Raw genomic sequence first — 72,089 nt, 5'->3', positions numbered from 1 at the left:
TCTTCGGTGATATCTACATAGCAAGTGTCAGCGTAGTCCAAGATGGGCAGAAGGAGAGACTGGGCAAGCGCAATTTTAGTAGTCAAAGGCAGAAAGTTACGGACTCGGCGTAAAGAACCAACAGTAGCAAAAATCCTTCTGCTCACCTCGCTGATCTGCGGAATCCAGGATAGAGTACGATCAATAATTACGCCTAAATTTTTAACATGATTTGAAAGACATTAATGTATTTATCACCTTTTCTGTAACCTATATTTAACAAAATATAGAATTGATTGATTGATTGCTGAGTTGGGCCCCAACAAATCTCTGCTGATGAATAGTTTTAGGATAAATAGACCCTACACACAAATGAATAATTCAACATGCTTGGCATGGTACACAATATACGCCTTTGAACGCTTGCAACTCACGAACCCTTATCTCGACACCCTTATTTTAATTAAGTATTAATTATTGGTAGTGAGATTAACAAATGTCTCGCTAAGCTTCGGTAACAAACAGCTGAGGTATTATGTAAGGACTGCGCTTATCACGCGAGATGATAACCTAATGCAGCCAAGGTGCATAATTATTAAACTTTAGTTCGCGGAGCTCAAGCACATTAGCGCTTTGTGCAGGTGCGGGCGGGGGCGGGTGCGGGTAACTCGCTTACTGCTGGGTTAGCAGGTGAGTGTAATTACATTAACTTGGGAACCAGTGTGTTTATCTTATCCTTCTGATTTCCATACGATTGAACACAAACTTTGGATGCAATTTTAGTGGCTGTGCATAAATGGACTAAGTAGGTACATATAGAGTGGACGAAATAAAGTGAGCCGATTTTGTTCTTATACATATTATTTATGTCGTAAACTTTAGGTACTCGTCTTGCAGAGCTTCCTTAACGTAAACTTATTTTTGTTTGTTGTTTGTAGGTACTAATGTTGATGTAGGTAATCTAAGCCAACGACTGTGATGAATGATAAGGAAATTGGCTCCATTCTTCTTGAAATGTTCATATACAAGTACGAGTAATTTCAAATAGGACGCTTACATTAAATGATCCGTTTATGAAAATGACGATGATGCAGACCAAATTTTCAATCATCTGTTTATGTACCTAGATATCTTCTTCTTCGTCGGATCTTGTATGCTTAGCTTACGGCTAACCCCTAAGAACAAACGAAATTTTGGAATACCATACGCAGGAAAGTCGAAACAGCTTATTGTATGTACTTTTATTTACAAACAACCGGCCCTAAGTGCTCGTTGCACCCGTCGAGTGCAGGCGTCATGTTTTATTCCGGCCTACGAGAGACGGACGCAGGATGCGCACATCGACTCCATCCAACAGCACCATCGGGTGTTTACACATTCATTCCGAGCACTTTTCGCTTGCGCCAATAAGTTTGTAGGTGATGCGCGTGAAGTCAACATGAGATCAACTTGCACAATTGGAATGCCGCCCACGGTTGTTGTAGGGGAAATCGAGCTGAGATCAAAGGATGTGGTGGGAGCAGGAACACGGCCAATAACGCGAACAGTGGTTGTAGCTGCTGTACGAAGCGCTAGGTATATCACCGTTTACTCTGGCCACAGGGAAGCGGAGTGACAAATACAACATTTCATTGTTAGTGCATTCACAGCCCAAAAATTTAAACCCAAAGCAGAAATTTAAAAGGCAAAATATAGCTGTTTTTTATGCTTTTTGATACTGTACATCGTTCCGGATTGATATTTATGTATCCAAAAGCATGAAGCTAAAGAAGGAAAATTTAGAGTTGTTGATATTTATTGACGTGTGATAAAAAACTTGATAAAATATTTATGTGTATGTTCAATACTTTATCATATATTGATTTAGACTAACACGATTTGCACTCATAATTTTAGAACAAAACGGGACTTAATCGCGTAAACACTTACATTTATATTTGGCCCGACGTTTCGAACATCACATTATGTTCGTGGTCACGGGTAGACTGGCGAGGAATTGCATCAACATCTTCTAGCCGCGCGAGTTTCTCGAACTACCCGCACTTGTTCTTGATTACTCACTTTTGCGCTAGGGTTGTCACTTTGCCTACACACAACACTCACGACATCAGCCGGTGTGTCCCTCGGTGTTTTTTCACGCTTACATTTGCTAATCACTTTATCATACTTGTATGGTTTCTGTGGTCCGTAATAATGTTAGTACTCGTATGAGCACTGATTTACATCACAATATAACTGCGCGGAAGAGCCAAGTGAGGTCAACATGTGCAAAAGGATTGTGCGGGATTTTATTGTTATTCTCTTTACGAATTTTTATATGAGCTATTAACAATGGCTGCCCAAAACATGCTCGAATAAATGAGGCACACGCAGACTGGTGAAAAATAATATCCAAAGTAATAAAGAGTTCTCGAAAACCGTATAAGAATCAAATTTAATTTTATTTTCCATTATTTTTCGTCTGTTTTGGATAATACTTTTTAACTAGTTTGAAGAACTTATTATTCTTCGTGGAATATAATAATGTAATACATTTTGGAGCTTTAAAAGTGTTACATTTTCCGTTAAGTTAAAAAATAAACGTACATTTTGTAAAATAATAATGAACTCATAATCAGTTATTTAAATATATAAGTACTTACATAATAAGTACGAGTAGGTACGCCTGTTAGCTTAGTAGGTTAACTACTAATTACTTATTAGATACGTATACCTAATTAAATAACTGACTAATAAACGTCGCAAAGCAAGCAATTCTTTTTTCTCTTAAATCATAAAAAGTCGTCATTGAACTCCGTCGGTGCACGTAAACCTATCGCATATCTGCCACAGTGATAGCCGGTTAAAAAATAGAAGCTAAATGTATGCGACTAGCGAGTGACCTATTTCGCAGGCTTTCAAAAATATGAATATCGCTAACAATTTGGAGGCTCTGCCGCTGCCGCCGCCGCCGCCGCCGCCGCTGCGAGCAGCACAAAGGCTGTTGTGATTGATGCACGGACGAAACCTGACACAACTACCTCTCTCCTCGTTAACTATAGTGTTAGGTGCGTTGTATGGCTATTTGAAACCTTACTATTGATGTATATGGCAACTACCAGACTTAAGACGTAATATCGTAACCTTGTCCTAATAAGAAGAGTTACGATTCTATGTAAGTATTTTTTTAAATCACTACAAGTAGGTATGTGACTGATCTAATCGCGTAAGAAAGAAAGAAAGAGTTATGTAGTATGTCATGTCAGGATCGTAGCAAATGAAAATCCGTGGTCTGTGCTCACCGAAACGGGAATAAACGGACTATATGCATACTATGTACATAAGTATGTGTTATATCTGAATGTGAACCAGTATGAATCCACGTAAACCATAATTATACCTACTGGAGCTCCAGGATTATCATTCAATGTTTTACAACTGGCAAATAGACTAATGAGTAGGGTTAGGATTCTGGTGGCATTTTTAGCACAAGTAATGCAGTAGAGTAGCCATTGTATATTTTTTATTTGAATAAATGAATAACTAAATGTGAATCCATATTATGTAGATTTTATAATACTATGTCATTTTAAAATAGCAGACAGCGTTCAGTTCTAGATTCAGTTCCTTGCTTAGTTCGAACTAGGTTTAAAATACTATATTTCTACCTTCAAAGCAGATTATGAACATGGAAAAGGTTGCTATTTCGCAAGTTGGTTTTTGTCACATTATGTCCCAAGATACTTGGAAATGTCTTGCTAAAATTTTAACAATATATCACGTTTTTATTAAATTTTTATGATTCATTTAACTTGTATGAAACCAACAAATTTTATTATATATTATTGGTTTATGAATCATTTATTCATTCATTTATTCAATCTAAAAATATGTAAAAACGACTCCATTGCTCTTTGTTCACCTCAATGCCACCATATATCCCAACTCTTCTAATGAGTAAGCCAGGCGCTCACTAAAATAACTTTTCATATTTGCTTCACCGAACTGGAATTCAAAACACTTTAGATCTATTTACTCGTACCTGTGGCAAATTAATAACTATACGTTTCAGCTTCTCATATAATATTTGTCTACGTTGACAGAAGGCATGTTCCGAAATAGTCTTATAAACTGAGTCGCTTAAATTCTGACCCACGCATAGCCATCATGTGTCATCGGAAATGTTTCTGATTTTGTACTTTATTGTAAGGAAGAACGATTGGTAATAGGGTTAGTTTCTGAATGTGACATACGCCTGTGCTTGGTGGGTGAGGCAGGGAGTTCACATTTGTATGCGGCGGTATGCGGCGCTCGTGTGTTGAGGGATGGCATTTATATTGCGGCACCTGCCCGATATTCCTACTGTCTAAATGTTTAAGGAAGCATCGGATGTGTGCACCACCAGTGTAGCAAGGACCTCGATATTGAATTGAATATTAATCTAGGTATTAGACCCCATAAGTAGCAGAACAAGAAATTCTAGGAAAATAGAATGGTATGGGATATAATTTGTTTCCATTATTTCAGGAAAAAGTTATAAGATACCTACCTAGCCTTAATTGGTTATTACTGGAATGAACTGGGGAACAAAGAAGCGGCTTACTTGCTGGAATATGGTAATCAATATGATCCCTAGTGAAGTACTTTTTTATACATAAGTTAAGTATTTAAATACATACATGCATGAGCTAATTATTGATGTAGTGTAAAGTGCACGGAAAAGACTAAACATAAGCCTAGTGTGCCCGGGCCGGGCCACCGGGCCAAAGTAACAAAGATATCCTACAAGTGTTAATCTTGCCCCTGTGTTTCTCGTACCTTACATCAAACCTTACTACAAGGTGACCGAAGAGCTGGCGACTTCCTCGCACAACGTATCAGCATTGCGATACAGTGAGGAAATGTCGCCACTATCCTTGGTACAATGCCTCAAGGGCCTATTTTAGACATTAGCTAGCTTTTAAGTTTAGTCTTAGTTTCTTATATAATTATGTAAATATGTTCATGTAAATAAAGAGATAATAATAATCTTCCTACTACAATTATATTTATTTGAACGTCACTGTTCTATTTTTTCTATAATTACCGCTTAGGTAATTGATATTTATAACACGTTAAAAGGGATTATGGTATAAAAAAGCGTATTATTAAGAACACTCTGTGGTATACAATTTAGCTTAATAGTGTATAAATTTGGCGTACAACCTACGGTCAGAACTAAATTATATTTTGGTGCAGCTATCGTGTTTCGTGATTGTTATCGAGTCCCGTAACGCCCGCATTTGGCGAATCAGCGTGCTCATGTGAAAAAAGGTTATTATGTTATAATGCGCCGCGAAAATTGCATTTTCCGCGAGTTGGCGTGCGGCGCGGCGGGCAGCCGGGGTAATCCGTCGCCCGGGCTGTGGGCTGTTTCACCACGTTATATTGACACCTGACACTCACAATTCTGTTGATAATTAGCGTTGTTATTGTTACTCAGCGTCACTATTCCCTTGTTGGACAGGCAAAGAACGGCGAAGTGCAACTGTTGTGAAATAGGCCATTGTAGTGTGAGACTTGGACTTAGAAACCACCTCTCTCAGCTCAGGAGTCTTGTAATAGGTAAATAAATATCAGTCATGTAATAGGTAAATAAATATCAGTAAAAACAAATTCTAAATACGTGTTTGAAATTGTTTCGATACTAGAGTAGAAATACAACGCACAGTTTTAACTTAATCGTTAAGGGGAAGAAAGAAACATTTTTAGGGTTCCGTACCTCAAAAGGAAAAAACGGAACCCTTATAGGATCACTTTGTTGTCCGTCTGTCCGTCCGTCCGTCCGTCTGTCAAGACCCTTTTTCTCAGGAACGCGTGGAGGTATGAAGCTGAAATTTATATCAATTACTCAGGTCTACTGTCCCTTGAAGCTGTAAAAAATCAAACTTCTAAGCCAACGCAATCAAAAGATACAGCCGTTTATGCCGCAAATTTTCGACACTTGCAAGGGAATCAAAACCTACAGGGTGCTTCCCGTGAACTCAGAATCTTGAAATTTGGTACGAAGCAACGTCTTATAGCATAGATAAAGGAAAAATTACGAAAACCATAAATTTTTAATTTTGTACGGAACCCTCGGTGCGCGAGTCCGACTCGCACTTGGCCGGTTTTTTTTTTAAATTATAAACTGGCCAGTGACCTTAGTCGAACCTGATGGAAAGTGTCGACAACGACGAAGTAACATTATTATTAAAAGTTGAAAAAACAGGATTAAGAGCTTCCTTTCAACTTGTAGTATATAAGGTCTGGTAGTATATAGTCATTTTAAAAAGGATAATTATTCTTTCTTTTTCTCTATACAATATGTTATTATATTGTTTATTTACGTTTAGATACATTTAGGTTTACTAGTTATTAGGTCGTTTAATATAGGTAACTAAAGATAGTTTATTTTTCAAATAAAGTATTCTAATATGTTAATTGACATCTTCAAGAACAAATGTTTAGTATAATCTTATACTTTTAAACGAGCAATTCTTGTATATTTATTTATTTATTTATTTATTTATATATACCGACGATCTCGGAAACCGCTCTAACGAATTCGCTGAAATTTGTTATGTGAGGGTTTTCGGGGGTAAAAAATCGATCTAGCGTAGCCTTAGATCCCGGAAAACGCGAATTTTCGAGTTTTCAGGAGTTTTTCTTTCGAGTTAGTAAACGTAAAATATGGTCGTTAATTTCGCCGCGCGCGCATCGATTCCGCTTAGCTCAGTCGTACGAGGTCGGTCTAATGTACGCAGATAGATCGTAGGTGTCAGGGTTTCGAATCCCGGCCAGAAATTAAGTTTTTGTTTCTTGTCTTTTTTTTTGTTTTTGTATTTATAAGAGTTTTTTTTTATCTAAAGACGTGATATATTAAAATAGGTCGCCCAGATATTATATAATATTCGGGTTGGCGAGTGTACCGTGTGACAGGGCGCAGCCCGGGGCCCGCCGAGTGCTAGTATATTTCTGCATTCTTATGCTTGTTCCTGCGAGTTTTCTGCAACTCGCACAGAGTACACTTTACTTCTGTTTATAATACCTACCTATTTCCTTCAAGACTTGCAACTGTATGCCGATTCTGTAATCCGTCTTGTTTTGGTTTCGATTAGTTTTGATACGATATTTAGACGTAATAAGGAAATTCACACTACTTTTAACCTCCGACACAAAAACGACGGGGAGTTTGACGTGTCTGTCTGTTTGTCTCTCTGACTGTTTGTGTGTGTATGTGTCTGTCTGTGGCATCGTAGCTCCCGAACGGACGATACTTTATAATTTAGATTAAGTTTTTTTTTGTTTTAAAGCTGAATTAGTCGGGAGTGTTCTTAGCTATGTTTCATGAAAATCGGTCCACTATGTCGGGGATTTTTCAAAATTAAATTTTTGTGATTAGGTTATGTTAGTAGTAATGTCGTGTTCCAATACTGCTGATGCAGTCTGAATCTAAAAATTGCATTAATGCCGATTGACCACTGTCAAGGTTGAACTCGTGTCCAAATAAAACCGAAAACCGTATTTAATTGTCAAAGTAAAACCGGCCGCCTGTTCACTTGCTTTAAAGTTTACAGTCTTGGACTAGCATCAAGGAACGCTTTGCTTAATAACTTCTGTTTTCTAGCTTGTTTTGTATTATACGGCGAATACCCTTCATGCTGAAATTTCTATAACATTAAATGTGGACTCAATTGAAACGGCTCAAGTTTGGTATCAAAAAATAACTATATTTTTCATGTAAAAAATTAAAAAAGTTTTTATAAAAGTCTTCATTAATTTTATTCTTGCCGATTGAAATTATGGAGGCTAACAAATTCAATTTCGTTAAATAACGTTTTACCGATCCGATAATGATCGGCAATATAAATAGAATGCTAAAGGACTGTTCGGACGTTGAAAATCCTAACTTGATTTGCGGCTCGATCAAAACAACCAGTAGTTTACTTCAGGACAACAACAACAACAGGACAGGAAAGTTTCAATTCGATGTTTCCTAAATACTTAAATCAAGTTGAGATTCGTAATTTCAGACGGTGCGCGTTGCTTGCAGTATTAACATCCGCTGTTCCAGTAATTTTCTGCGCTACGAGTTCGTAGCACGCTACGGCGGCGTAGCACGGGCGCCGTAGCGAGGTACGAAATATTGTGAGAATTATCTAGAAGGGGTCGCGCCTCGGCGCGCCTTATTACCAGGCCCCGTAGCCGAATGGCATTTCTGCCTCGCCAAACGCCGCAGAAATGTAGTCTGGCTCTCTCGCGCCAATATGCAAGAGCGATAGAGATAGATAGCTACGAAAGAGATATTGTCGTGAGAGTTTGTGCATTCGGCTACGCACACTGATTCGCCACGCCAACCGCCGCCTTATGACAGCGGCATAACGACCGTCTTTTACCCGTCTTATCGCGCAATATATGCCCCAAAACAAAGTACGCAATTCTCATTATGGAAATTAAAAGAGAATGAGGTTGTCAGAGTAAATGATAATGTAGGCTCCGGGGATGTTTCAGAACGATGCCACCTTCCTCTCATGAAGGGCGGGATGTATGTCGATATAAGCCAAATTTATGTAAATTTCTTTGCCTTTGAGGAAAAGATTCTATTAACACTCACAGCAAAATTGTTTTTCTATTAGGAGACACATACTTAATACTTATCTATATGTCATTAGAATTTTGCATTTGGTTATAAATAACTGCCACATGAATGCAAAAAATTTAAAAAAAAATTATAAACTGATCTGTTGGTCGGTGTAGTAGCAGCTAACAATTGTGTTGCAGTTAGTCAAACATGTATTTGGTGAGGCGAGTGAATTCGCGTGGAATATAAATTGTTTGTAAACACGCGGATAACAATGTGTATAAAATATTTATTTGTAGCCAACGAGAAGAACGGTTTTGCGAACTAAGTAAAAACAACTTGATCTTGATTTGACATATGGGCCAAATTACTATTTTGTCGTCGTTTTCTTTAAAGATATGGATACAATTTGACGAATGGATATTATTGTTCCAAAATATGGCATTTTCGCAATTCTACTTTGAAATTTTTAAAATCTCACCCAGAGTGAGGACTTTTTTTCGAACTATTTAAAATATTAACCAATTTACTGTGATTACAATTGGATTACTACTATAGAACAGACTATATCGCGTATATAAATTTACATATTTTGTCGATATTTTGAGCCCTCTACATTCTTTACAGCATTTGTGGTCAATAAGTAATATATACTATTTAATGAAATAAAACGAAAACTAAATTCTGACCGTGTAGGTATCTCACTAGTAGGTATACATAAACGAGTGACGTCAGAGGAATATCAAATCAAGTTCACAACAAAACATTTCGAATGCCGCTTCTTGTTATACTTCTGTTGACACTTTTCTGTAACTTCCATTTTATCCTAGAATATAATACTTTTATATAGAATACAAGAGGCTGATGTTCTCCAGGTTATTTGTCTAGGTCTGTTTTTGTAAAAATGAAACAGCAACATATGTAAATTCACTCGAGAATTTCTAAAAGATGTAGGCAGAGCACATGAAACTGCTCACGTTTCAGTGCCATTCTCAGCAATTATTAGAAGGAAACCGAAATTGTGATATTGCAGCTCAGATACAGGATGCTAGTCCATCACTCACACCACAATCTAATCCAAATCTACGTCGACTTCCACGACACTTACGGGAGGAAACGGGGGTGGTGCAATAAACCCGTCTACACAAACTACACGTCATAAAAACAGAAAGAGATGTACATAGTAGCCCAAAAATACATGAATAAGTATATTCGAATATAACGCCAGTAAATTGTGCAGTATCACAGCCTTCATCTAATGAAGGCTAATTTAAACCAAAGTGTAGAACATCGGCGTATAACTCCGACGGTTAAATATTAACAAAGTTATATGCTTTGGCGAAAGTTTTAAGTGCAGTTTGTCCCTCGTAATTTGACACGAATTTGAATAGGTTATATTTAGGTATGTGGAATAAAGTATATTTTAGGTATATAAAAAATACTGAATTGTAATTTGTAAAGTGGTACCTCTCTAATGATACTTCATTAGCGCCTACCTTATTTGGTAGTTTTTTTTTCAAACGATATTAATCGACTGAAAGCGTTTTTAAAAAGGCTTTTTGAAAGAAAAATTGTAAAATAATAAGTACATTTTGATTTCCATACCTCCAACTTATGTAAGTATATCTCGAAGTAAGAAACTATTACATTGCTGGATCTAAGAATATAAAATCAAGTCATTTCCTTTCCCATCATTTCTAGATCTAAGAAGATAAAATCTCCTTCGAAGAGCTTAGCAAAATTTATATAAGAAACTCGTAAGAAAATAAGCATAATCATAGCGTATGATTGCGCTCACACATGTCTGCGATTTTTTGCCGCACGCACAATGCTCTCCCTCGCGTCAATATCGCGACGGCAAGATGCCGCGATCGGCGCAATATCGGGGCTTATCCCTTCAAGCAAAAACATAATCTATCTGTCAGAGACCAGCTTGTAGTAAAGATGGCGATATAAAATCGCACCAGAGCGTCCTTTTTGGACCTTCTGCAAATGCGAAAAACGCATTAACGCGATAGGCTATATCAAACTAGCGTGCTAAGCCCGCAGATGGTGTTACGAGTTGCTTTATTTACTACTAGCTTTCGCCCGCGGCTTCGCTCACGTTAGAAAGAGACAAAAGTAGCCTATGTCACTCTCCATCCCTTCAACTATCTCCACTTAAAAAATCACGTCAACTCGTCGCTCCGTTTAGCTGTGAAAGACGGACAAACAAACAGACACACACACTTTCCCATTTATAATATTAGTATGGATTGACGACGGCAATAACTGCTGATTTGAAGGGAAATGATGCCGACGGTGTCGGGTTTTACGATGTTCCGAGGTAGAGTGATGATAAGGAAATAAGTCGACTGGCATTATCATTGAAATAGTGTTGAAATAGGTTGCCTATCCATATTAGTAACAAAAATAATCCAATGATTAAACACTAGTGACGTTGTTTATGAATGGTTTTGCCTAAAACAAAAAATACCTTTTACAAATATCAGCCGTATCGCCACTGTTTTGTTAGAAGATAAGAAAGAAAGGAACTGACTGTCAAGGCTGTATTATTACCAGTCTCTGATATCAGCGGAGAATGAAGCAAAGCACCGAGATTTAGTCTTTGTGACGAACAAAGGTTCTTTTCAATCATCGGTCATTTCCAAACGTCCTTGCCGTTTGCTATCATTTTGGACTAGTGATCTTTTTACTTCTGGAAAAGATATGCTCTCTTAAGATTTTACAGACGTTGTTACTTAATGAATGTAGTTTTAAATACACAAATTTCTTTCTCTATAGATTATTACATTTACCTATTTATTACCTAGTAATCTTTTTCATGTGCGTCTGAAAATGTGACCTAAATCAAATAAGCTTCAGGTTTCATTTTTTGCTCTGAACGAGTCGATTGGTTAATGAACTTACACGATTAGGCTTCATATCGGGATCGGAAAACTCAGCTTCCAAAATAAGTGCATTATCTCGACACCAACAGCAGGTACGGAGAGAGCCGGGTCGCGGCAGCGGCACTAGCCGGCAAATGCCATCCTTAATTACGTCAACTACCCCACGAGTGCGCGTAACGTCCCACCGTATTCGGCCTCTCTCTTCAACACCAAAATCTTAACAAAACGCTCTTCAGTCCCTGGTCGTGATAGTTTCTAATATTTTCGCAGTCTTACTGTAATAAGACTTTAAGTGGACGCGAGAAAGTTGTTTTTCCCGTTCATATTTTCACGGATATGAGCTCGGCAAGTTATAAGCCAAGTGTAACGTACGTTCAGATCACGCGATTTGCAACCTTCAAACTCACAACAAAAGGGCGACAGGTTCCGTACAATCCTTTTTCGTCTAATTGTCGACAGTAGCGCGAACTAAACAGAAACTCACAACTGTGCTTTGATAGACTTTATGGCACGGTAATAGGGTTTAGGAATGGTCTGGCTTTATTGGTATAGTTTTTGTCGTTGAAATGAAACTGCGAACGGATTGTTTGTGCCGAGATTAAGTTGGGGAGTGTGGCGGGCGCTTAATGAACTGTAAAACAGGACTAACTACACCCGCCGCCGCCGCCGGCTTGTTACATGTGTTTCATGTTAGTTTGTAAAATAATAACCACCAACGAATTTTGTACATTTTAACAATTTTCACACTATATTTGTGACTAGAATATGATTAAATAGAGGAAAAATGGACTCTGGTAGGAAACAGAGTTTCAATAAACTTTTACGATAGTCATTATGATACTAATGTTAATGTTAATTAGTATGAGCTCCGACACATGTCCTACGTTATGTGCCCGTCATCTAATCATATTTTATTTCTAAGCTGTATCATTGTACGGAATCCACACACACATACATATACACTGCACGAGGCAAAACTAACTAGATCAGCGTGTACTTAATTCTGTCTAGTTTATACTAACTATTCAGTAGACACGTCTACTAATGTCTGACTGATTGACAGAAAACGAATAAGGACCATGAATCATCATGCAAGTGATTTATCAAATTACATAGGTAATGGATGGCAGAACACCAGACAACTCTCATTAAACATGAATGGCAGAACTTGAACACATGTTTAAAATTCCTCGTCTAAGCATGGAACAGAAGTTTGCGATGGGCGATATAAAAGAGAATCGGCAATAAAAGCCGTCATCGGCGAAGTTGTGTGTGTGTGTGCTCGTAAAGTGCATCGTTAAGGGACAGAATCTATGTGGGTAATAGTATATAACTATCTAAGGTAAGGTTTGGTGGAGTAAGATGCGTCTTATGCACTGGGATAAGTCTACTTGTTCGAACTGGGATATAAAGTCTAATTGAAATTGAAGCGTATCTCGCTAATTGCATCTATATCTCGTATTCGCATAGCGAATCCCGGTATAGCAATAGCGATATCTCGTATTCTTACTAATAGTTCGTTAGAGATACTAGTAGATACTGATGATTTCTACATGGCGTCTGATTATATGTCAATCAACCAAAACGGGAATCTAAACAAACTATGATTTAAAAAACAAGTATTTCCTGTTCCATGTAGATAATAGCGATACTGAATGTCCCAAACTTACTACTTACCCCCTTCCTCCGAGTTGCAACGAAGATGAAACAGCTCGTCCTCGTCAGACACTGCTTCTTCGGTTGTGAAAATAACCAGTTCTTCTTTACTAGGTTGCTATTTCTTGGAGTAAGTTTTTGCGTCTTTGATATACATAATATATGTTTCAATATCAGCGGTATCGAAACTTTACAAACAACTTTGATATCTAAAGTCATGTGTTGGTTTTATGTGCCCTGAGACACTAGCTTATGAATAAATAAATAATAAGTAAAACAATTTTATTTCGGATAAAAAATCCATAGCTCAGCAATTCCCGTCAACTTTGTACAATGACACGTCAGCAAATTTTAATTGATCCTATTTTGTTACCAACATTTAGTAATATAATTCGACTTTCGTAAGATATATACAGGATAATTGTTATAATTAAGAAAATATAGATACTAGAGAACCTTAATGACGAAATAAAACTTAATAAAATCTCAATTCATCAACAAAATCTTGGTAACAAAATAGGAATTAATAAAAACAAATTTAACTTTTCCCTTAATTTTTGTACAAACTTTTCGAGAACTGCTGAGCTGTTAGTAACATATACATTTAACTTATAAAAGAGTGTTAGTGGAATTACAGACTAGGTAATTATTAAACCTAGAAAATAGCTTAATTTGTGTGACTCTTTCTACATGCTAAAAGGTATTTATTTAAATATTTATTGGAAAATAGTAGGTACTGGAAATTATCCATAAGGTACGGCGGGGCAAATCTCGACTGGGGGGAAATTGTAACTGATCCATTTTTTCCATTTCTACATTCATCCACTGAACACGCCTAACATATTTAACCGGTGGACACTTTATTTAATAATGCAAACATTGTAAAACATGGAAAAAATGGACCATCAGTTACATTACCCCCCAGTCGAGATCCATCCCGCTGTACCTTACTAATATTATGAATGGGAAAGTGTGTGTGTCTGTTTGTTTGTCCGTCTTTCACGGCAAAATGGAGCTACGAATTGACGTGATTTTTTAAGTGGAGATACTTTTGGTTGAGGGGATGCAGGATGGAGAGTGACATGGGCTACTTTTTGTCTTTTTCTAACACGACCGAAGCCGCGGGCAACAGCTAGTATTAATATATATGTGACAAAGACGAAATAACTGGGAACCTGTAATTGGCTAATCAATCGCTACCTACGCCTACACACCTACGTAGGTAATTGAAGACATCAATTCAATCTACTCGTATATTTGCAAAATATATTGCTTTCAGTGGGCGTTTCAAATCCTAAACCCGAACTAGCTTTTGTGCGGCCGCTAGACGTTTAGAATAATAAATGAAAATGCGAATTTAATAATTTATTTAGAACAAAGTAGCCTAAATTGTGAATAAATAAGCCACTGTCTGCGAACAAAGGCTATTGAATATCGGGGCTGTAACTCGAGATGAGCCAGCATATTATTTGCAAACCCTATCTTTACAAACGTAATCTCCATCTAAAGAGAAGATTAACAGCGGCATTCGAAGGCTGACACTTGATGAATTGGATTTGATGTTGACTTCACTCAGCGCACCTTGCGAATTTTACTGTGGCTCATGCAGTCACAGCACATACAATTAAACTATACCGATATCTACGAGTATGTTATGTACTACGAAGTATCAAAAGTGAAGCTTTTTTATTGCAGAAAATGTAACTTTGTTAGGAACTGTATCGCTAGGACATCTTCCTTACATGCATTGTTCGTCTGGGCCGATACATAATTATTATTACGCTAAAGCAAACGTACGAGTACATTGAATTCTCATTGTTTGTGTTTGTGCGGCGAGCAACATTAAAACAATCTCAGCACGAACATATTCCATCGCATTATAGTTTATGCCACTGTATAGTTCGTGTCATCCTTAATGACGCACGAATTTGACAAATTTAAACTTTAATGGAATGAAAATACGTGTATTCATGAATAAAACGATATATTGGCTGCACCTCAGAACATATAATATTAGAGAGTGGACAAGCCGCCGCGCCAGCTGACGTTTTGCAGTATTCGCAGTTGAGCATACAGTCGTCGTAGTGTGAGCGCGTGACGACACGAGTCGTTGGTCGCATCGCATGTGCACAGGCATGGAAATTATGCACGTGTATAGAGCGTAATAGAAACAAGAGTCCATCTACAAGTGTGTGGGTTCAAAAGCTTGCGACAGGCGTATTCAATGCAAATCGCCCGGCATATCCGAACTCCTTCTTATATCTGTGGGCTAGACTACTAATGTGTGCGTGTAGTGGGGGGTGGTGGGGGGAGGGCAGCACGTGCTCGCGACTATATTAAAAAAGTTGCCGTTCGCGGCCGCCTCCGTTCCGCCGCCACTGATAGTTTATTGAGAGTTGGAGCCATTTGCCAAAATATTATGAAAGCTTGCGTTGTCGATCTTTTTGCAAAACCTGATTTTTGTGGAAATAAATATAAATTAACAACCACTGCAACCTGGCTGCGGCTGGCAACCTGTCACTGCAATGTCACAGTTTCGTTTTCTTTCAACCCCTTATTTGTCAAGAGTGGCACTGAAGCTTTAGTAGTTTCATGTGCTCTGCCTACCCCTTTATGGGATACAGGCGTGATTGTATGTATGTATGTATGTAAATATAAATTAAATTTTAAACTTTAACTGCGCGGTTTTGTGGTATTACTTAGCTGTAATGCGTAATGTTGAATTGATTAACCTTCGAAATGTCTAAAAGAAGAAAATGACGGACTGACTGACTGACATATCAACGCATAGCCGAAACCGCTGCTGGTCCTAGAGATTCCAAATGTGGCACTTAGGTTCCTTGTAAGGTGTAGAGGAGCACTAAGAAAGGATTTTTAAAAAACAGTGAGCATAAAAACCACGAAAATTCCCATTGTTTCGCTATTCTGTTAAACCAGACATGTTCGAAAGTATTTTTTTATGTATGTATATAAAAATATATTATTGGGCCTCCGAAGTCTAAAACGGGATAAAAAACAGATGAACGGGTGTCACAAATTAAGTGAAATTTTCCAAACCTCGTTGATATGCTAAACATAATGAAATCCGTCCACCGGCCGCGGCGATAAACCAATAACGCGAATATGAATGCGAAATGACACAAACCCCTAGAGGCCGCGCTCTTACTACCACCCAATAAGGTCTATATTCCATCAAAAAGTACCGCTGAAACGAGTAACCATAAGCTGTTTGCATGCAGAGAGTATTAACCAGCACATTTCTGCAATGTTTCAGGTTTTTGATTTGTATTTATGTGTCGAGCGGGATTTGAGCGGGAATCAAATCGAGGGCTTTTCGTTTATTGCCCTGTGTGTCGTGTCGTGATCAACTTTTACACATTTATGGCAAAGATTTTCTGTTCATAGGCGTGTATTCCTTCACAACATAAATAAATAAAGTGATGAGGTATAATAGTACTACTACTATTGTATTGAATGTGTTTAGTTATAGTGGTTTACAACATATAAACATATTACTTATTTAGAATTATGATTCACTAGCCTTTGCCTGCGGCTTCGCTCGCGTTAAATTAAATTCGAAAATCGCGGCATACTCCATACAAACTTCCACATCCCATTTTAGGGAAGTAGGTGGTTAGAAAGAGACAAATAGTAGCCTATGTCACTCTACATCCCTTCAACTATTTCCACTTAAAAAATCACGTCACTTCGTCGCTCCGTTTTCCTGTGAAAGACCGACAAACAAACAGACACACACACTTTCCCATTTATAATATAAGTATGGAAGTATAGATTTCGTGTGAATAGTTGTGCTTCTTTTCTATTTTGATAACTAAGAAAATGTCGTTTAGCTTCCAAGTTAGTCGCTCACAATGGGCAGTTCGTTTACCTCCCTGTCAAAGCATTGTTCGAGGCACGCGGCTAAAGGCCTCCGCTGCCGGCCGCCACAGGTGGTTGTCATCCTGCACCAGGCTGCCCAGAACACGACCTTATCGCCGTGCAATAAAAGCCTCCAATACTCATCAACTTATCCCCGGTGTAGCACCATAGCTATTTACTCAATAGACTACCTTTCCACCTGGTGTTAAAGTTCAAGAATGGTCAAAGTTGGGACATTTGCATTTAAACCTGCATTGCCCCCGTTCCATGTTTTAGTTCCGCATGGTTTATTTACGCTGTCTTGTTCTATTTTATGCATTTCTTTCACTTTAGATTGTGAAAGAAATAGGAATTTAACGGGTTAGAACGAACTGTGTTTAAAATTTGGTTTATTTATTGGGAATGAAAAGCGGACGCACTTTTGTGAAATTAGTTTTCGTGCTTGCGTTGATTAGTTTGCGTGCTCTATGATATAAATTAGTTATGAATTTTTAATTTACTTCGATTTTGGGAGCTTTCTTTATATCAAATCTCTTCAACCGCTTAGGTGATTTTTCAGCCTAATATTCTAAATGCAGATCGCTCTCTATAATGTCTGTATTGTCTGTGTCTCTGTGATCTACCACATACAAACGGACAATTTATACAATCTTTGACCCTATTTTTGTATTTTTTGAAAACCGGAATCTTCAATACTAGTGCACTAGTATTGATGGCACTCATGAGTGTCAGGGCGGTTTGGACTCACGGCCTTTCATGTTTTCGGCCAAATTAAGGCTTACTAACTTGATAGTAGGTAAGAGTCAAGGCGCATGAATTGGTGAATGACAGGATGTAGGAAAGTGTGGCGTGAGTGCAGAACAAGTTGCTTCAGTTGCTTGTGGCTAGTTACAAGTACATAATACATCCTCCGTGCGCGAGGCGAGTGCGCTCGCTGCAAATTGGTTTTCTCCGACGAGATCAATTTGTCGTCCTAAACCGGAGGTGCGGTGACACACTTTAAAAGTGAAAAAAATGCATAGGAAGATAAATCGGTATCTTTTTTAGATATCGTGTTTTGGGTGTGTTTTTAACCCTTACACATTTTCGCGAGGTGAATGTGTGTATACCAAAAAGTTTTATTTTACATTCGTGTTAAAAAAGTCGTATGAAACGCGTGCATTGGCTTTCATAGTGCGCTATCACTTTCAGCTGTGGTTATTATGGAGCTCCATTGCAATATTCTGCCTCGTGAGTACATACATACATTCACGCCCGTATCTCAGAGGGGTAGGCAGAGATCACGGATTTCCATTTGCTACGATCCTGCGAAACAAACCACTGTCGCTTCACACACTTTCATAACGTTTCTCATATAAGTTTGTTAATACACAGCCAACGTCATATTATTTACTTGTACCAAGATTTTTTTGTGAGAGAGAGTTTTTTGATCCGTGTTAACAATTGAATAAAAATGCTAGAGATAGTACCTACAGTTTTGTAAAAAAAAATAAAAATAAACGTTTTTTTCGATGTTCACTACCTACTTATGTATTTATTTCCCTGTAGCTACCAACTAGAAAATTCTACTACGCTGTAGTGAGACTATTTATTATGAAATCGATGTAAAAAGCAATTGGATTGTATTTAAAAATAGGAATGCGCCTGACGGTGCACCTTCATTGGACTTTTTTCCGTCCTTCTAGATTGCTTTTAACCACGTGTCCAGCCGGACTCCAGTCAATGAGGGTTTATATTTATGGAAACTACAGAAAAATTCTAGTAAAAGAACTCTAAGAATGCAAGAGGTTGTACATTGGGTTATACCTAAGCTAGTTTCATTACCAACAAGCCGCCAAGGCACTAAGTTTGTAAATATAGAGCTTGTAGATTTAGAAGCTTGGCTAACTTTTTGATAGATGTGTACGGACAAGGTCACGTCTTGGATACATTTTACATAAAAAAAATGTTTTGAATTGATATTATTTTTCTTACGAGAATGTGTCTAAATCTGTCTCTCATGAGATATAAATTAAGGCAAGAATGGAAAAATTGACACTTCTGGAAAGGAGTCGAACCTGAAACCTTTTGAGTGTTTAATATTAGTCACCATTACAGTTGATTCCGATCAACTGAAATGCAGGTTCGTGTCCTGCCGGAGGTATAATTAAAATTTTTGAAAGCCTTGCTTGACTGGAGTAGGCGTCGCCAGCAGATATTGCGCCGTCAACGTTTACGGACTGTTGCAGCGGGAATTGTTTTTATAGGGCTCCGCGACGGGAGCTTTCAAACCACATGTTACAACCTGTTACAAGACTTACTAGTTAACACACTGTCGTTTCATATTTATTACATTTCGTTTAGTCCGTTTAGTCCTTGTGTGGATGTGACCAAGAAAGTTTTAACTTATTATGTTTCACAGGCCAATTAGACAGACACGACCTGGGACAGCTTATTAGAGTTCACAGATATCAACTATTTCCTCGGATGAAATACAGAATCTGTATACGAATATCAAATATAGAATCTGTATAATCAGTATATGTATACGAGTATTATATCATTCTCTGAGTACGATATAGGAGCAGTCAGATGCAGAAAGAGTGAGCCTCAGATGCAGAATAAAAATCATAATACCCACATATTAAAGAAAATATTTTTATCATAACCGTAACAGACATTTGTAAGCAGACAACCTTCTTTCCTCATCGAGACTTCCGAGAGCCGTTTATCGCACGACGCTGCCAACTAGTTCCCGGTCCGCCACATTCGCATTCGCAACATAGGCTAGGGACGGCGAACCTCAGCGTAACGACAAACATAAACGCAAACTTCTTCTATTATCGTTGTTATTGCTTCCTCTACATTAGTAAAAAGTCGCCGCCGGGATAAATCTGCGGCGGATGGCGAAACTTTCGCGTTCCCTTCGCGCGTTCGCATTATCAGCCGCTCGAGACACCTGCCTCACGTCTCTTCATATGAATTGTATCGTATGTATTGTGTTTAATATTGTTGTTTTACCGTCTTCCTATGTAAAAATGACAACGTTGAAAGTTGGAACTAGCAGAGTATTTCTGAAGTAAAATTGTATAAGTAAATTTAAAACAAGTCTCCGCATTAGCAGAAATGCAACACTTGATCAGTAAATCAGTATACTCAAAGGTCAATCGTTTTAACATCCAGTTAGGTATGGTTTGGAGTTCGTGCATGCCACATGGTGTCAATTCAGAAAATGTATCAAGCGGGTGATGAAGGAAATCTTGAATAGTTTTGATAAAATCTAGTTTTTGGTGCATTTGATTAGAGTTTGAAACTGTATGTGAGCTTGCTGGACTGTAATGGAGTCGTCAATGGAACTAATCCTAACGAATGCCTCCATGATGGAGCGACAGTCATTTATTTATTCACCTGCTTCCCAATTACTGGCGATTATCCCATTTGTTTTGAGCTGCGGCTAATTAGTGCGCGCATACAAATTAGGCTCATTACGAGTAATACTACAGAATTAACCTTTAAAAAGGTAAACGGTTTAATCCTCGTTAAAGATTAAAACTTAGGAAAAATTAAATAGGTACGAGAGATGTGAATTCACACTAAACTTCACTTTCGTTTTGTATGTGTAAGGTAATTTGAATTTCTTATTACAAAGTATTATATTAACGTACTTATAACTGTTTTCTTTTTATATAGATTCAATTTAATTTTGATATTTGGCTTAAAATATACGCAAGTGTTATTTTATATCTGTGGTCAGACCCATCAAGCGTCAATCGGTTTTCATTTTAACGCATACATACCTACTTACTTCGTTTGTTCAGTGGATCTTGGCTTCCGAAACTAGATTTTGCCATTCGCTCCAGTCCTATGCGATCCATTGCCATTCAGCCACAGTACACCGCCGCCACTGTACAGTTCTTTCTGGGCCTAGTCGATCTATCGGTGCCTAGGTCTACCGGCCTGTCGTCACTCAGTTGACCGCCCCAGGTAAGTTCTGTTAGCCTCGCGATCCTCTCCCATTTCCACATGGCTCAGCCAAAGTCAAGCAGCCTGGCTCTTGCTTGTTTTATTTATTTACCACATACAATTAAATTTCCAAGTGTATTCTCGTCTCGCATCGGCCATCCCGCGCACACCTTTGTGGATATCGCGGCACAATTGTCCGCTGAGTTACGATGCTCCTTTGTGTGCGCACAATGGACACACGACGCGTAATGCGGGGTCACTTTGTCGCGGTGGAGTGCTTAATGCCGTAATTATTGTTTTGTGCTACCTGGCACTTGAATATTTATGAGATGAGGTGCCTTGCCGAAAATTTTGTGTGGAGTTTCGACAAAAAATGTATTTCGGTCAAAGATAGAGTAAGGTTTGTAATGGTATTGGGGGACCTAAAATACCATGCTGAAGGCTTTAGAGAATTACATAAATTAGATTGATTAAGGTGTAGATGAATCTAAGGAGTCTGAGCTACTATATGGGGTAGTTGTAAGGAAAGGCACATGGCGATTTATAAAATTGAAATATATTATCGCAAATTTATTAAGGTATAGGGCGTTCCTATCAAAGAAATCTATAAGGCATTCGTTATATAAAATGAAATCAAAAATCTATGAATGCGAACTTGAATACACTACAGAAATACGTACTTGAGGAAAACAGTTTAGGCCTTTATCACTTGAAATATTTATATAAATTATAAGACAAAAGTGTATACAATACAAGTCAAGCCCATACCTTTGCGGGGACAATATATTAAATCAATGGCTCATGAAGTAAGGGAAAACCCGCTAAAACCCTTACTTCGCCTTATTAATGTAACGTCTACATACAATGTCTACATAACGTCTATAATTATGCTCTATTTAATACAACAATACAATAATTCATTAGGAATTGTAATAACAGAATTTCCAAGACAGTTTACTCTAAACACAGTTTGAGTTATAATAAATGCACATGTTGTTTAATCTGTAGGATATAACAATATAATATCGGTCGTCTCGTTTCAATCCTTTACGAAATGTATTTAGGTAAATTAGATATCTCAGGAACTCGAATCCTGGTTTCAACAAATATATATGGAATATATTTAACATAGTGGCGAGGCTCGAACTCGCACTAATATTCATCAATAAAATGTCATACAAGATATGTAACACAAAGCTGAAGAAACATTATACAGTTACTTTAAAATACTAATTAACCATTACGAGGTTATAGAATTTGTCCCAACAATAAATCCAGATTATAACGCAAGAATTGAACTTGCCTTGCACTTGAACAAAGATAATTAAAATATGTTGTGTTACTTAAAATACAACTTGAGACGCTGTTTTGATAAAAGAGGTACTTAGCTCGTTTATCGCCGGATCCGGAACCACTGGCTTTATCTATTTTCTACTATAAAGGAGTACTAAATTAATCTTTAACAATTATTACAATTATACATGATCAGGGCACAAATTGAAACAAAGCTGGAAAGACTTGGGTCTCCCTTCGAGTTTAAAATCAGAGTGTCCTCAACTCTCGGCCTTCGTCCTAACTGGAGTCCCTGCAAACCCAACTTATTTCTAGTTACGCTAATATCAACTTTATTAACAATGATATAGGGATTTCGTCGCTACAATTATCCAATTGCGCCCACGCTTTCTCTATGGGACTTTATCCCTTCCAAGGCTCTGATTAGTGTGCTGTCTCGCTCTCTCTTACTGCAGCGGTGCACGTTGTCTCGCTCGGCGTGGTCAGGGGCTTGAGAAGGACCCCCCGCTGTCACTTTTGCAACGAGTGGTACGGTCATGGTCAAATGCCTTGACACATGGGCTCCAGATGTCCTAGAAACAGTTTAACAAGGAGAGTAGACTTTGTATGGAATAATATACCATATTAGAGTATGATTACGTTATAGGTTTGGTGTACGGTGCATTGTGCGATAGCGGTTTTTCTGTTGTTCCAGTAAACTCATAAATAAATCTTATAATGGGTTTTGTTTTTAAAATTCTAAAGAATATCTTTTAACTAAAATATTGGGTAATCCGAGAATGGGAAACAGCCTGCTTTCTATTTTTATTGCCGCCCTTTTTTTTTTCGGCTAGCCATTTTAGATTTATTACTTTTAACCGATGGCAATTTTAATCACCTATTTATAACTACTTAGTAAAGCACGTATTCACGTATGTGGAATACGGGTTGCCATCTCACGCCCCTCTCTGGTTAGTCGAACAAAATTACCCTGTCTTCCACGTAACCTATATAACATGAATACGAGAACTTGGAAAAAATGTAAACTCCTTTTATTTATATCTTAATAATTATCGATGGAATCTGGCGTTACTTTGTGCACGTCCACGATGCTCAAATCTAGAAAACTACTTTATTAATCCGCGAAAAGGTAGCGCGCTTGTCAATCAATGCTATCCTGCTACTCGCGTCTTTGTCCCAATGGTTACAAAACGGAAGGTAGCTTTAAACAAGTTAATTATGCTTCTTTCTTCTCTAACAAAACCACACTATGAGACTTGTAATGGGCAATAAACCAATAACAATAATATCTTAGCGCCGGCGCCTATACTTCTGAAGGAACTACCTGACGTTTGGGCACGGATAATAAAATAATAATGAATTTAATATTTTAAAATATAACAATTTTTATAGTATCTTATTGTTTGCATTTAGACCGTTACAATTACTGCCTCTAACGATTAACCATATGTCTCTTTGCACAAACGACATCCTATCTTAGAGCGTTATTTGGAAGTGCTAATGAAATTTAATTAATTTTGTATCTTGTATTTCAAGCTTTATGCGTTTTCATATAATTATCTATAGTTCACGTTAACCAAGTACACTACAGTTTGTGTTAACAAAATCTCTTGACTCATACATCACCATACTATCTTCGAAATTCACACATCGTCACCTTCCCAAGATACTAAGTTGCAATCACACATCTCCTTTCACAACCACGCATTACCCTGGCCAGGGATTTTCCACACAAAGTTCACACATAAGACCTCTAGTTTATTGATTACAATTTACAATCAACTTTCAATAATACTTGATAGCTTGTAGTAGATTATTACATATGTAAATAACACCTATGTTGTCGTCAAGAGATCTAGCATCTCAAATTACACTGATCAAAATAATTTTGTGTCATATAATTTATATTGTGGCATAATAAATGTCTATTTTCTATTTAGGGACATTTATTTACATCATTAAATTTGTTGAGTAGGTATAGCTGTCATAAAATAAAACCCTTTGTCATCTCTGTTCTTTAGGGTATTTAGATAGTATTATGATAGTGATGCCAGCTAAATGAAAATTCACTTTAACTTTTGTTAATAAGTGATGCAATTGAACTTTTGTTATGAAATAATGATTTGAACAGACAATGGCCTGACCATACGTCATGTAATGGTATTATGGCCCTATTTAGTAAAGTTTGGACAGACAAATACCTCAGCCACACACCTCAGAGTCACTTCCTCACGGACAGGGCCTGATCTACTATAAAACGCGTTCGTCTGAGACGAGAGAATTAATTCTCGGGTCACACTGCGTCCAGCGTGAGCGGAGGCGTAGAAACAGTCCTTCCTAAGCGTAAGTGAGATGTACTACTCAGGGCAGCCCTGGGTGCCAAAGCTTCTAAAACTGACCCCGTCTGTAATACTTACGAGGACTGAAGTACTCAAAACGTGAGGCTACGTATCAAAGTATCGTAGGGGGGTTAGCGAATGCGCAAGCGCATGGTAGGGCATTCATTTGTAATGATTTGGTGTCAGATGTTAAACGGTATACCTTTGACACTACTTGTGAGTGATCACTGCGGCTAACCCCGGCGCCTCAGTTCAAGTGAAGTCAGGTTATTCCACGCAAGCCGTATAACCTCGATGTGTTTTGGCAATTAATCGATTCCCTATGCCCGTTTGACGAATGAACGTCGTTAACCCAAAGGTAATCTAATTACAGTTATTTATAATTGATAATGGCGTTCCTGTTCTAAGCATATCGCTATGAACAACCCAGTGATAGCGTACTTACAAGTTCACCCCAGTCAGGTGGATCCCTTACAAGTTCGCGTCAAAACTGCCAATACACATCGAAGCTTTGGTGCCGTGGCATCAGTTCTAGTCGCCTATTAAAGCCAGGTACGTAGGGTATGCCAGGTATTAACTTTTAATTAAATACCCTGTTGTCTGTCCAATTTAGGTATACTGCTTGCTTTTCATCATGTCAATAAGGCAATTAATATTTAGGAGTCTAAGATGCAAAACATTAATATTATTAGTGTTGTTATTAAACACACATTGATTTATTAAAATAGACATAATCATGTAGGTAGTTATAGGAATTGTCCTCCTTATTATCAAAACGCATTCGGCCAGAAATACAACAAAACTTGACATAAATTACCTATTGTGTAATAACGTTTTAGACTTCTACTTCAACCGCTTATCCATGTATGTATTAATCGCAAATTTAATTTATACTTTCGTTACTTGAGCTGTGTAATAAACCGTTAAACTGGGTTTATATGTATGACTTTAAGTATAGGTAATTCACTGAAACGTAATCTTTATTATTCTAAATAAGTTTTAGTTATAATAACACCAATAGTTTAGGCTAATGATAGTAAATGTATTATAATAACAACATAAAATTACAAAATACTAGGGTAAGTAATAGAGAATTATAAGGTTTAAAGCTTCTATTATTAGATCGGTCACGTAAGTTCCTTTATGATAACAATAATAACCGAAAATCGAGTACTTAGTAGCTTTAACTTTCAAACTAAGGTAAGCAATATGGAATTCAGACACATGTTCTTTTTTCATTCTTGTTTTATCTATTGTGATAAATGTATGGTTATATAATATTCTACCTGCTTCGTAAGATGCTTCACTTCAACGTTAACTAGTATCGACAAACTATATCAGTGACTGGTGATTTAAGCAGATTAATAACGTGTATTCGACTCACAAAATATTTAGACATACATACATACTACATCCTTTATGTCTGAAATAACTTCATATTTATATATCCATGCGAAACACATTTATACCTACTACATTTTACATCGCTGGGATCCATACTAATATTATAAATGGGAAAGTGTGTCTGTTTGTTTGTCCGTCCTTCACAGCAAAACGGAGTGACTAATTGTCGTATTTTTTTTAAGTGGAGATAGTTGAAGTGAAGGGATGGAAAATGACATAGGCTACTTTTTGTCTCTTTTTAACGCGAGCGAAGCCGCGGGCAAAACCTAGTAATTTATAGACTGCAACTGAAATTATAAATCATCAAACCTAGATTCGTAACCGAATATATTTAGTTTCTCCCAACTTTAATAAAAGCAACAACATTTGAATGTTACTATGACGTCTATATATTATCATAATCATCATCATCATTGGCGTTAACGTCTATTGCAGACGATTTATGGTATAATATTCGAGGAGCACCCCTTCTGATATATATTAAATGTACTAGAAATCTACTTTGGTAATTATCTGTGTATCATCACAAAATCATTTGACATTCTCTTTACCGCAAGCCTTCACAATATCATCAAATTTTCCTTTAACTGAACTACAAGTACAATACAATACAATACAATACAATACAATACAATACAATACTCTTTATTGCACACCTTCATAAAATACAACAATACAAAACAACGTACGATACGTTTATCTGCTAATCTCTAATGCATCTATCTGCTTATGTAGCTTATTCGATTGAACTAACTGCAAGCTATTTTTATTTTAATATTAATCGTCAATGTTAAATCGTAATCCGTATTACTAAGAGTGAAAATAATATACCACGCCAGTATAGTCAAAAATACGATAATATTATTGTATTCTGCCATGTGGTCAATATTTCTAATTTTCTACAACAAAACGCTTTGTTCTACGGTAAGCTGCTATTAAATTTCGAATTGCCCAGGTCACACTCTATTCCGATTATTGACCATCATTTATATTTTGTACAACACGGTTCTAAAACTGATACTACAACACTGATTTTAAGTTACATAAATCGCGGGAACAATACGTTTATGTTACAACTGACTATTGCTATTTAAACATCAGCACAAAACACGCCATTGCACACAAAACACACGCAATAAAATTCAATAGAATAAAAGTAGGTACACTGTCTTGGAATTTCTGATAATAGTTAAAATATTACAGCAAACTGCATACACAAATATTGTTAACAATGCAAATTATTATAGCACTTTATAGAGCAACCTAACACCCCTCTCAGACTCTTCATAGGTATGTATAAGTAATCGAAGTGATCGTCATATTAAGTTTATAAAATTTAAGGTTTCCTACGTTGTGTTTAATTTTTAAAATTTAGAAGTTCTTTTTCTAGTTGTGTCTTTTTGTAAATTATTTTAGACACAAGCACTAGATCCTGCGTCACGAGCGCCACGTGTAATGGTATTGGGGGACCTAAAATACCATGCTGAAGGCTTTAGAGAATTAAATAAATTAGATTGATTAAGGTGTAGATGAATCTAAGGAGTCTGAGCTACTATATGGGGTAGTTGTAAGGAAAGGCACATGGCGATTTATAAAATTGAAATATATTATCGCAAATTTATTAAGGTATAGGGCGTTCCTATCAAAGAAATCTATAAGGCATTCGTTATATAAAATGAAATCAAAAATCTATGAATGCGAACTTGAATACACTACAGAAATACGTACTTGAGGAAAACAGTTTAGGCCTTTATCACTTGAAATATTTATATAAATTATAAGACAAAAGTGTATACAATACAAGTCAAGCCCATACCTTTGCGGGGACAATATATTAAATCAATGGCTCATGAAGTAAGGGAAAACCCGCTAAAACCCTTACTTCGCCTTATTAATGTAACGTCTACATACAATGTCTACATAACGTCTATAATTATGCTCTATTTAATACAACAATACAATAATTCATTAGGAATTGTAATAACAGAATTTCCAAGACAGTTTACTCTAAACACAGTTTGAGTTATAATAAATGCACATGTTGTTTAATCTGTAGGATATAACAATATAATATCGGTCGTCTCGTTTCAATCCTTTACGAAATGTATTTAGGTAAATTAGATATCTCAGGAACTCGAATCCTGGTTTCAACAAATATATATGGAATATATTTAACATAGTGGCGAGGCTCGAACTCGCACTAATATTCATCAATAAAATGTCATACAAGATATGTAACACAAAGCTGAAGAAACATTATACAGTTACTTTAAAATACTAATTAACCATTACGAGGTTATAGAATTTGTCCCAACAATAAATCCAGATTATAACGCAAGAATTGAACTTGCCTTGCACTTGAACAAAGATAATTAAAATATGTTGTGTTACTTAAAATACAACTTGAGACGCTGTTTTGATAAAAGAGGTACTTAGCTCGTTTATCGCCGGATCCGGAACCACTGGCTTTATTTTCTACTATAACTAGTAATTAAAATTTAACAATTATTACAATTATATATGATCAGGGAACAAATTTTAACAAAGCTGGAAAGACTTGGGTCTCCCTTCGAGTCTAAAATCAGAGTGTCCTCAACTCTCGGCCTTCGTCCTAACTGGAGTCCCTGCAAACCCAACTTATTTCTAGTTACGCTAATATCAACTTTATTAACAATGATATAGGGATTTCGTCGCTACAATTATCCAATTGCGCCCACGCTTTCTCTATGGGACTTTATCCCTTCCAAGGCTCTGATTAGTGTGCTGTCTCGCTCTCTCTTACTGCAGCGGTGCACGTTGTCTCGCTCGGCGTGGTCAGGGGCTTGAGAAGGACCCCCCGCTGTCACTTTTGCAACGAGTGGTACGGTCATGGTCAAATGCCTTGACACATGGGCTCCAGATGTCCTAGAAACAGTTTAACAAGGAGAGTAGACTTTGTATGGAATAATATACCATATTAGAGTATGATTACGTTATAGGTTTGGTGTACGGTGCATTGTGCGATAGCGGTTTTTCTGTTGTTCCAGTAAACTCATAAATAAATCTTATAATGGGTTTTGTTTTTAAAATTCTAAAGAATATCTTTTAACTAAAATATTGGGTAATCCGAGAATGGGAAACAGCCTGCTTTCTATTTTTATTGCCGCCCTTTTTTTTTTCGGCTAGCCATTTTAAATTTATTACTTTTAACCGATGGCAATTTTAATCACCTATTTATAACTACTTAGTAAAGCACGTATTCACGTATGTGGAATACGGGTTGCCATCTCATGATTTATTAGATAATGCTAGGTGAAATAGAACCTAGAATCACATTATAATCCAGGTACTTTAATTTAGTGTCATAAATTATGATTTGAAATAGCGTTAAGCGGCGCGAATATTTCAGGCTGGTAATGGAGTTAGCGGCATGTTATAATGCATAATGGCGACGTCACGTTTTAAATATTGAACGAACCTAAGTGCGAGTTAATCTCCCCTTTGTCACAGGCGGCCAATTTATTGGCTATTCCACTCGGGAAATTGCAGCTTTAAAATGTGAATGAATCGTTATTACATTAGCTGTGGCGGGATCGGGGCCACTCCATCATTATGACAGTTTCGGTCGGCCAAGACGCGGAGAGGACGCGCGGAGGTGACCAGATCTAGACCTTATCCGTATAGAGATGCGGTTCAGCGCCATCGCTCCACCATCGTTCTGACCATTCAGAGGAAAACCTCGGTGGTACTTGGCTTCTAAGTAGCTAGGGGCTATTTAGATTTCGTTTACAGATTTTGGTTGAATAGTTTTAAGTGACTTTTGAAAGATGTGGTTTTTATTTCAAATAATTATGTATGAACGTTTCAAGGATGGTGTTGTTTTCCCGAGACATCCAAGAAAATTTCCTAATTTTCGCTCACTATTACTATTACACATAGGATCTTATCCGCGACTCAGAGTAATGAGTGAAAATTAGAAAAAGTAAAATAGGAATTATTATTAATATGTCACAATGTTGCTTATGTCGGTGGGTGGCGATGACTGCTTCCCATCAGGCAGCTCGTCTACTCGTTTGCTGCAAATTTCATAAAAAAATAAATAAATGTTAGAGCATGAAAAGTGATATTGAACAGCCAGCATTCTTGATTAAACTCATTAGATAGCAACGCGACAGCGCCGCCTCGCTTCCGCACTTGTAGCCGTTTTAATTGAGGCCCACCCGAGTTTTATTACTTTTATTAGGGAAGCAAATTAAAAAGCTTTCGTTTGGCCTCAAATTGAATCTGACACTTCCTGACGCTCGTTAATTACCTTATTAATTACCGCAGCGTGATGAGACTTTCCATCGCTCTGTTTTTTATGTGATCGTAAGGTCCGATTAAATTATTAATGATATTGATAAATAATAAGCTTGTAATATTTTGCCAATATTTGGGAACAATTATTGGTATTGAAATTAAAATTGCGAACATTTCCGCGTTCAGGCTCATAATCCGTGTTCAGATCTATTTCTTTCGCGTAAACGTGTTGTCGTTATTACCTTTTTCAAACAAGTATGTCTATGTCATTGTGGTCTTGAGAAAAACACAAAAAGACTATTCCTAGCTTAATTTGCGCTCTCTTGTTGTATTAATATAAGTATTGTAAAGAAATCGTAATATTGTGCGTAGGTGCGACTAAGGTCAATCACTGGCCAGTTTATAATAAAAAAAATACCTTATGCTATATGCACCTTATATTCGTAAAAATAGAAACACCAAAGCCTCCAGCTATTCTATTTATCTCCCACGTTGTGCAAAAATACAAATGCCATGAAAACCACTTACGGCCCAGAGCATGAATTTATAACACTTTTCCGAAGACGTTCCCCCCTCTCACCCCCCATGTGTGTCCCACTTTACCAGCTCATAATACTTGTGTTTAGCGATAAGGGATGGGGACATGTTCTCGAGGTGTTGCGGAAACCGGTTTTCATTGTTATTTTGTGTACGCCGTTAAGTTAAATCGTATGTAAACATTGCTGTTGTGTATGATGTCTAAGGGGAGAAGACTGATTGTAAGCTAGAAACGACTGTAAAATTTATAGATCAAATTCTGTCTGTTTTTAGATCAGTTGTAACTACTATCTTGACATTATGTAACCTACCAGGGGTTCATGAGAAAATAGGATTTAAATAATTATAACGGAGCCATCCGAAATATCTAAGAGAGAATGTGTTGCGGCTTGTCTGCTTTTGCAACGTCCACGAGACTCGAGTCCGCTTGTACGAATATCCTGCATCTAGTTGAATCATAACTGAAATGCTAACGCGAGCTACTAAGAGCTCAATTCTGACTTAGCAACTCGGTAAGGTTTTGATCTTGAGCACCAAATCAAGATCAAAACCTTACCGAGTTGCTAACTAACTAAGTATGACTTTGTTTCTAGTAAAAGGAAGCGCAAGTGATGCGTGACATACGCGTTAATGACTAATAAGTACGGTTTGGAATCTCTAATATCATTCAGTAATAAAAACAAGCTAAAAATACTGTACCTAAATAACATAATTCAAAAATCTGGCAGGCAAGCATGGTCGCCCGATAAATGATAAAACATCAGGCCGTCCCTATCGCACTATTTGTAAGTGCGATAGGAACGGGCTGATGTTTTATCATTTATCGGGCGACCATGCTTATACGCCTGATCATGGTCATTCGTTTTCCTTTATCCCAATCATCTGGGGTGGGCGCAGCATGTCTTCATCTTCTCATTACTCAGATGTTTTTGTTTCATGTCATCTCTCACATAGTCCACCCGCATAACTAAATGGACAGACGATAGCTACAAAATGACAGCCAAAGCCATTTAAAAGCCACATCAAAACCATAATTAATTATCACATCCGAATCTGCCCCTGGAGCTTTATTATTAGTGTGCTAGTGCCTCGTCCTCTCGTGATATTCCACTCCCACGTACTGACGGCGGGAAGGATTTTCCGGCGTTTACTGCAGAATACCATTCTAGGAATTTTCATGCTTTTAATGTCTTTGAATTCACATCCATGTGTGATTTTTGAGGTGAGTTTAACTTTAAGATACATCACACAATTGTAACACTTAACAATTGCCACTCGACATAATTATGTCATTGACAAAAGTCAGCAAGGTGAAATAAGGGCGATCATTGAATCTCGTTTGATTTTTATCCATGTTACACCTCCTATACTTACTGATAACTGGCGTACCGAAATATATTCTGTCCTCACTGAAGGTTGATTTGTTATTTTTCTAGTTTTAATAATATTTCGCTCTATTGCTCGCTCCCAAAATAATAAGAGACGTCAGTAAAAGACGACCCAGATATTCAAAATAACACGTCTGGCTGTGCCTGAAAATAATGTTGACGAAAGATTTCGGGAGTAAACCTATATTATAGTGCTTGGCTTGCCTACTTACTGGAAGTGTTTACTATTACTTATCAGCACCGGGGAACACGTTCCTGAATTTTTAACTCGAAGAATATCTAAATATAGTAGTGTCAATAAAAATTTCTTGCCATAGCATATAACATTCTAAATACCAAAGAAACTATGTAAATTTTTCATTCCACCTGTATGTCTAAAACGTTGAACTAATGATGCTGAAACTATGAGTCCCGAAAAAGGACATAAGAAAGATAGTTTTTCAATCGTCATCATTATCATGCCACGCACTGTAACCGCCCTCTTTTGTATTTTCATATAGTTTGTTGTACTCAAAGCTATATTTGTATAACTTTTTTCATCATTTCTCACCCACCAATGGGTTACCTGGTAGAAAACCTTCTAAGTGGTAAAGACACATTAGCCGCCTTTACACGGACGCTCTATCGCGCGTGATACAGCAATCGTGTGTGGAAGGGAAAAAACGCACAGCCAATTGTCTTTACAAGCACGTTCATGAGCGCCCGCAAGATGGCGGACATACGCTTGTGGACTATAGAATTAGTGGTTGAATACTTGCTCTTTATAAATCTATACTTTTGATAACAATAAACAAAAACAACGCGGTATCGCGCACGATTAGCCTTTTTTACACGCACGCTCTTTCCGTTCTCAAAAACATCGACGCGCAATGACGCGCGAAACAACGTGAACGCTAAAAACTAACAACACGCAATCGCGCGCGATTGCGCGCACAGGCTTAACCGCGCGCTATCCTGTACGCTCCGAGAACGTGCGATAGAGCGACTGTGTAAAGGCGGCTATTTATAATGCCTTCTTTGGGCCGAATATGTCTTCTGTGTTTTGTAAAGTAAGAATCTATACATGGGTAAACACATTTTGGCAACGTAATTGTATCAGTACGCGATCCACGTGCCGCAAGCTCGCTTGTTATATCGGCTCGATTTCATAAAAAGGAAATTACGTTTCATTACAAACCCTCGGAGCATCTGCGATCTGTTTAATTTTTATCTCCGTTCAATAAACTTGGGCCCAAAAGTTACATTGACTTCGGTAATTGGGGCATTCCCGGCCGTTTCAATAAAATTAGAGAATTATAATAATTTTATTCATGTAACTTTACCCTGTGGCCATGGGCGGCAGTTTCAGAGAAACATCATGTCTTATGTTTAATTCAAACGTGCACTTATTATAAAATACGTAATATTTTTGACGATTTGGTAATGCAGGTTTTCTTTTTTATTATTTCGAATTTGGTGTAGTATTAAAATGACATTAAGAAGGAATTAGTTGCCATTACTAATGCATGATCTAATTTTAATCATCGATATTACCGCATTACCTACTACTATATTATTTTTCTATCTTTAATTAAACTCATATTTATGCGAGTGTGACATAACATTAAATTTAATATCTAAGTAAATACACGAGCGATCAAAATTACATTTTCATCGACTATAATATTTTAATCGGTTTTATAGCACCATTCACATTTCCGAACAAAGCTATTCAATTGCCAACTCGATATTAACCATCCGAAAATAGCTCATAAAATATCATGCACCGTAGCCGTGGCGCGTAGCGCTTGTAGCGGTTCGTAGCGCACGTAGCGGGTCGCGGCGGCTCGTGGCGCGAGCGCTCGAGCTACGAGTGACGCCAATTTGGGTCACTTACCGCGATTTAAAGTTAATTACAACTAACGACACTCCCGCCGCCAGAAACGGAGCGTGACGAACTAAAGTCGCACTCATTTTGGCGTGTACTTACTTGGAAATAGATTTAAGTAGGTAATTAATTAAGGTAAATACATATATACCTAAACTCACGCATTAATTTTCAAAAGGGATAAGCAGGAGTATTATTAAGGGATTGAAGAAAAAAAAAACAAATCGTGATATTGCAGTGACACGTTGCCAGCGGATATTCAATAATTCAGTAATTATTTCCATTCACGCGATTCGGCATAGCCGATTCACGATGGCTTAAAATTCAATTATAGTGAGATTAATGCAATTAACCCCCCGTCGGCGGCGGCGGCGCTCGATAACTCGGACACGTGTTTGTTTTACCCGACACCTGTGAAGGGTTTAATATAATTCTTAGACGAATCTCCTTGTCTCTGTAGATCGTTTCGTTTCTGTACTCTTTTTATAGACAAGTTTTCGATAAAAAACTCAATGCAACTTTGTGATTATTTTATTTATTTACTAGAGTGATTATTTTATAAAAGCGCTGGTTGCCTAGCGGTAAGAGCGTGCGATTTTCAACCCCGGCTAGTACCAATGAGATTTTCGGAACTTATGTGCGAAATATCATATTTTGATATTTGCTAGTCGCTTTTCGGTAAAGGAAAACATCGTGAGGAAACCGGACTAATTCCGATAAGGCCTAAGTTACCCTTCGGGTTAGAAGGTCAGAAAGATGGCAGTCGCTTTCGTAAAACTAGTGCCTACGCCAAATCTTGGGATTAGTTGTCAAAGCGGACGCCAGGCTCCCATGAGCCGCGAAGAATGCCGGGATAGCGCAAGGAGGATGACTAGCGATTATTTTATAAATTACTCTTAAATTCGGTGTTAAAGTTTTTCTGTGTGTAGTTAATTATCACTGAAAAATTGTTTTTAAGAATAAATACACCACCTAAATATACAGTATTCAAGAGAAAAGATACCGTCCTTTGTGTGTATTCAGCGAGTCATACGAGTATATATGTTTCGAAATAAAATATAGTAGAATAAGCGCAATACGATATTTGCTCGTTCCGGCGAGCTCGCTGAAAGCCGCTCCTGTTATTAACTTCGCACGCTCCAGAACACCTCTAAATAAGTGCTGCGACTAGAAACCCTTACCACGCGTGAGGAGGTTCGCTTAAACTTGCAGTACCTAGATGCTTTAATGTCCTTTTCACTGAAATGTGCGTAAAGAAATTGATGGTTACTCCCTAAAAGATCTCTAAATAATTGGTGTTCCGCAGAACGTGCAGTACCTAGTACTAAAATAAATAAATAATAAATAATATTATATATAATATTTATTTATTTATTTTATTTCAGTATTTATTTTCATTCTCAGGCTAGGTATTTTACAATATGTATATAAAAATAAAATATAAAAACATTTACAAAGCAATATAAAAACATATAAAAATATTACAAAAAAGCGGGGCAGAGAGAGGAACCGTCGGACTATCCGCGCCGTGTCCAAGATCACTGCCTTCTGCATCTGGCCCTTGATCCAGCCACCTAGCGAGAGTCTCTTAAGATGTTGGTCGAGACTCTTCGCTATGAGACCGTTCGCTGAATAGATCTCTAAATAATTCGTGTTTCGCAGAACGTGCAGTACCTAGTACTACATTTATTAAAACAGTGTATAGTAGCGCAGTTAGTGATTGTGTTAACTTAATCACGGTGTATCTCAACAGTACTGCTAGGGTGTTAGTTGGGCGACGCCGACGCGCGACGTAGGTATAAATTTCATGGAGAAATTATGAATGAATTCATTGATAAATTTGCCATGGAATTTTGCACCTTACTGTACATAAAAGTAATTATTCGTGATCACGTCAGATCACTACACAAAGTTACCAGCAAGTCGATACCTGTAATGTAAACATATAGTAGGGGCGCAGAGTTGCGTTTTGCCTCAAAAGAAATAAAGTAATGCTTTTCTAATTCAATTGAAGTTTTGTGTGCAGCTCCTTGGGGTCAAAGTCCTCATTTTTATTGCAGCTCTATCGAAAACAACTTTTTGCTCCGTTACTTAAAAGTAAAACCTACTATTATTTCTAAAACCCTTTTTTAAATGCTATAATTTACGTAGTAACTACCCATTGTTACGTATAGCTTGAACAATATGAAATGAAAACTTTTATAGTTTCAGTAGCAGTTTCTCAAGTATACACAAAATTTTGCTCAAGGGACTTCATCAACTTGTACCTCATTTCGATTGAAACTGAAAAGCAAAGTGTTACATAGTCACAGTACGTTTATAGGTGCCAAAAACATACTGCGTATATTCACGGATGCGTTTTTAATACAGATATAGAACGGAATGTAAATCCATCCATAGGTATAGTTTGGCAGTGGTAAGTCTTGTCTTGACATCTATGAGGTAGGGTTTTAAATCAGCTTTGTACGACCCTGTCAATAACAAATGAAAGTAAGTACGGCAAAATATTTTCACATTTTTCTTCTAGTGCAATGTGATCGATTTTCCGATAGTTTGGTTATGATTGTCCGCCAAAGAGCTATCAGAAATAACGTTGAATCGATCCTCACTGTTGACACAAAATAGTTCAGTTCGGCAGTTAATCCATTGTCAGTGGGAATGAAACCCATTTTTATACACGACTGTTGTTGGCTTGATGATACAAATCCCGCGATCCGACATTTAGCACTATCTGCGATCGACAGGTTGATTGAGATACAGAACAGCAAACACAACAAAAACGGTATTAGTGATTACACAACACACTATATTCATGATACAATTATGTAACCGTCGGTACTATTAACAAAAGTGAGTAAGGCTGCCAGAGCTCAACGAGGGTGCGGTGTGCTGATGACGGGAGGACTTACGTAACTAACTTGTTCCGTCTATTGTCCTTTGAGTCGTCGGTACCCGAACCCTCCTTGGAATTTGTACACTCCTTTTTGCTGTGTACTTAACACACCAAAAGGGAATGTACAAGTTTCTAATGGGGTGGCAGCGCGCGTGTGACACTGTTTGAGTTGCAGGCGTCCATAGGTTACGGTGACCGCTTTACATCAGGCGGGCCGTATGCTTGTTTGCCACCAACGTAGTATAATAAAAAAAAACATATTTTTTATGGCGGTTTAGTCTACATAAATTCGTTCCGCTTGAATTTAAGCACCATTTCCCATCTATAGCGAATGTGCTCTTGCAACTCTAGGAGCGTTACGTGCAAGATTTCTTCTCGGGTGCACTGGAAACCGAACACATTATCAAAAACACAGCACTACGTACAGTCTAAAATAGTACATTGTGCAACAAGGGGAGGAAGTTGAATATTACTAACGAGAGTAAGTTAAATCGCGACGGCTTGCCGGAGCGATTTAAAGACTCGAGTTTGTAATATTCATACTCCCCGAGTTACACACAATGTTTTTCATCACACTCGAAATGTAAAAAATATGTAAATAGATGTAAAAAAAGTTAAGTAAAGCACTAGAAATTTCATAACTCCCTTGGGAGAACGATTTTTCTATTACTCACGCTCCACCTGCTTGCAATAGCACATTTAGTGTGTGAGGGTGATGAAAATATATAAAACTGTTACCGGTATGTAACGGAGCGAGGAGGAGACGCAATTTGATGCCTTTTTACTACGGTCCATCCAGCAATATTGTATAAGAAATGTAATTTAAAAATATCCAAACAAAGCATACATCCACAGATAATCTTATTTAACGTAAAAAAGGGCTCCTAAAATGCTAAACATGATTTAACTCGCATTAAAAGCCTCGGCCCCAAAGAATGCGCATAAATAATGGAAATTTCAAAAGCTCCATTAACTCCTCGTTACATAAATCAAACTGCACTTTTAAATTCGTATTTGTCTTGGAAACATTCTTGGAAACCGTGCCTTTAGTCTTAATACTTATGGTTGGGATTTAGGTAAATGTAGATTTAAGATACGCGCTTGCGAAGCTGGCCAATCTAAGCATCTCTTGTGTATTATTTGTGTACTCACACATACGAGTATCGGGTGTGTGTATGTGTGTGTGAACACGTCACTGGACAAAATCCTTATCTTCATGAACACCTACATATACAAAGAGTTGGGACGTATACGGACTAAGCAAACAAATTGAACTTGTTTGTTGATATTGTAACCTAAGTACTATTTTGAGTTTTAAACATAACTAAATATTATTCCATTGTGCTGTTTTTTACAGACTGATAGAAACTTTACTATAGCTCTAGCTAACGTAAGATTTTATTGTTTCAGGTACACACTGATAAAAATAACCAAATGTTGCGTGCCATTATTTTGTATTATGAATCATAAGAAGAATTTACGCAAGAAAAAGGAGCGGTTTTAAAGCATAAGTAAGTAGAAGTTTACATGCCCATTGCCCGTTACGTGTGATGCTGGATCAAAAATAAAGGTCTTCAAGCCTAAGTTTCCTGGCTGTGAAGATAGAAGCTATTGGACAATGAAATATTTACAATAATGCGTTTGTAGACACAGAATGATCATCACACAGAACGAGCTGTCCAAACATTCGTAGAATAAATGCATAGTAGTTAGAAATTAGAATGGTTTTAAGGGGGTACATTTTTAGGCAGCTTCTGGCCGGCTAGCGTATACGTATACATTCCTATTTGTAAGTGTTATTTTATTATTAGTTATTAGCGAAGAGATTCAGATCCCGCAGTCAAACTGTGTAAACCGTTTTGTGGGACACGTGTTACTGTCTAAATCTACCTTTTTCTGATAATAAAATAAATAATTAAAAAAAAATTGTTACAGAACGCAGGTAGAACAACGCTTTGGAAAAATGGTTATAAAATGTGTTTGTTACTTATACTTTTTACTCGAAGTATCTTATCTTATTATGTAAACGACGACACTATTCCACGTTTCTCCACCGTCAGTAAAGTTGTCACATCAGTTCGCTATACTATCTAACACGCCAGCTCTAACGTACACTGATATCATTAGGACATCTAAAGGATGACGTTCGGATACCGCGCGTTCCTCTCGTTCTTGCTCGTACAGGCGGGAAAGCGCGGTCGCGTGATAAACTATATAACGTGAGGCTATGTAGCGATATAACGTTACTATTTGTAGTTAAGTGCGATAGGGATGCACCGATGCGATGAAGTTTATCCCACTAGTGTGCTACGCCCGCAGATGTAGTGAGAAATATGTTTCCTTCGTATATTCAGGGAAAGTCACGAACGGGTTATGCTATTTCAGTCGGTCTTAGTACATTAAAGTACTAACGTTGACCGAACTAGCACGACAAATTCGAACGAAAATACGAGTGAGAACTAACAGGGCGCTACGTGGATGTGTTTGATATCCAACAAGCATGTTGATTGGTTCCACACGAACATAGCGCTAGTGGCAACGGGTTCGACTAAGCTGATTGGTGGATATCAGACGCATCCATAGCAATGTAGCGGAGCACATCTCTGGTAGTAAGGTACTCTTATGCACCACATTCTGTAGCTGTATTGGCGCGGGTGACGAACGGAGACCAAATGTCATCTGTTAGGTATCGTTCTGATGTCATATGCCTGTGTTAGAATCGGCCCGTTTCTCTCGCGTCTCCCGGGAGTCGTAGACAGTCAGCCGCTCCGGGGCGCGGTGAGACATTCAAAGACTTGGAGTTGCTTTGCTTTTGTACTGAGATGTATTTGTCTCTAGTAACTTATTGGGAATTGTCCCGTAGTAACTTATAGAAAATTTTAAATGTACCTACTGAGTTTGTCTGTTTCAACATTATTTGTCAGATTTTGATAGTTATACCTTTTGGCTGGAATTACTATGAAACCCATAACTATCAGTTAGCCGGACGGTAACAACATGACATGACAAAATTAATAAAGAAGTAATAGCGGTAAAATAAGGACGTTGTCGTCCCGACGGATTGATAAAGTAAATAACATTATACATACATACATACATACATACATACAATCACGCCTGTATCCCATAAAGGGGTAGGCAGAACACATGAAACTACTAAAGCTTCAGTGCCACTCTTGGCAAATAAGGGGTTGAAAGAAAACGAAACTGTAACATTGAAGTGATAGGTTGCCAGCCTCTCGCCTACGCCACAATTTAACCCATATCCCACAGTCGCCTTCTACGACACCCACGGGAAGAAAGGGGGTGATGAAATTCTTAACCCGTCACCACACAGGTCAAATAACATTATGTAGGTAGGTAGTAAAGTGTTAGTGTAGCATATCGAAAGTATATCTTACATTGTTTGAATACGGCAGACAGATGTGTGAATCGGCATCTGTGTGAAATTGGTTGGCTTGTGAAAATTGTGAGCATAATAACATCATAAACGATTTCACACAAGAAACGCCAGACATGTTATTAGTAATATAATCGTAAGTAACCTTTTCCACAGCCTTTTCATTCGATCGAGCCAGTAATGTGAGCTTCGTTACGTTCATGTCTTGTTAGGGCTCAACCTGAGACGTCGAAGTCTGGATTCACGTCTAAAGCGTTACCAAGCTCTGAACAAGGCTTTTAAGTGCCTTACTGTCATAAAATGGAACCCATATCTCACCGTAGACTTCTACGACACCCACGGGAGAAAAAGGGGTGGGTAAATTCTTAACCCGTCACCAGACGGGATTTACTCGTACTCAATTCCCAAACACAAAAGACAAGCTAATAATTGTTTTGCATTTTTTTCTTCGCGTGCTTCGCTTTGTCCGACAGAATTTCTTTCACGAAATGCCATCCTAGTCACAAACATTTTGGTACATCCGGCACATTTCAGTTTTTGTACAGCCAAGCTCCACGAGAAATAACGATACAATCTCTAGGATTTCTGATTTCTCGACCTATTAGAAGTCTCGAGTTTCGAGAAATCTCGAGCCCAAAGTCTCGAGTCTTCTCGAGTCTCGAGTCTTTTTTTATAAATGGTAAAATTTTGATAAAAGAATAAACAATAATATGATTAGTAGTTTTTATTGCACCACACTATTATAAAAAATGCGTATGAGCAATAAAAATCTTCTTTGAAATAAACATAAATCAAATTTTAACAAGAAAACTACAATTATAGTCTTGAAAATAATACCTAATCCTTTAACTTCCCCGCCTGTGCACGGGTTAAGTAAATTAAAATGTCATGTATTAAATCATAATGCCATTGAAATTAAACGTTTAAAATAACTTCTTCTTCTTCCTCGTTTTCTCATTGCCGAGGATCGCGACCACAAGTAGCATGTCTCCATTGAACGCGGTCATAAGCCATGTGGACTCCATAGTATACGCTGTCGCCACACGATTTCTTCACACAGTCAGACCATCTCTTACGAGCCCCACCCCAAGAATGTTTACCATTAAGGCTCCACGCACTCGGAGGCAACAGTTGCTCGGCAACTTTCGTATTCGTATGAAAAGTTGCATCGCCTCGTGTACGCACCTTCATACTAGCCCATAGACCGAGCGACGGAGACAAAACAGTTTTGTCTCCCGTCTGTGGGGGGCCTAATTCGCCATATTATGCATTGGTGCTCTCATAATGTGTCCGAAAAATCTGAGGGTTGCTCTTGGCATATTTTGGAGAGCCGTGTGGTGATATTCAGTTCTTTTAGCTTTTCAAGTTATACTCGTAGCAGTCTTCGCCAGCACCACATCTCAATAGCGTCAATCTTAGCCACATCAAAACTTTTCAGGGTCCAAGTTTCGGCACCATATATAAATATCGAGATTATCGAGAAGACAAAAGATCGAAATAATCGCACTTTATTTTGACGTCGGATTCCTTTGTTCTTCCAAATCTTGTCGAAGTTAGCCGTAGCACTCTTCGCAGGTTATCAATGACCCAAGATACATAAACGCGCTGACTTTTTCGTAATGACGAATTGCTTTTAAATAACACGAGGCTGTCAAAACTAGCCAAAGTCGCTGCCAGCTTACGTTGGAATGAGAGGTTAGATCGCTTTATCTCGTTATATTTATGGCCGCCGTTCGGCACCGTCCCCACCGCCTCGCGATGAGACCGGGCAGAAGGTAAAAAGTTGCATTTCACTCCAGTGGCCCGTTCCTCGAAAGGTACAAGCCTTGTATTACAAGTGTGTTGCCATGACAACCCATACGATTTGACAGTTCGCGCACTTGTAATACAAGGCTTGTACCTTTCGAGAAACGGGCCCCAGGTCGTACTTTACATTCGGGACTCGAGACGTCTCGAGTACCTGTCATTTTTTTCTCGTCTCGAATGAAGCCGAAATTCTCGAGAAGTCTCGAGTTCGAGACTCTCGAGCAGAAACCCTAACAATCTCCCTATAAAAACTACTAGGGAAATATAACCACTTAGGTATATGACATCGTGATTAATGTGTCTTAACGGAAGTCAGGCCGGTGAGGAAGGGGGGTGAGGGGGGGAGATGATTAATACGAGGGCAGGTGAAGGGGTCAGACAGCTCGGGTCGACTATCAATTATGGACTTATAGTTTAGCTGTGCTTCATAAAAATGGATAAAGCAATCTCTGTCCCGAAAATCATTTCATTTTATTTACATAGGTACAGGTCAGCGAAGGAAATAATATGGACTAGTTAGTATAAGATTTTGCATGCCATATTATGGTAGACCATACATGCATGTACCCATTAATAGCTACAATATGAATCTATAACACCCCAACGACATGTACCCATGATAACTGTGTATGTTCAGGCAATTTAAATGAATTGAATTGAATTGACTTCAAACATAAATTTACATGAGTTTTTTGACAGCAACCACCTTTCCATACATACAGAGTGTTGCCGGCAAATGGGCTTTTTTTATCATTGTTATTTAATTTAACCGCACTATTAATACAGGTAATAAAAAATTGACTTGATAATAAATAAACTTTCTAACAAAAAAAAAATTGTCAGCAATGTACAGCACACAAAATAAGGTTGACACTTCAAGTAAGGGCAAAGATAAAATTTACGAAAAACTAATATTTCCTTGTCTACCCTTCTTTTCTACTTTAGGCTAAGAACTTTTCAGCCACCTCTCGTACTTAATTTAACTTTACACTTATTTCAAAGTTTATGATATAATGTCACTTTAGTCCTAAAATGCACAAATGCGTACGCAATCGCAAACGTTCAAAATTATCAAGCTATTATCACAGCTAGCGGGCTAAATTAGCACAATGATATCATTACAGGTCAAAGTTTATCAGTTTTGCAGGTAAAATGAAACCCATCGAAACCGCGTCGGAAACCCTAATGAGCTAATATAGTGTTACCGTACTATCAAACTCTGTGCTGGACGTGAAAATGGCTCCAACTATCGTTTTATAAATGACCTTTTTTTGTTTACCTGTTTATGATAAAACATCTGGCCGTCCCTATCGCACTTACAAATAGTGCGATAGGGACGGCCTGATGTTTTATCATTTATCGCGCGACCATACTTGCCTGCCTGCAAATTAACATCCTTATTTTATCCGCCGATGTTTCGGCCGTTGCATTGACCGTGGTCACGGTTACTTCCAACGATTAGTTTTCTATGGAAAACACGTTATCACCAGTCATCTTGTCATAGGAAATAAGCTCCAACCAGACCCGGTCCGCTCTAACGTCATACCTCTTAAGGTCATTCAAGACCAGAACTCCAACTCAAATCTCTACCGTCTACTACACAGGCCATTAAAAGCTAAAACCGTTGTCATAACATTTTACACGACTTACATCGTTACAAAATGGAGATTAGCCGCGAGATAGACGTTTACAACACAATTACACATTCCTCGGCGTTTTAATATGCCTTCACGGCGCAACCCCCGCCGCCGCCGCCGCCGCCGGTACATACAATTTCAATTTAACCCCCTTTTTATACAGGCAGGGAGAAGAATTAATCAAGAGTGTGAAGCGTACAATAGGTTCTACCTTTTGTTTTTGTACGAATTTCTATAACTTTGGATTGTAAAATAGGACAACCGGCACAAGCACCACACTAAAATTCAAAAAAGGAGTGTACAAGTTTCTAATGGGTCGGCAACGCGCATGTGACCCCTTGAGTTGCAGGCGTCCAACCAAAATGTTCCAAAACATTTTTTTGTAAACTCTCTCAGGCCCACTTGCACCAACCACTCAACTCAGGGTTAGTGGGCTGTCAGCTGTCAAAATCCATAAAAAATGGTGGGTTAACCCTCGGGTTAACCCTCTATTTTCATTGGTGCAAGTGGCACTCAGAGGTATCAGAGATGATGCTTAAATAAATAAAACAATTGCCTAAGATTCTTTTAAATGTTACTTTTATGCTTGAGTCGAGTCGAATTCTATAGCGACGAAGTTTTACGCTAGTTGACGCCTGATTGAGGCGTGATTGACGCGTGATTGTCGCTAGATGTCACTTAACTATGCCTATACAAATAACCCGCTTTTACTGATGTATGGAGTTAGAACTCTTCCCTTATATATTCCTCTATGGAAGGTAGCAGCGTCATTATGAAGTAATAATAATAATTATAGCTCTTTTAGACAGACAGCTTCATATATTAATAAAGCTTGTTTAGGTACGTTGGTTTATCCCAACCAACACACAGCCCTTCATTAAAGACATGAATTATTAAAATTATTTTCAATGAACTTTAACAGAATTTATATTACCGCCACTGAATGCTGGGTATTAAAATATGCATGTCAATAAAACAGCTACGGTTAGCAAATATAACTTTTTATATTATTTATTTGGGACAATAAAGTCAATATAACCGGCCATCCAGCGAGTTCGATCAGAAGCCGATTCTGAGCTGATATTGTTACTCAGCAATATTTCCTTATTGAACAGGCAATGAACGATTAAGTGTCACTGTGTCGGGCGGCAATAATTGTCACTGTTGTGACACCATAAGGCCACACGACGTTGGTGATTGGTTCCCGTGGTCTAGGTTCCGTAGAACCCAGTGAAACCCAATGACACCCCGTGTGACCCAACCACGAAACCCAGCTCTTAAGCTGTAGTCTTTACCACAAAAAAAAGAAACAACCATAAAAAATGGAGATCTCGGCGAATTAAAATACAATTACGAAATATTTATTTATTAAAACACATGCACTAACACTTTCATATGAATAATTAAGTCTACTTAATTAAGTCAATTAAACATTAAACTTTACAACATTTGCAATAAGAAAAGTTGTCCAACTCCTCTAAAGTGCAATAGTAAAGCAATAAGTCTTTGGCAAGTCGCGGATAAGTCGCGCGGAACCCGGGCACAACTACGTAAGTAGCGATTAATATTGTTAGAACAAATACGCCTGGGCGCCCCGCGGGGGCAACTTCTACAACTTCAATTACTTATTTATCACCCTCATATATTATTTTTGTAAGGTTTCTGTTTTGTTTAGAGTTAAAGCCAATTTGAAGATATACGAGTATGTAGTATGTGTTACGTATACATGCGTAATACGCATTGCGTATACTTAATATAAAATAAAATCAAAGTTATGTCTTATATTCAATTCAATGTTCCATAATTTATCCCGAATTTATTTTAGGACTTTGACATATTTTGTAGCACAAAAAGATGTGTCTAATGTTGTGTATTTTCGATAAAGTACTCTAAAATAAGTTACAAATATATTAGTTGAAAATGAGCGCTGTGTCTCTGTCTAATGTCGACTTCACAACTCGAGTGTCGTCTATAAGTCCGTTTTCACATTATCCGATATATCCTATACCGGATCGGATAATGTCGGAAGGATTTCAATGGAAAACACTTCTGGTGTTTTGGGTGTCCACGGGCGACAGTGATCACTTACCATCAGGCGACCTGTCTGCTCGTTTGCCTCCTATCCCATAAAAAAATCCAAGATAGCGCCTGTAATGTATGGGATATCGGTCCGACATCCGATATCGGATTGGATAATGTGGAAACGCACTAACACCGTGCGATATAAACTCAGATATCTTGATAATCAAATCACGGTAATATTTTGAATGTCAGAATGCTGTCTCTGCTATCTAAGTCTGTTTGCTACATCGACGCTTCCCAAAACACATCGCGACGAGGAAATGCACTTTATGCATTCGGTGGACCGATTTTCATCAAACATGGCTAAGAACACTCCCGACTAATTCAGCTTTCGAACGAAAAAAAAACTAAATCTAAATAGGTTCGTCCCTCCGGGAGCTACGATGCCACGGACAGACAGACAAACACACACGTCAAACTTATAACCCCCCTGTCGTTTAGGCGTTGGTATTTAAATTGTGTGTAGGTAGTAGTAGGCAGGTAGGTAATAGGTAGTAGCCATGTACGGTAAAAAAGGAGAGTTTGCTATATTGGATTTCAAGAACGATGACTCAGAAGGCCCGTTTGAATGCATCTAAGACATTATTAAAATTGGGGTTTAACGAAATGTATCATTTAATGTGTTTTACGTACAATTTTTTTTAACCGACTTCAAAAAAGGAGGAGGTTCTCAATTCGACTGAATGTTTTTTTTTTTTATTTTTTTTATTTTTTTGTATGTATGTTCCTCGATATCTCCGAGAATTGTGGACCGATTTTCAAAATTTTTTTTTGATCGAACGGGTATAACCCCGAGATGGTCCCATTGGCACCAAGTCAGGGTCTGATGATGGGATCCTGGAGAAATCGAGGGAACTCTTCAAATGTTATAGGCACATGTAATGTTTTTAGTGTATTTTTCAAAGGTAAACCAGTATTTACGCCTGATGGTAATAATTTTATGTGGCTGAGCTGATGATGGAAGGTCAACTCCTCAATGGTTAGGAGTTAAAGGATAATTCTTTCACTAGTGTATATGTATTCGGACTGATACATATAATATCAATAGGATCCACTAAAAATCAACAAATAAATAAACTTTTTTAACAAAAAATAAAACCGCCTTCAAAAATAATCGCGTTACAAAACACGGAGAAACTAAAAAGCAAAAAATAATAAACCTTTGAATTCAGATTTCTTATCGTATTGCAATAATCTAAACATCCAAATTATAAACAAATCAATTATTTTTGGAGTCGGTGCCAGCCTGCGTATGGTTGGGTGGGGCAAACAGGCAATAGCAAGGCGACGAACAAGTCTGGTACCGACTGCAAAAATAATTGATTTGTTTATAATTTGGATGTTTAGATTATTGCAATACGATAAGAAATCTGAATTCAAAGGTTTATTATTTTTTGCTTTTTAGTTTCTCCGTGTTTTGTAACGCGATTATTTTTGAAGGCGGTTTTATTTTTTGTTAATTACTGTACTTTGTCAGTGGAGCTCATAGATATCTCCATGTTATTGTGTCTTAACCATCAAAGGAGCCTTGGATCTCAGACGGCAAAGGCCGTCTCACCAAACAGAAAGCAACAGTGGGTTCTGTTTACGGAAATTCTTAATTAAATGACGGCCCCGCGGCTGCACAATTTAATTATCGTATTCTTGAAATTACGGCAAAGGCAGAGACTTGCATGTTTCATTAAGTAATTATGGCAATCTCTAACAATATGAAAATGTTTTGATTCGCGCTCCAGATTCCCTTGTTTACGAAGCTTGTGGATCAGAGACAAAGTGGGTAAAGACTGATCATCTCCATTTGGAGTTGCATTTATGGAGGATTGGGAACAGATTGAGGTAGGGTTTGCAAGATCCGCCGATTTTTCGGATCCGGATATTTCGGATCTTAAAATTTGCCGGATCCGGATATCCGGATATTTCGGATAAAACGGATCCGTGTTGAAAAGGTCACTTTTTATAGGGGTTTCGTCAAATCAAAGCTGCTGTTACCGAAATAAAATAATTTAAACTCACAAAACGACATAAATATAGTCTATTATTGCTTCATTAACTTTTTAGACGAACTTTTAACATACAATTGTGTCGTTTTACTTCAAAGTCGCGTAAATCGATTCGGTTTTAAGGATGATATACAGAAAAAGCAGAATGGATTTACCAGAGTTTGAAGTTAAGCGACACAATTAATGTCACTCCCATTGTACAGGCCGTACAGCATAGAGGGATAACATTAAACAGTAGGCCAATATTTTTGTTTAACATACATTAGCTATGCAGGGTAATTTAGTGTTGTTCACTAATACCTCCGTTTTACTGGGGCGTCTATCCGTAACCACAGCCAATAAATACATCCATGCGAAATTGTAGATGTAGGAAAAAAAGATAAAATAATATAATTTTATTGCGCTACACGTATTAGACGTGTAAAATATGTTACACATATTTAGTTATCATGTACCATTTTCAATTGTTTTTCTGAACTTATGTGCAAAATGTCATTTGATATTTGCCAGTCGCTTTTCAGTGAAGCTCTAAGGCTGGCAGTGCACCTCCAATCCTTCTGTTGTTTTGGGTGTCCATAGGCGGGAGTGATCGCTTACCATCAGGCGACCTGTCTGCTTGTTTGCCTCCCATCTTATGTAGCTTATGAAATAATTACGTATATAATTATATTAATTACTTCCATGATCTCTAATATCGTTTCTGCTTTATAGAAAATTAATAATTTATCGTTATTCCTGCGGGATGCATCCAGTTAGAAACGAAAGCAGTTTTAAAAACAATGGTTTACTGTTCATTTTATTTAGTTTGTTAACATATAGTTTTATGGATTCATCGCATGGCGTAATGTACCAAACCTAACCTAGCTTGATTTTCTGGAGTATTTGAATTAAAAAAACCGGCCAAGTGCGAGTCGGGCTCGCGCACAAAGGGTTCCGTAGCAGCAAACCAAAATTACAGTTAAATCAACCTATCTCAAAAACTATAAGAGATACTTTGATCAAACCAAAAATCGTTGAAAGAGTTAATTAGCATGCATCACCTCTATTTTTTTTAGAATTTTATACCCCGTAGTTATAAAAATAGAGGGGGGGGACATACTTTTTACGACTTTGAGAGCTGATATCTCAAAAACCGTTCACTTTAAGAAAAATGTTTTTTAGAAAACTTTATATCATTTTAAAAGACCTTTCCATTGATACCCCACACGGGTATGTACATCGAAAAAAAAATTTTCATCCCTCAGTTACATGTATGGGGGCCCCACCCCCAATTCTTTTTTTTACTATTTAGTGTCATAATTTTGTAGCGGTTCATACAACACATATTCCCATCAAATTTCATCACTGTAGTACTTATAGTTTCCGAGTAAATCGGCTGTGACAGACGGACAGACGGACAGACGGACAGACGGACAGACGGACATGACGAAACTATAAGGGTTCCGTTTTTGCCATTTTGGCTATGGAACCCTAAAAATGTGAATAAATATTTTAGGCGACAAAATACAGGAAATAATTCATAAATTTCATTCGAAAATTCTTTCTGGCGTGGATAGATACCCATATTGAACGGATCCGTATTATCCGTTTTATCCGGATCCTATGAGACCTCGGATCCGGATCTCAAATTCAACGGATATCCGGATAATTCGGATATCCGGATATCCGGATCTCAAACCCTAGATTGAGGATATCAAACTTAAAAACATACACTGGCATCTGACGTGACAACTACATAGGTACTTATATCCACTGGTGTGGGTCTTTGTTTCTTAGTACCTACTTATGTAGGTAGATGTGAAAGTCAAAAAGTACATGTACAAAATTGATATTGTTATTTTTATTTATTGGGATTATTTTTTTTGCATTAATAAACATCGATATTTTAATCACCACACTACTTTCAATTACCTATTGAAAACACGCCTTTCTATTAAAACTACCGCTTACGGGTCAACCGCTTTCGAAGAAAGCCAGTTCTGTCAAGCTGGTGCAATTTCACAGACGAGACGTTCAGATGTAGGTCTCTTTCAGTAATCACAGTTGAAACTAGCAGTCTCTATGAAAAGCCTGTCCGTAATGAAAATGTTTTGAGATTTTTTGCGCATGTTTAATATCAGGCGGCGTCTGTCGTCCGATCGGCGATATCAAGAGTACGCCGGCAGCAGTTAATTGGAGCCGGATCCGGGCTCTTTCAGACGGCTCGTGCTCTTCAATTATCGGTAGTAGGGGCGCCATTTTCATTTGTAATGTATAAAAGAAGAAACTGACTGACTGACTGACATATCAACGCACAGCCGAAACCGCTGGTCTTAGAGATTCCAAATTTGGCACGTAGGTTCCTTATAATGTGTAGAAGAGCATTAAGAAAGGATTTTTCAAAATTCACATCCTATAGGGGGTGAAATGGGATTCCAAAGTCTGTATGGAAAAACAAGATTAGATTAGTACGCGGGCGAAGGCGCGGGACAAAGCTAGTTTGTAATAATCAAGGATCGTTAACTGTACTAGGGTTGCTAACTGGTTGTCATACGTCATTTCAATGGATTTCGCTCGCAGTTAACGATCCTTGGTAATAAGTCAGGAAAATACTTGATACAAATAAGTCAGGAAAATAAGTAATATTTGAAAAGCTAATTTTTTATTTTCAGAAATCCATATTATAGATTATCGAACCAATATTATATTGCACTTCAGAAGAACCAGAAATTAATTCACCTATTTTGTGAAAATCTTTTTTTAAATCTTATCTTAAACAGGTTCAATTCAAAAAATAATTACCAAAACATAGTAGGTTTGTGAATTGTATACATCTATATAGACCATTAAAATGTATTTTCGATTCGTCCTCCTCCTACGTCCTCCACATATCCTCCAGTTGATTACATTCCACCCAAAGATCTCATTTCATTTAAAAATAAATATCCGAAAATGGTTCAAAAATAAATACCGAATGTACAGTATTATTGTCACGTGTCTCTTTTCTAAGCTTTGCTCTTTTAGCATTCCGGGATTCCCGGGACTATCCGCAAGAAAAATCCTCGAGTTGGTGCCCCTGACAGTAAACCTGTAAGATTACTCGTCCACTGATCACAGCGGTCCGTATCGGCCGCGCTGGGAGCAGAGCTAGTCGACGATCGACAATAACCGGCGGATTACTTCACTCAGACCAGTTCATTGTGAATTTAAAGAAAAAAGGATTCCATCCGTATCACATAATGCTTTTTATTTCGGCTTTGCAAGGAAGGTTCTTTAGGTCAAATACAATTTTTCTCTTTCTAATGTTTTAACTGTTACTGTTAACGAAAATAATAAAGTAAGTATTCAAAAAATAAATTAATTGGTTGAATATGCGTGTAGTTCCAACTACTAGGTATGTATAGAAACAAACATTAAATCAACTGTCAACAAACACAAGACGCTATTTGCTTCTACCCTACCTATTATAAATTACAAATAATCTAGGTAAGCACATTCTTGAAGCAAGCCAATAACTTATACTATTTAGCTTTAGAATGTCAGACAATCAATCTGGTGAGTAATGGAATTCAAACCCGGGTCATCTGGCTTCGAAGGCTAGGCACATACCTATTCCCGACTAAGCTAGAAAGCCATTATTAGAGAGAAACTTTTTAACGGGAAGCTAACAGCACTAAGTGGCGTACCTTTGTGAATCACCTGTGCACGTTATTACGAGCAGAGGCACTACCACGAGACTTCAACGTTTTAGAATACGTTATCAACGTAAACCTATGACGTCCCGTGCCACAGAACTTAATTTAGATAGAAGAAACAAATTCGTATATTTGTATAGGGGCCGAGCGTGTCAAATTTTGTACTGAAGTTGATTCTTGCCTGTAATTTTAAATATGTCTCAGGCTCTTGATTGTTCATAATTTTTGTTGCAATTGAATATCACGTAACGAGGCATTTTTTATGTTTTGGTTGACTTCAACTTACAAAAATTGACGCCCGAAAGCTGCAAGCTGCGAGTAAAGACGGACAACTCAGTGGATTTCACTGAGTTCATTTGACACGCTAAGTAGATACGTTTGCTTGATCTATGGTTTATATGACATATCTGTGTCCCGTGCCTTCTAAATAGCCACATGTCAAAATGTTTGATTTTTGAGATTTCGCAGATTCAGGGGGGCGATTTTTGAATCTCGGCTATTCGATTTCGTGAAATTCGAATCGAAAACGAGTGGTCATTACCACTAGTTATAAAATTACTAGTCATCCTTTTTCAAAAATAGCATTACGTTGTTTTCCACAGACTTTCGAACGGCGAATTCGTGCGTTCGGCATTAAAAAATCGATCCCCTGGTTCAGAATCATTCAAATTACCTACGACTTTTATTCGGAAAAAATAAAAAAGTCTCCTTTAAATCCTTTTTGGAACGTGTATAAGTATTTGTATCTTTGGTTCGTTAAAACCGAAATAAATTACACATATGAAAGAAAAAGTGACCAAGTCCTCTGGTGCCTGAGGCTGGAAACGAACCAGCGTACTTTCCAATCGCGGGAAATGCCTCCAGCCTCAGGCACCAGAGGACTTGGTCACTTTTTCTTTCATATGTGTAATTTATTTCGGTTTTAATTTATATACATAGTAGTGTGACTACTTTAAGACAGCACAAGTTGAAATATTTTCAATAGATTATAATTTAACTTGTGTTCATTAGAATCTTTGGTTCGGTCGTGAGTAAGTAAGTTACCGTTTTGGGATGCTGTTCACTTTCTCCATACAACGAAGGTCATTGACGTTATGGCTATGGAGTAACGTATTGTAGAACATCAAAAACTCGTGGTCTTTACCATAGCTATAGGGCTAGCTGTCGCGACGAAATTAAATTTTTGAACAAGTTAGTCGACGTCACAAAGTGATGCTCTTGGACTTGACGAGAGAATAGTAAAAGGTTAAAACTGATAACAGTTAAATTCACATCTTACTCGTAACGCTTGGTTAAATGCAAATTGAAGAAAATCGACTTGGGAAAAAAACAACACAAACTATTAACTATGTTTATTGAATTTTTCAACTGCCCATGAGTTAAAACTTAAGTATACTACATATTTTGAAACTCGACTTTTGATGATCAAAAGTAAGATGATCGAAGCACGGCTCATTTTGTATTTACGTAAAGTACTAGCATAAAATGTGATCTTTTTTCATTGCTCTAACATGAAGTCGCTATATGTCTGACGAGAAATAGACATGTATGAAATTGGTGCTGACTACTCATAAAACATGACCTATTTTTATTTAGTGTACTCTATCAGGACAATGGCATAATTGGGGCACTCCTGATTACCCATTCACTCCGGCGCGATGCATCTCCAAAGGCTGCATGCTCGGTTATGTGCTATGTGCTTGAAGACGCACACCGGATACATAACGTAATTGCGTACGTTTATACGATTTACTGTACACTCACGTATAAATTGCATATACAAGCTCACGATAATGTGTTCAGATACATTACAGGATGGTACAATGAGCTGCAAAAGTGCATGGCGAATTTATCAATGAGTTCATTCATAATATCTCCATGCAATTTTGCAGCCCACTTTACATTATATATGTCGCAGGGAAATGGTCAAAACAGAGATTTCATCAAATCTCTAAGGGATTTGATCAAATCACGCAGTATGTCAAAATGGCGAATCCATTTCATCATTTCTCTAGAAAATTTCAGTCATTTGACTAAATCCCTGACTCTGTTTAGTGAAATCACAAAATCGGCCAATAGACACGCCACGTTTTGTCATTTCACTAGATTTGTTTAGGGATTTGACAAAATCGCTGAACCACGACAGTGAGTTGACGAAACGAACTCAAAAAGTCAACTAGTTTTAACATTTCCCTAAACAAATTTAGGGAAATGATAAAGTCTCAACTGGTGATTTGATCAAACGTCTGAACCGGTTTCGTGAAATGACAAAGCCAAGAATCTAATATATCCAATTAGATTTATTAGACCCTTGCCTTTGTCACTTGATTTGATTGAATCCTTAACTAGATTAGTGAGATGGTAAAATTGAATCCGTTTTTAAGAGTTTTTGGTTTTCTATAAATAAGAAAAAAAAATAGAAAAAGTTTAGAAACAAAGCTAAAAATGTTTCATTTTAAATTATTTTCGTATTTATTGAAACATTTTGTCTTTTCACTGAACTTGTTTAGCGAAATGATAAAACTAGTTGACTTTATAAACTCGTTTCGTCAACTTACTGACGTGGTTCAGGGATTTTATCAAATCCCTAAACAAATCTAGTGAAATGACAAAACGTGGCGTGTCTATTGGTCGATTTTATGATTTCACTAAACAGAGTAAGGGATTTAGTCAAATGACTGAAATTTTCTAGAGAAATGATAAAATGGATTCGCCATTTTGACATCCTGCGTGATTTGATCATATCCCTTAGTGATTTGATGAAATCTCTGTTTTGCCCATTTCCCTGCGACATATACATAGTGTGCACGGGAAAACGTCCCACTTTGTCGATTGCTATAAAGCCGTTTGTCAGTTTATTCATATAAAGATACAAGTAAATCTCACCGTATGGTAACCGACAAAGTGAGACGTTTTACTAAACACACTCACAATTAATGACAAAACAGTGGGGAATCTCTTTAAAATGAGATCTCTTAGAATCTTAAAGCTGACGAGCGTGTAATATGAAGAATGTTATGAAAGTGAAGGAAACGATAGAAGAAGCAGATATTATAAAACGATAAAATTTAGGTACACTAGGGAATCTGGCCTTTGCACTCGCAAGACGCCAGTGGTTCAACCACGGATCACTCATCGAAAAATAGCTGCCTCATATAAATAAATCATCCACATTCACACAATTATGCTAAACGTAACGTGTCATAAATGAACAGACAAGCACAAACCGCTCATAAACTTAATTAAAGTGAACCCGCGTCTGAGTAATAAGTATCCGCTGTTGGCGAGATTTAATGCAATTTGCATAGTTACGCGCTCCCAAACGCTGAGGTTCAAACTTGAGGCATTCCGCTTGTACTTATAGATCACCCACACGAGATAAAGCATCGTGCTCAGCTCGCGAACTGCACTGTGGAACGAAATCCGGCTCTCGAAGACATAGGACTCGAACTTGTTATTTTAATACTTTTTTGATTGAAATGGGTTAAGTTTTATCATTTCTATGACAACCTATAACTTTTAGGCCATTTTACTTGAAAATTATAGTTTTGTATTTTTTTTTTAATAAAGATGTATGGAGCGGGAATAAAATCTTAAGAAACTCAAACTTAGCCGCCATACCCCCCACAAACGAATATACTTACTACGAATTATTTGTGATTTTTTGGCATACTCCGTTTTCCCGCGGCGATTGCGAAACATTTTTGAAGAATCGTTTAATGTTTCTATGGAAAAATCACACAAACCAAAGTTGATATTTTAAGTTGTTTTTTATTGGAATAGGTTTGGTTGAACATTTCTATGACAATTTATCAATTTCAGGTGATTTGGAGTGAAAACAGTCGTTTTATGATTTTATTCAATAAAAATGTATGGAATGGAGCCAGGAAGAACAATCTAAATAAAATATATCTTAAAAATCTCAAAACCTACAGTTATATCCCCGCAAGTAGGTAGGTAAGTAGGTAGTACTAATACTGCGAATTATTTGTGGTTTTTTGAAGTTACCGCCACACTTGCGTTTTTTTTATTCCTTTACTTTTTCTATGGAAAAAACACAGAAACCTAGGTTGACATGTTAAAGTTTGTGTGATTAAAATGGGTTATACTAGTCATTTCTATGATAATAACATATGTTAGGCGAATAAGTGTGAACTGTGAATATTATCATTTTATGATTGTACGAGAACAACGAAAAAAAGTTTTATTTCAAGAATCCCAAAATTAACCATTATATCCTCGCAGACGGGTATACAGCAAATTATTTGTTTATTAAAATGGGTTAAACTATAGTCATTTACATAAAAATCAGGCAATTTGGCATGAACATCATTGTTTTATTCTGTTTTCCGATAGAAAAAATGCATGAAACAGGCACATAAAAAAAGAATTACCTAAGAACCTTAAAATTAACTATTAAGTATATGATCGCAGATGGCTAGATTATTTTCAGTATTATTAACGTATTTAACAATAACTTGAGACTTACTTAAAGTATCTGTAATTAAATTCAGATATTAGACATAATTAAATATTAGAGACTTTGTCTACACAATTACTAATCACCCCTTTACTAAAATATTAGTTCAACTTGGCCCATCATTAATGTAATGAGTTTGTCATGAATGACGAGATTATGAGTAATTAAATAAGTACGGATTTATTTCATAAGGCCCTACTGCTCATTAACTAGGGTAACATCATTTGTGAATACAATTAAGAAAAAAGATAACCATATAGTGTAGGTATACATACATACATACAATCACGCCTGTATCGCATGTAGTGTAGGTATATAATATATTATTAACATAAACTCCCATTTTAGTAAGGTAACATTAATTAGTAAAACACTATAAATGGGTCGAAATTCGTGCAATAGTGCCATTACGTATTATTTTGCGTTATAATCAACATCTAAAAAGAAATTCAGTGCATCAAAAATGTCCACCTTTAAAACCAACTTGGACTTGTTTGTAATTATACAAAGTAAGTCTCCTCTCAGTCATGAGACATTATTTGAAGCAGTCGTTCGTCAATTAGGCTCCAGCCTATCTGAAGAAAACAGTGTTGTTCTTGATGTATTTTGTAAAAAATTCACCCGATCAGTGAAAGAAAGGTGGCAAAGATCAGGCCGAAATTCCAAAGCATTTAGACTTAACTACGAAACTTGGCTTCAAGAAAACGTAGATTGGCCAAGCTGTCTACAAACCAATACAATACTCGTGCCAGATGAAAATGATTCTTTTACGTGTCTTCAGTCTATACCGATAACATCGACCGCTCAGGAAACCTTAGAACCAGGATGTTCAATGTCTTCAATTGTAACTCGAAAACGCTTCGAAAATCTATCGAACAAGCAACAGAAGAGAACATCTGAAAGCCATACATCGGAAGATTCCATTGAAATGGCATCAGTAGCAGCAAAACTTCTAAAAAATGATGGTCGTGAAGACATAGCATTCGTTATCGAACACATGCTAAAAAATCCAGGATCACAGCTGCCAAGATACGCAAAACAGTCGAAAAGCTCGAATTAAACTCGGATAGTGATTTAGATGAATAGATAATATTAGCTTTTATGTGATCCAAAGAAACATAAATCATCGGTGTTCATCCTATATTCTACTTCTCCTAACGATTAAAAAAAACAGCAAGTTTGACGGAAAAGTATACCCAGTTCCGACTTGTTTCATAAATTATTACCGCAAAAAAAACATAAAATTATGATATTTACACAAATTGTAAGTAAATCGCCGGACATTTGTAGATTATCATAAAAACGACTAGTGTAACCTATTTTAATCACAAAAACTTTAATATATGAAATTTGGTTTTTGGGTTTTTTTTGCATAGAAACAATACACGATTTAAAAAAAAACTCGCATGTGTGGCGGTAACTTGTAGTATGCAAAAAAATCACAAATAATTCGTACTATAACTACTTGCGAAGATATATTATAACTCTAAGGTTGTGAGATTTTTAAGATATATTTTTTAGATTTCTCGCTTTGCCTACATACATTTTTATTAAAAAAAAAAAAAAAAAACCGCTAGTTTTCACGCCAAGTCACATGAAACTTATAAATTGTCATAGAAATTATCAATCAAATCCATTTCAATAACAACTAGTTTTTTTGGGAACATTTTTCTTATTTACAAACTAATTTGAATATAGACGGCTTCAAACGGATACCTATATTTGAGCCATATTATTGAAAGAATAATTAACACGATATAACAAGCGCACATAACGTAACAGATTCAAGAGAAACAAGCTACTACTCGTACATATTGCTCGTACCACTAGCTTTAGCCCGCGGCTTCATTCGCGTTATATTCAAACATTGAGGAATGATCCATACAAACTTCTATTCCCCATTTTTAGGGAAGCGGGGAAATTTTTAGAAAGAGACAAAAATTTGCCTCTGTCACTCTCCATCCTTTCAACTATCTCCAATTGAAAAATAACGTGTTAATTCGTTGCTTCGTTTTGCCGTGTAAGACGGACAAACAAACAGACACACACACTTTCCCATTTATAATATTAGTATGGATTTATTAACAATGGCACGCACCGCTGTACAAGCACACACACTTATAGTGATAATTTACCGTCCTCTAGATTTTAACATTATCTATGAAATATTTACGATCGGCGTCATTTATTGTAATTTTGCATCATTGTTGTAGTTTGAGTATAACATCGACCAGGATGACGAATATAAGACTCACGCAGCTTTACCTACACAATGCGGAATCGTGTTGCTGGCAATCTGTCCCGAAAGTTCGCGAGACCGCGGAGGAAAGAATGCCGCGATAACTATACAACAACTTGGGCTCATAAATATAATGTCGTAACTCTTCGTATCTTTATAAAATGTTAGCGGAATTATAAAATACGGTAAACCGCTGGCGTGGAGACCCGGGCCTGGCGAGGAAGTGTGGTTTAGTGGTGTCACTGCTGGTTGCCTAAGAAAACAGGTTAGATATGTTAATTTTGATGTAGTTTCTGTATTCTTCCCTTGAGTCCTATTAACATAATATTTAAGAAAAACGTTACTGCATTGATCTCGTTTTAATGATCGATTACGATCATTGAAATTTTGTGGAATGAATTGAAAGATTTGTTTAAGTGTGCGTCTGACTGTGAGTGCAGGAAAGTCAGGATCGTATCGCAACTAGTTCAAAACTATACCAAACTGTTAGATTGGACTTAATTATCAAAGATATTCATTTTGAACTTACGTATTTTTTTCTCTCGTCTTTGGCAATTCTGGCGCGTTCGCAACAAGTTCGCAAAAGTGCAGCGAAAGGGAACAAACTTGGGAGCGGCCGGTAAAGGAAATACTGAACGGGCTTTAACGGCTTTTTCCCGTCCGCTGGACTTGTATCACAGCTGATTGGATTAGTTCCTGCTTCGCTGTGTATTATAACATTTCTAACTCGGCAAACATCGCATGTTCGGCTGTAAAAAATAGTGCCGTTTGAAAAAAAAATACGGGAAGAGCTGTGGCCTATTTCACAATAAAGACAATTATTGACCCTGACATTGCGACTTCGTCGTTGATTGCCTGTTCAACAAGGAAATATTGACGCCTGAGGTGTCAACCCAGAAAAAGGCACAGAATAGTCACTGCCAAGTGGGCCATCTTTTTCAAAGTTGTCCACCCCACTTTTTTTGTAACATGGGTATTTTTCATACTCAGAATCGCGAAGTCTTTCGATCCTGGCCCCGTAGCCGAATGGCATTTCTCCGACGCCAAACGAAAGCGATACGCCGCTGGCTCTGTCGCGCCAATACGCAAGCGCGATAGAGATATATATCTACTAGCGCTTCGTTTCGTGAGCATTTCGTGAGCGATTGTGCCATTCGGCTAGCCACCCTGATAGGAGAAAAAAAGTGACCCAAGATTTCCATACACTTTTCAAACCTTCCATGCCGTTACCGCCATACAAAATGTATGAAAAAATGGTAACGGAATGGGAAAAAACCTTGGATCACTTTTTTTCTCCTATTAGGATTGAAAGAGCTCGCAATTTTGAGTGGAAACCACATAAAAATTTCCAAATCCAAAAAAAAGTGGGGTGAACAACTTTGAAAAAAAAAAGGCTCAAGTGTCAATGTCCCTGTGGTGAAAATATAGCCCACGGTTCGCTTATCTTATTATCATTCATTTGGTTTCACTTATACTCAAACCGATGTATTGTCCGATGTGGCGATTTTTATACAGATCCGAGGAAAGCCCAGACGCAGCTACATGGACCAAATAAAAGAAAAAGTAGGGGCCGTGTCGTATCAAAGAGTCAAAGAGCTGGCACAGGATAGAAAAAGCTGGAAAATACTCCACTGACAAGAGAATATCCCTTCAATTTATGATGATGATGATGATACAGATTGGGTTAGCTCGATTCAAGCGATCATCTTCATTCATTTTATCTAATAAGAATGTTAGAAACACATTAGTTTGTTGCCATATGTATTGGTAGGTCTAGATATGGTCGTGGAGCGAGCCCCACGTACGCAACCGTTTGCCCGACGAGGGCTAATGAAAACACCGATGTCACAGATTACATAGGTGTATTGTACTAGCAGACACGTCAGTACTGAAAATATTTTGCGTATCTCTATCACGCCTTCATATTAGTATGAGCAAAGAGGATCGAGTATTATAGAGAGTTACTGTCGAAGTAAAATGTGTAATCACAGTGCATAGACTGCCATCTCTTGACACATGCTTAAAACTTTTGAACCTCAGTTTTGAAAATTTGGCCCATATTCTTAGCTTGATATGATTTAAAATGTCAAATATTAATATTAATTAGCGCCATCTAGCTGAGCGTACCCCAAAGGTGTAATGCCATCTAGGCCACCGTACCTTATTCTGTAAGGTACTGAGGTACGTTTTTTTCTTATACTTTATCTGTCTATCTGTCTATACGGAGTTATATATGTCTTTAGTATGAGTGAAACAGTAATTATCATGGAAATTAATGCAAATATATTCATAAGTGTTAAGTAGTTGCAATTTATATATTGATATTTTTTTTTACTAATTACATGTCAATTCTGAAAAAACTTTTTAAATTAAAATATGGGCCGATAGACCTGACATAAAAAAAAACAATTTATCGTATTTTTTGAGTAGCAAATCTGCTAAATTCTTTGTTATCTAAGCCAAAGTGCTCTCCCCAGCAAAAATAAATAACCTGGCGCACCGGAGTGTGTGCTAAGACCTCGAGCGGCCCGGCCCGGCCGTCCGCCGTCCGGCGTCCGGTCCCCGCCGAGACACGGCCGGTCGTGTTTGCCCGTGCTTTTTGTGCTGACACAATGTCTTCGAAATAGGATACCCCTTTTGCTCCGAAAAACTAAAGATGATCACAACTTTACAGCGGGCTACCATTTCAACATATTTTGTACGTATATTTAAAGCCACATACAGGTCGAACGCGACTATGTTGCTTTAAATATGTGTACAAAGCGCGAGAACTTAAAGTGTTATATTTCGTACCAGTAGAAAATTCCTTGCGTTCTATTATGCTATAGCATTTGGGAACAGTAACGTGGAGGTACTATTTAAGTATGACAATTGAAAATCTTGAATTACAATTTGATTGATATTATACTTATTTCAAAGCCAATCAATGTATCATTATTTGTTGCTAAAACATCATTTGGCAGGTTGTCACTACAATATCATAATTTAGTTTTCTTTCAGCTCATTGACTGCTAAGAGTGACGCTGAAAGTTGAACAGTTTCATATGCTCTGCTTACCACTTTTTGGAAGTATCGAGAGAAAATTTATGTATAATTGTATATGTATGGGTGTATTTACGAGTATGAATATAATTTCAAATGTAAGTATTGCAAATGTCATAGCGTTTACTATTACTAAGAAGAGAAGTAACACCCGGTTGGTTCTTAAACCTAAGTAACGTAGTGACACCAATGGCTGACATGGAACAGTGTCTAGTATTTTTTTCGCAACACTTCTATTATTAAGTGACAAAACAATGTGGTACAGTAGAAAGCCGATAATGGTACTGCTACTATATGATAATGGACTGTTGGTGGAGTGGTACTATTATGTTATGTAAGGACATAACACTTGTTAATTTAATTATTTTGCGCGAAATTTCTACACCCAGGCGTCCCAGGCTCTCAAGACGGCGTCAACATTACAACGACCGAATCCCGCCCAAGCTTATTAACTCGCACAATGGCTACAAGTTCATAATTATACTAATGAGAAATCTGCAAATAAACATGGATCCTAATGCCCTGGGAATTGCCGAGTTCTTGTCGGCTGCGAATTTTGTGGACGGCGAGGGACATTTTAAGGGAATTAATATCCGTGATGCTCGTATTATCGTTGTAGCGGTAAAGCTACGACGACAGTGTCATGCTCGCGAACGCCTCGTTTCGTTGATACATTTTTGAAAACTCTTCGTCTACTTATAACATTACATTTTGACGATATCCTGATATTTGTGACTTTGATATTCTACCTCAAAATGTGTTACAAGTTATAGAAAAGGATCGTTTTTATCCTTCTCCAATTTATTTTCACACTGCGATGAAATAATACTTCAACGGTGATAACAGTTGATGAACTTCTAAAATTTTGTTACCTGTATAATTATGATGCACTTAGGACCAGTTGCATCAACCACATTTTACAGACATATCATCGTTACGCAGCAGCGGTCTATGGAAATTCCTATACAATAAAACAACGAATAAAATTTAACGAATGCTTTAACGGTGACAGACGGTTTGGTGCAACAAGAGGAAGTGTGCCTGGCCTTCACATTTGACCTTCTTACTCATTGTCACAGGTGCTTTTGAGTGTTCATACTTTTGCTATTTGCTACTCATGATTAGTGGTAAACATATGAACTCTCAGAAAGCACTGACACGATTTGATAGTTACGTTGGTTTAAACAGGTCAAATGTGAAGGCCAGACACACTTCACCATATGACACACTTACCCGTATTGATCTTAATTTATACTGGTCAGTCTTCAACAAAGCCCTGCCCAGAAAGAGGGGGTAATGTTATGCCTAGAGCGTTATGAACCTACTTTACTTTAATAATGAAACCCCGAGAGGCTGAAGGATGACGGATCGCGCCATCGCTCGAGGCTTTTTAAGAGGCTTTGCGATTAAGCCCGCTATTCATTACGTTGATTAGTATTTTTTGGAGGAGAATAATTAAATATTAACATAACAATACAAATACAAGAAACGGAGTAAAATGTAGCAATTTTAAATCCATACTTATATTATTATTATAAATAGAAAAGTGTGTGAGTCTGTTTATTTGTCCATCTTTGGCGGCAAAACGGAGCGACGAATGGACGTGATTTTTAAGTGGAGATAGTTGAAGGGATGGAGAGTAACGTGTGCCACTTTTTGTCTCGTCCTAATGCCTCACTTCCCTAAAATTGGGGGTGGAGTATGGAGCATTCTGCAATTTTAGATTTTAAGGCGAGCGAAGCCGCGAGCAAAAGCTAGTTCAATATATTTTAGTATAATTTTTAAGAAAAAAAAAAACCGCCTTCCTTTAGGGTTCTGGTGATAAATACTTTCAAATGTTGGATTATGTATCAATTCGTCTGTATATTTTTTTAATGTTTGTTATTCGATATCTCCGTCATTTCTGAACCAATTTTGAAATTTGGATGATTCTGAAGTACTTACAGATGAGAATGATTATCAGAACGGAACAACCAGGGGCGGCTCACTCTTCATCAGCAGTTCCACTGCACCAAATGTCACTGTTCCGTATGTAAATGCATGCTGTTCCTTTAAAAACACAAAAATCACCATATGTATGCCTTTCAGATTTGAGGAGATCCCTCGATTTCTCCAGGATTCCACCACCAGAACTGGGTTCTGAGAAAAATGGGACCAATCTGTATGCATATACATTCAATCAAAATCGGTCCAGTAACGACGGAGATATCGAGGAACAAACATTAAAAAAAAAAACATAGACGAATTGAAAACCCCTTCCTTTGAGATTTGGAAGGCGGGGGACCACCCGAGGTAATATGTAACCACTGTACTCACAAAGGACAAAAGATTTTGATAAATTAACTCTGAACAACACATACAATTGATACAAGTCACTAGCGAAGTCTGCCCGTGACTGCACGCGAGTATAAAAGCACTCACGTCACTCGGCCGAGCCCAAACATTTGTCCACTCAGCGCCCAATCCTCGACGCGGCGGCGGCGATAGAACCGATTTGTTCGCTCGCTCCTGACTGAAACTAGAACAGCCGTTGTGTTTTAGTACCTAGTACCTACTTAATGATACTCATTCATGTACGTAGTGATAACGAGTTTATCCGACTATGTTGTGAACATTGAGTATCTCCACATAACTTAGTGGTATCAGATACTCTTTGGGTATCAGTGGCCAAAAGAAACTACTGCACAGTGTTGCCACATCAAGAAATCGGCTTTCTACCGTAGCACATTGTTTTCTCACTTGAAAATAGAAGTGTCCCGAAAATAAAAATAGAAGACACTGTTCCCTATCAGTAATTGGTGCCACTACGTTAATTGGTAAGTACCAAGCGGGTGTTATGTATAACCAAATGTTTTAATAAGATGTGCAGAACTAGACGTTTAAACAAATATAAACCATTACAATGTATGTAACGTATCTGCAAATTTGTACAGAAACAATGAAACTACAAACATGTCTAAAGTCCGAGTTAGCGGAATAATATTTGTGTTACAGCAAACGTCCAACAAATCCAGGTTTTATTGCAGGGCACCCTCCACCGGGCTCTGTTTGACAAGGCCGCAGCTGTTTGATTGCCATTCGATTGGCCTGCCTCCGCAAAATGATAAAAAACGGGAGCCCATACTGAGAGTTAGACGTTTTACAACACGTTACGTCAAGGTCATCATCATCCTACGCGGCATTCGCCACGGCTCATGGGAGCCTGGGATCCGCTTTGACAATTCATTCCAAGATTTGGCATAGGCATTAGTTTTACGAAAGCGACTGCCATCTGACCTTCCAACTCGAAGGATAACTAGGCCTTATTGGGATTAGTCAGGTTTTTTCACGATGGTTTCCTTAAAAGCAACTGGCGACATGGTTCGATCATAAACATAAACATCAAGGTAAATGAAGGAGGTCATTTTAGTTGTAGTAAGAGATCGTTCGGAGTCACTGTTTGCTTTCTCCATACAATAACATTTTTCGTGACGTTTACGCTTTCTATTAACGTTTCCTAAAACGTCAAAAACTCATGGTACTTAGAGGATCTGCTTGCAGTTGAACTATCCTTTGTTCAAGGACGATCTTTGAACCTTATTGTAAAAGATGTAGGGTCTGCTTCTGGTCAGTTAAGAACTGTTGGTTCGTGCCCAATTGAGTATGTATGTTGGTATATTTGATGCCTAAATCGATTTGTAAATCCAAAAAGTAAAATGGAATTGTAGAATGTAAACTATCCATCCCAATAGTTATAGAGGTAGATAGAAAACACGTTGAGAAGCCAATTCTTATTGTCTTCTCTCTACTTCTATGTTTTTTTCTGTCACGGTCAATCCTACGCTTTGTAATGGACTCTCGTTTGTTAAACGTTGGGTCATGCTTGTTCATTTTTGAAAAAATCTACAACCCTACTTGTACACTACATACGTGCGAAAAAATCTACAACCGTATTACATACGTGCGAGTTATACTAAAATTGTTGCTAATCTTCTTGGTCTGATGCTGCGTGCTGGACAACAAATACTTGAAATGGACAATTACGTCCGAAACAAACAATGAAGTTTAATATTCTTCAACCATTAGACCTACATCCGATATACGGCAGTGATGTGGTGTATGAGTGTATCTACATATAAGGTAGATCTACTCATACACCACAAGCCTTATCCTTCTCAATCTACATCTCTTTCCTAGCAGGGTCGCCATGTACGGTTGGTTATCAATAAAATACGGAGCTTGATTACATGTGTTTATTGTTCAGATTCAATTTACAGACTATACATAGATGATACGTATATACAGTGTATACTCTGCACTATAGAGATACAATACACTCATACACCACAATGATTCAAATATCATTTAACGCCTGGAACGCCGATGTCAAAAATTTGCTACTGAATTAATAACATTGTAAATTACACATTAAATTGTCTGTGACCGATCTGGAATAAGGCGTTGGAGGGGTTTAAGTCAGTACGTGTTCGAATTAGCTTCTACTAGTGAAACTAATTAATTAGTACGGGGAAATTAGCTAAAATTACGGCATAATTAATGGAAGATTTTTTTTAATTGGAATATGTACGTTATAGACCGAAGTTATTTTTTATCAACCCTTCCTACTCCTCCCACCTAAAGTAATCCTTAACAAATTTACTACAAATCTTTCATTGATACTTTAGTTCTAGCACTTACAGTTTTTGCGTGATCCATCACGAAAATTGGTCCTTTGCTGCAATTTTCTTTAATGAATGGTAAGTTTTCGACCAAAATGCTTACGAAATCGTCGAAATTTGTTTGATATGACTAAAATATTGTAAACTCATGACTAAAATCAAATCCATATAGTATATCGCTGACTGGGGATGAGCTTTTGGTAGCTGTTGGTGGAGCCCTGGAGTATCAATCCAGAAGCCGTGAGTTCAAGTCCCACCCATGGTAGTGATTTTTCCCCCTGAAATTCATTTTCAGTTTATAATATTTTAGTAATATCAAACAAAATTTCGACGATTTCGTAAGCATTTTGGGAGAAAACTTAACATTCACTAAAGAAAATTGCAGAAAGGAGCAACTTCCGTGACAGATCGCGCGAAAACTATAAGTGCTAGCACTAAAGTGTCAAAGACAGATTTGTAGTAAATTTATTAAGGATTACTTTGTTCCTACATACTTTTTCTGTATCTTCAACGGTTTTGTCAGACATCGAGAAAATCCGCATTTTCGGCTATTTAAGGGGGGAAGAGGGGTGACGCAGAGGGGGGAGGGATGGGGAGGGTTGATGATAAATAACTTCGGCCTATGATGTACATATCCCAATCAAAAAAAAATCTTCCATTAATTATGCCAAGATTTTCATACATAACTTTCCAGGAGCAACGTACTAAATAGAGTAGCCTGGTTTGAGTGACGTCGACGAGATGAGCTTGACAAACGCGGACATATTCGCATTATACCAGGGGTGGCTCACTCCGCGATTCTATCGCCGCGCTACAAGTACATGCTGGCGGCCGCGAGTTCGCGGCCTAATCAGGGGTGGCGCGCGTTCTCACGGAACGCAGGTTTGCACTTTCTATTGTTACTTTACATCGCGAGTTTATTTAAGGATGAATGCGATGTCCGCGTGTAATAATGCTTAGATAAAAAATCATGAATAAAATAGGACAATATTACACAGATCTACCTACTATTGATTAAGTCCCACGGAAAAGTTCAATAAGGCTTGTGATGTTAAGACTTAAACACAGTATTTATATATTTCTATGTATATACCTAGAAAGTACACAAGACTTGAATATAATAGTATAACATTTTATCTGAGTTTTAAATCGATTTAATCCACAGGCAACCCTATTGTCCGACGCTGCGCACGTGCGGCTCGTTTCTTTGTTAGAATTTTGTAGGCATTTAAAAGGCGGCATTTCGTGAACATCAAAGCAGTGGGCCTTCTGTACTTGTACTATTATATATTCTGTGATTATACGATGTAGTGGAGACATGGTTCGGCCAACGTATTCAATATTGATACGGACAAAGTGTCAAAATATCAACACAGGACTTTTTTGCTTACACTCAAAGCTTGTGGATACATATTATTAGGATTTTGTCCGCTTTTATATTTATTTACTTTGACTATACGGTACTCGTACTAACTGAAATTGGTAATAGTGCTCAAGGGTACTCATTTGTGTGCTCGAAATTAATTGCTATTAATATTCACTTTACAATTACCTGTACAAATTTGTGTGCTAATAGCGAAGCTATTTCAGAACATTTCAGTTCCTGGAATGAAATACAAAATTAACATTTCAGCTTTAAGGTTCAGACGTTGATTTAGATTACATTTATAGCAGAAAGATAAGACTTAAAAGATGGTTAAACCGGCTTATTATAAATGTGCCTGAAGCCACAATACTCATTCCTTATCTTCAGATAAACTTGACAAGAACCAAAGATAAGAATTTACTTTTGTCCAATAACATTAATTTCCAGATTTTATTATAGGTAGTTGACCGCAGTGAGGACGGCGCAGGTCTACGGTTTAATTCGATTTGCGTTTTGTATGTCCGGATGTTCTCCTCTACAGGTCGCAATTCTTAACAGATTCTTTTGAAATTTTGTAATCAGATCTTTTTTGTCGAGTCAGTTTTTGGAAATATTCCAAAATGCGGAAGTTGTCATATATGACTTAAGCGCCAATAGGGTGTATGGCGTTTAAGATCATCGTGGCTTGCCTGTAATAATAATTTGAAGTGTTTGTCATTTTTGCGTTTTCTAAACATATCGCTAAAGTCTCCATGTCACAGAGCCACTTAAAGTATATAAAATTCATTTACCATATGGTCAACGGAAAAATACTCCCATGTAAGTATAGGTAGGGGATCGCTCCGGACTCCATCGGAACTTTTAAGTGAAATTCTTCCATCCCGCGCCGCGCGGATGCTGCGAATCGCTGTCAGTCCAACTCGCTAAGATTCCCTTTATTATCCTTTACGGGCTTTTCATTAAATTCATTTCTTTCCCAAGCTTCTTTCTGCAACTTTTTAATCGGTTTTGTTAAACGAAAAAACTTTGTTCAGCTGACATGTGTCAGTTATGATTTTGATTTCTTATTCTTTTTCATAAAAAGTAAGTACAAAAAAATTTAATGGCTTCAGCCAGTGATATTATCAATAATTATGTATAATTGCCATAATAACGTTTGAATTAAAAAAGATAAAAAAATCAGAAGGTAGTAATTTTGTTAACTAAATATTACAGTACATATTTTTATAAAAAGGCAAACTACTTGTTACCAATTGCTTTGAATTGAGTAAGCAAACTAGCATTATGGATAACTACATATTGGTAAACAGTCATCCGTATTAGTACCGAGCTACCGAGGACTCCTTATGTCGATTTATTTATATCCACAGAAAGTGGAGTAATGCAGGGCCCAGTGGCGAGGGAGAAGAGAAGATTGATTCAGTCACGGCTACGGCCGGGGACTAATACACAGCATCAATCCGAGGGCTGTTGTGTTACAGGACGATTCGGACGAACGCTGCAAGCTCATATCAAAATCACATTTGAATCGTGATGCATTTTTTTTTCTGAATTACTGGAAATATAATTACAAAATTGTTGTACTTCAAGGGCCTGCTAAGTAAGAGCACGCCACTTTCCCCGACCCTGCGCAGCCTTCTGCTGGTCACTGCCAGCCAAGCCAACTTTGTTTGAGTTTGTCGTCTCTTTTTCTGTACAATAAATTTACTAAGTTATGATTTTACTAAATAACATGATCCAAACATTAAACTCGTAGTTCTGATGTCTCTCGTTCGAATCGGCCCGAGAGAGACCCCTCGAGGGCGCGTTACGGCGAGCCTCGTTGACTCTTTTGATGTACAAGCAGTTATTTCTGTCAATGGGGTCGTAGTAACTCGACCGTGCGCTTTTGACTCGGCTTCACTTTTTACATGTCACTGAATGTATTATTATCATGTTGGGTTTATTGTCATATTCAATTCGTCATCGAAATATGTTAGAAGAAGCGCCATAAGGAGTAAACAAGATATTTAACCCCAACTTAACAAAATATTAGTTTTTTTGTAACTCACAGTGCAAAGAAAGCGTGTAAAGTTATGTTTTGCATTCATTTATTTTATTACAACTTTGCATGTATGTTTCATGCTTTAAAATATACTTAAGTACCTAATAGTTATATTAAGTTAACACATGTGGGTAAGCTGAAAGAGAAATTTTATAGGTCATTATGAACACGTACTGCAAAGTTAATCAAATTTTGAAAAATATTAATAAAATAAAATTGTAACTTATGCAGTGGCAATGTTGCTAAGTGGCCAGTACTACGCTTTAAGCAATGAATGTTGTTCTGAGTTATGACCATAAAGCATACATATTAACCGGGGCGTAACGTTCCCATAAATATGTATCTGCCTAATAGCTAGTCGCCGGAGGAACTAATAAAATTCAGCACGACGTTTATTACTCGTAACTCGCTAGATGACCGCGTGTTCTCGTAATTATGGGAGACAAGGTGAATGTGTGGCAACTTGTGTGTAACAACCATAGGTTTGATACTGACAATACTCACACTAAAAAAAATCAGTACATCCCTCTTATACTACTAAAATAATGGTAAGAATATGTCAGTACTTATCTCCTCTTCCTCGGCAAGTTTACTAAACTACCGTTCTCAGAATACTCTTTATTCCGTAAACTGAAAGATTATGAGATTATGAGTTAAGTTAGTCAGCTGCCTAGAAACAGTTTGTATCTTAAATTAAGATGTTTTATCCCCGACGTTAAATCTTAACGCTGATGAGCAGAAGTTTAAACAGCATCCAAAAACAAAATCAATGTAAATTGTGACAATTGTGATTCAATGTAAATTGAACATACGTATATAATATGCGTCATCTAATGTGCATATTTATATATTATCATCTTTTAATATTTCTGTATGGCTCACTATAGAACACTGCCTGTCCAAATGACCGAACTGCGAACAAGAGAAAGTAAGTTCGAAGAAGCATTGCCGTTTTCCGGGCGAAGTTCGCGGCGCATCGGCCGAGACTCCCGAGAGCCGACACCGAAACTTGGCGCTAGAGACATGGCCACCGACTTGCCCGTGAGTTTGCGGCACGTTTCGGTGTTGCTTTGAGGACGGACTCATATTGAACTATTTGTAGGCTTTCTATTACCTATATACTTTTTTATGCGTATTATCCGTAAAAAGGTTTGTATGTCGTGAACGTGCCTGCTGCAGCTTTACTTATACTAATTAGTCTAATTACTACACTTTGTAAAACAATGTATTGAGTTGGCGCAAAAGTAATGACACACTCTACAAAACTCTATACATTTCCTTTCTTAAGTTAATTGTTTTCGATGATATTCTAGTATGTTGTAGAACATTCTAGGTACTTCTTATGTGAGGGTATATAAAGCCGCCCTCGTGATTGGTTTAGTTAGATTGAAATAAAATGGACGAGCGACAAGTTCGAACACTTTACTTATACGAGTACTAGTTAGGCCACAGTGCGCGGGCTGCGGCTGACAATATCAACACTGCATTGGGCGCTGGAAGTACAAGCCATGCCACGGTGTGCAGATGGTCTGACCGTTTTAAATCAGGAATCAGGAGCCTTGAAAGTCAGTCACGCTCAGGGCGACCACCTGCATTCAATGATGACGATTTACGCCGTGAACTACAGTCGAATCCTGATGCTACTACTCGTGAATTAGCGGAAGCACTTAACTGCAGTCACCACGCTGTGGAATACCATCTGCATGAGCTTGGGTATCGAAAAGTTTTGGCTCGATGAGTACCGCACATCCTTACCGACGCCAGTCGTGCAGTCCGTGTCGCCATCTCTCAATCACCTTTGCTGCGACCCCGACGTAAAGAGTTTTTGACTGATCTGGTTATGCCGTTACGGGAGATGAATCATGGATTTATTATGAGAACGATACACGTCGTGCTGTTTGGCTGCCTCGAGAAGAAACGCCACCAACTCAACTGAAGCTGAGTCAAAAGAACCGCTTAAAAGTTTTGCTTTGTTGTTTCTGGAACTCGCTAGGCATGCTGTTTCATGAACTATTACACAATGAAACTGTAAACGCTAACAAATATTCAACACACCTCACCGAACTATCTTCTGCTATTAAGAAAAAACGACGAAGACGAGCCACTGTAATTTTACTACATGATAACGCTCGACCTCATGTCGCATCTACCGTTCACCAACAGCTGCAGAACTTGGGCTGGGAGACAATACCCCACCCACCTTATTCTCCAGACCTCGCACCATCAGACTTTCATTTGTTTAGAGCCCTGAAACGACATTTGCGGGGTAAACAATTCAATTATTTCCATGATGTACAGGTGGAGTTGAACAACTTTTTCGAGGCACAGCCATCAGAGTTCTGGGCGAAAGGCATCCAAACTTTGCCGGATAACGATCCGGCAAAGTTTGGATGCCTTTCGCCCAGAACCATTAGCATCCATAGCCAACGGGCAAGAAGTCATAGATGCTAATGGTGATTACATCATCGACTACGACTATTGTAATAATAATAAAAAATATACAACGTAAACCAAGTGTCTCATTACTTTTGTGCCAACCCAATACCTACTACAATGTTACTAAATTTTGTAAAGCAATCAGGGGTTTTTAATCATTTCGTAAAAAAATAAGCAGTGTACAAAAAATAATACTTGAATACTGCGTATGATGATGTTTAAATCGAAAACTTTAGAATACATGCTTGCCTAAAAACCTATAATGCTTAAAACCAACCCAGCAGGACAATTAGCCAGT

This window comes from Leguminivora glycinivorella, chromosome 3 (genome assembly GCF_023078275.1).
Source record: "Leguminivora glycinivorella isolate SPB_JAAS2020 chromosome 3, LegGlyc_1.1, whole genome shotgun sequence".
NCBI lineage: Eukaryota > Metazoa > Arthropoda > Insecta > Lepidoptera > Tortricidae > Leguminivora > Leguminivora glycinivorella.
The sequence above is the reverse complement of the archived record's forward strand: the minus strand, read 5'-3'. Positions refer to the sequence as shown.